Source organism: Coffea arabica, chromosome 2c (assembly GCF_036785885.1).
Source record: "Coffea arabica cultivar ET-39 chromosome 2c, Coffea Arabica ET-39 HiFi, whole genome shotgun sequence".
NCBI lineage: Eukaryota > Viridiplantae > Streptophyta > Magnoliopsida > Gentianales > Rubiaceae > Coffea > Coffea arabica.
In genome coordinates, this window is record NC_092312.1 from 23104063 (window position 1) to 23162329 (window position 58267).

The 58267-nt window shown below is 35.4% G+C and overlaps 5 protein-coding genes and 1 long non-coding RNA gene across 8 annotated transcripts; 2 read left to right on the forward strand and 4 right to left on the reverse strand.

Annotated features, from left to right (window-relative positions):
• Positions 1–1058: 1058 nt before the first annotated feature.
• Positions 1059–6039, reverse strand: LOC113726879 (uncharacterized). Its single transcript, XM_027250792.2, has 7 exons — positions 5415–6039; positions 5089–5127; positions 4847–4984; positions 4440–4579; positions 4207–4313; positions 3299–3411; positions 1059–1731 (listed from the first exon to the last, which is right to left on the reverse strand). The coding sequence occupies exons 1-7, from the start codon at positions 5556–5558 to the stop codon at positions 1345–1347; spliced, it is 1068 nt and encodes a 355-aa protein (XP_027106593.1). The 5' UTR covers positions 5559–6039; the 3' UTR covers positions 1059–1344.
• Positions 6040–7875: 1836 nt separating this feature from the next.
• On the reverse strand, positions 7876–32439 carry LOC113726880 (glycine--tRNA ligase, chloroplastic/mitochondrial 2). Of its 3 annotated transcripts, none has more exons than XM_027250793.2 (36): positions 31985–32439; positions 30327–30377; positions 29752–29819; positions 28973–29054; positions 28792–28855; positions 28372–28427; positions 28025–28102; positions 27785–27859; positions 27639–27709; positions 25430–25546; positions 25227–25328; positions 24784–24910; positions 24466–24549; positions 24077–24163; positions 22107–22208; positions 21557–21620; positions 21215–21270; positions 20434–20505; positions 19467–19549; positions 18674–18722; positions 18486–18548; positions 18287–18376; positions 18114–18200; positions 17420–17491; positions 17252–17310; positions 16946–17039; positions 16259–16477; positions 15316–15410; positions 14996–15086; positions 14818–14922; positions 14599–14637; positions 13005–13094; positions 11978–12079; positions 10244–10325; positions 9967–10052; positions 7876–8246 (listed from the first exon to the last, which is right to left on the reverse strand). In XM_027250793.2, exons 1-36 carry the CDS (start codon positions 32288–32290, stop codon positions 8148–8150), a joined length of 3267 nt encoding a protein of 1088 aa, XP_027106594.2. In that variant the 5' UTR covers positions 32291–32439; the 3' UTR covers positions 7876–8147. The 3 variants fall into 3 exon arrangements, with proteins under 3 accessions (XP_027106594.2, XP_071931470.1, XP_027106595.2); XM_072075369.1 differs by lacking the exon at positions 31985–32439 and adding an exon at positions 31074–31097; XM_027250794.2 differs by lacking the exon at positions 24077–24163.
• A 4422-nt stretch (positions 32440–36861) lies between these two features.
• Positions 36862–41617, forward strand: LOC113726881 (RGG repeats nuclear RNA binding protein A-like). The gene is made up of 7 exons (XM_027250795.2): positions 36862–37281; positions 38301–38616; positions 38731–38796; positions 38932–39064; positions 40316–40471; positions 40583–40639; positions 41044–41617. The coding sequence occupies exons 1-7, from the start codon at positions 37095–37097 to the stop codon at positions 41221–41223; spliced, it is 1095 nt and encodes a 364-aa protein (XP_027106596.1). The 5' UTR covers positions 36862–37094; the 3' UTR covers positions 41224–41617.
• Positions 41618–44819: 3202 nt separating this feature from the next.
• On the reverse strand, positions 44820–49854 carry LOC113726882 (ras-related protein RABD2a). The gene is made up of 8 exons (XM_027250796.2): positions 49658–49854; positions 48733–48805; positions 46600–46647; positions 46453–46500; positions 46027–46098; positions 45771–45926; positions 45565–45668; positions 44820–45106 (listed from the first exon to the last, which is right to left on the reverse strand). The coding sequence occupies exons 1-8, from the start codon at positions 49669–49671 to the stop codon at positions 45010–45012; spliced, it is 612 nt and encodes a 203-aa protein (XP_027106597.1). The 5' UTR covers positions 49672–49854; the 3' UTR covers positions 44820–45009.
• A 4314-nt stretch (positions 49855–54168) lies between these two features.
• LOC113722764 (flavanone 3-dioxygenase 3-like) lies at positions 54169–56112 on the reverse strand. The gene is made up of 3 exons (XM_027246005.2): positions 55861–56112; positions 55031–55278; positions 54169–54920 (listed from the first exon to the last, which is right to left on the reverse strand). Exons 1-3 carry the CDS (start codon positions 56110–56112, stop codon positions 54350–54352), a joined length of 1071 nt encoding a protein of 356 aa, XP_027101806.1. The 3' UTR covers positions 54169–54349.
• LOC140035239 (uncharacterized) lies at positions 54688–56268 on the forward strand. The gene is made up of 3 exons (XR_011839229.1): positions 54688–54822; positions 55037–55259; positions 55803–56268. It is a non-coding gene; the product is annotated as an uncharacterized lncRNA (long non-coding RNA).
• Positions 56269–58267: the final 1999 nt, after the last annotated feature.

Below are 58267 nucleotides of genomic sequence, written 5' to 3' on the forward strand. Positions count from 1 at the left end.
TTCTCTTTTCAAGAGCTATTGAGCTGCCATATTGATACACAAGGATCCCAAGCTCAATCCTTCTCTATGAAAAATTCACAAGGGGTTAAACCCCCCCCCCCCCCCCCAAAATTAACAAAAACATAAAGGAAAAGAAAATAAAGGTAAACCCCTTCAGTGTTCTCAATTCTACTCTACTGGAAGTCTCCCACCGACGAAAGAGAGTAAATAGGCCTCTAATTTTGTCAGCCAGATCTAAGAATCCGCGAGGAAATGGTGAGACAGCAGCCTAGGAAAATGATCTGGAGTCTCTCCTATACCGAAAGAGTTGCTATTCCTGCTCTTTCAACCACTAAAGACTAAAGGCCCATCGCCTTCCTTTTCAATCTGAAAGAGAATTTAGCCTTCACATTTTGTTCCCTCAACTAGCTACCTGGATCCATTGGTGCATGCATTAGTGACTTTGACGTTGGACTGCATTTTTCTTTTGCCCCTTACTTTCCCTTCCCTTCCCTTCCCTTCCCCCCTCCTGCTATTGCTGCAAAAACACGAAGGATGCGACAAGCCAGGCTTGAGGGATCTGTACCTCCCGTACATGGACATCAGCGGATGCTCCTCAATGCTCATATACATAAAAGCATAGAACTAGTCTTCCATGGAAAGCTATATATGCATATATACTGCATTAGAACTTCTCTCTCGATGGTGTCAAACTGGCAATGTGCTCATCATCCCACAATTATTTGTTTGTTCTGTATGAAATCCTTCCAACGTTGACACCCATAAGCAGAAGAAGGGAGACATCAGGACATTGCATAGCTAATCATGCAACTTGTTATGATAATTGTGCACAAAGGATGGCCATTTGATAGCCAAACCATCTTCTCTTTTAAATGGTTTTAGTTATAAAGTCAACAATGTAATGGTAGAACCATATTTGGAAATGCCCTGAACTGAAACTTATGTTGCAGATAAGCAAAAGAATAATAATTAACATCAATGAAATCAATTCTCATCATCAGAAATCAGCAGCATTAACTTTCTAACAGTTGTATAATTCAATTACGGGATGATCAAGATTTCAAAAATGTCTGGTCGAATTAAACCTCAATTGATATACTATATCTTCAATACAGGCATCTCTTCATGCTCAAAGAAGAGAACCTTGTATATCTCCAATTCCAACAGTACAGAAATTTACCGACTGCAATTGATACAAAGCGACCAATCTTTCTTTGACCTATCAAACTACATTTTTTTCCGGATAAAAATAATATCTCAAAAGTTTTATGCAAACTATGCACCTAAGAACCTAAGGATTTCCTTTAGTAGTTATTCTTCTTTCTTTTTTAAGTAACACATGCATCAATTAGCAGCTCCATTCTCTTTCTGAATCCACCGCCTTGCATGTTTTCCTGAACTTCGTCCTCTGTGTGAATGCTTCCTGCCACTGAAGTTTCTATGCTTGCTGGTGCTAGGCCTATTTGATGGAACACTTGGTGTTGCTCCTGATCCCACAACTCCATCTTCACTTTGTTGCCCATCGGTTTCTTTCTCCGAGGAAATTGAAGATGGTGGAGCCGACCGAGGTAGAAACATACCAGGCAACAGTACTTCGTGCTTTTTGGGTTCAATTAAGCCATCATTCTCTTTCTGAAGTTTCAATATGGCCTCATATTTCTGCCTTCTACTTTTCTCCGAATAAGACTGAAGAAGATTATCCTCGTCTACGGATTCAGTTCCACTCGAACTCTATTTTTCATCAAGGAGGATTAATATCGTGAGAAAAAATTGACATAAGATGGAGTCAGGATAAGAAATTCCCCACGCCATATGTAAAAGCAATATAAATTGCCTAGGCAACCAATTTAGAATATTCCTAACCCAATTCTATGTTAAAAGAGTATTCCTAACCTAATTTCAGGCATTACTAAAATCACTGCTGTTAGAAAGAAAAGAAATGGCACATCTGAGCATCCACTTAGATAAAGGAAAATCAGAGTCTCCCATCCCCACCTCTCTTCTCCTGCCCTCTTTTATTTTTCTTCTCCTCATCCCCTCTCTTGTTGCTCTTCTTTCTTCGCTCTTCTTCTGGGCCTTTTTAATGATCGCACTTGGTTAGTCTTCTCTCTTAGCCATTTATAAAATTTTCCTATTTCATACTTATACTTGCTTTTCAGTTGCTTTAGGCTCAGAACAGTGGGAGTTCATACTTTTAACAGATTAAAATTTTTATGCTCTATGTTCCTTTCACTTTAACATAGCCGGCTCTATCAGCTATATCTAAAGCAGGATCTTTAGGCTATGACGCGCTATGGATGACAAACAACTATGATTTTGAGCCAATGTCTTAAATGATACTCCCTCTGTCCCAATAAAAGGGATGCTTTCCAAAATTATAAATTTTCAAAAACAGTTCAAGCAGATTTGAATTTGAGCTGTTTGTGCCATCTTTGCCCCCATTCATAAGTGCAAAAACTCATAGCGTCAGAATTGTTATGACAAAAGATGCCGTTGGTCCTACGGCATTTCAAATCCATTTTATAGACTGTAAGAACCACACACCAAAGTTGACCACATATATTTGTGGTGCCTCTCACACGCCACTCCTTTCTTCCAAATGCATCCATTTGTGGGTCCCAATAACTCTTTTATCAATACCCTATTCTTGAAGGTAACACTGAAATGTTTGATAGAAGAATTGTAGAATGACTCAAATTTTGGGGCAGTGAAAACGGTGAAACATCACAATAACAATGGGATGGAGGGAGTATTACATTTGCAGAAATTTGGAAAAGGTTGACAACATTTATTGTTAGATAAATACTCTTTGAAATTGAAACTAACATTCCTCCTCAAAATTGTCAATTATTTCTACTTGTTACTAGGACATGTTTTGTTGCAGTGTAAACAAGCTGCCACTTGGTTTGAAACTCAATCAGCTAACCCCACTTAGTGACAACCTATATATAGACAAATTAGATTTTGGTCTTAAACAATACTTTTAACTAAGTAAACCTGTTCCAAGCCTTTACAAAATGCTCCCTGAAACAGTTGTCTGACATTGTGAAGCTAATTTCATTTATTGTAAGTTGGAGGGGGAGTTCTAATATTTTTCATCCTTGAGAAGATCAGGCAATGATTGTGTCACCAAAACTTATAGACGGTATCTGTAGTAAACCTTAATATGCCATGACTATTCATATGCAATATGCTTTTAAATTAGAGCTAGCCAATAAGTAGATAATTCAGTTTATTCAGCATGTAAACCACATGAAATCATAATGGTTTAGCAGGTTGAAGGAGTTTGTTGACTTACCAAATGATAGTCAGTTCCGACCAAGTCAAGTACATGTTCAATATCCTTTGCAAGAAAAACTTTACGACAAACAGGACACTCTCCCATCCTTTCTTCAGTAATTTCGCACATACCTGCGCACAACAATAAGTCCGTAATAACCCAGGTTCAGCAGATATCACAACCTTGAGAATAATGCTGAACTAGAGCATCCACTACTAAAACTACCAGCACTTGATGGTTTCTATATTTGCAAGTAATTTTTAAAGCAGGTTCAACTGCTTGGTTCATAAATACATTTCCTACCCTCTTTTACACTATGAGATAGCTGGGCAATGAGCAATATTCTCCAGCGACTTTGAGTTTACAAGTCAAATACCATAACCTGAGTTAACTGTCTATACTAGATGGCGATAGTTTGAGGACTATTTTTATAAAACTATATCAATGTTTGTGGCAGTCAGGAACGTTTTTTGGCTTGATATCGCTTTTCCACTACTGTTATATATGCTATAATTGCGCTAGCTTTCATATGCTAACTTCTCAAAAAACAATGACAATAATCAGTTGGGTTTTCCCAAGTGGTTGAGAATAAGAGCTTCAAGAGTAAGTTAAATCAGTGAAAATGTAACCAAAAGAAAAAAAAAAGAAAAAATGAATCACACGAGAATAGGTTATATAAACATATAAATTTGAGGAGCAAAAACCAGACAAAGAGAGGGTAGGAAACCCCCAACCTCAGTCCCACAGTTGCCTACACTGTGACCTGCAGCTAAATTGCTGCAGATAAGGCAGCATAAATTTGTCTTTTTGCTTTACCTCAAACAGAAGATTGTTATTTTGTTTTTTATTTACTATTCCTTTTTTGGTTGAATAGCTAGATAAATGTAATAAGAAGAGTATTGCAAATGGTTCCTATTATGAAGCACCTTCTTGGTCTTCCATGTCCTTGATAGATGTGACAGAACAAGAAGCATTTGCATGATCCAATTCTTTTTGAGCTTGAAGCCAGTTCCACCATCTGATGATGCATTCACTGCAATCATTATAAAGCACATCAGGAAACCCCAGTACAAAAGTTTAGCCAAATGTTACCTGAAAAAGATAACAATTCCCATTACAACAAAATGCACGAGGCTATTTCACCGAGAACTCTACTTACCAGTGAAAGCAATGAAAACAGGACATCAACTTCATAAATGGCAATGAGTCATTGCCATCTTTCTCATCGAGTAATGGATTCAAGCATAATGGGCAATCGCCATCTGGATGATTCATACTAGAGAGCTTCTCCACTGCTTCCTAACAATACATCCAAGTTCATCAATAGCTTGAACATGTGTTAATTATTAATTGCTATGAAAATTTCATATGCACCATCAATGTGCTATATAACTACTCTAAAGCAACAAAAACACTATTTGACCGATTGATCAGTGGCCCAAGAATAATAAGCATACATCCATCACTAAAATTTCTGTCTTTCAACGAAAACATAATTAATTAAATGATAACTACAATTTGGGCAAAACAAGGCAATCTTTTACGAGCAGTAAAACAAAAGATTACCTCACATAGTGCAACAAGCATCAAACACGAGGAGAGTTCAATGGCCTTGTCCCTTATACTAGCTATTAACTGATTTTGCCTCACATCATCTAAACCCTTTGAATCAACAATGCTAATAATTGGCGGTTCATCCGGATACTGGCAACCACAAAAAATCAATAATTACTAATCCTCCAATACGCATAAAAGAAAAAAGATAACTAAGTGGGCAATCTAAATTTTTGTTTTTACTGATAAAGTACCTTAGACGTTGCTTGAATCCCAATAATTGCTTCCACAAACTGCAACATTTTTTCTTTGTCAAGATCAAAAATTGAACAGAAAATAGCATGAATTCCCCAAAAAGAAAAAGAAAAGGAATCAAACCCACAATCATTATCAGATAAAGATTGTAGCTTTGGCATGAAAAACAAAGAACCAGCTGAAAATCAATCAGAGAAATTCAAAATTTGGGCAATTATGTATTTGCAATCATTCCCAGTACCATACAAAGCACAACTAACATCTTAAAAGACGGGATTTTTTCCTTTATTTGTGGGACGGGATAGGTTGAAGGGGATTGTATTACCTGTTGAGAAGAGACATCGGCAGTGCGGGGTTTAACCTGGATGTGGAGGTGGGGAGGGTAGTTTCGAAGAATATAGGAGTCTTGGCTATAAACTGCTTCCACAGCTTCCAATTCTGCGGCCACTTCTTCTTCTGAAGCAGCCATTTATTTGTTGTATTTGCAGAAGGCAGGCAATCTCCGTTAGCTTTTCTTGGTTTGGAGAAACAGGTTTGATTGAGGTTGGCCCGAAGCCAAGAATCTGTCAAGTGCCTGTAATTTCTTTATTCTTATTTTTTCTCCTTTGGTTATGGAAAAGCAAAAGATTCGTCTAAATTATAGAGAAGTTTTGAAACTTTTGATCCTCGTACTTTCACCGGACTGCAGAATAGTCTTTGTTCAATGCCACCGCCCAAACTACAGTGGACATTTTAGTACCCTAAATTAATAATGTGCGAAATTCATTTTATTTTTTCAGACATCTAAGTGGAATTAAATTATTTTAATTTCCAAACTTTTTTTAATCTAAGTTTTTTTTTTTTCAACGATGCTTGAAAATCACTCATCTAAAAGAGATTCACAAAACTCCACTGTCCAGGCAATTGTTAGCTGGAAGGGAGCTCAGTGGACTTTTAAAGGGAGATCCTCTCACACTCCTGAACCAACGTGGGAAAGGGGAAAGAAGAATACTCAGACTAACGCTAGCTATTGCCCTCTCCGTTTCTTGTTTTCTTTTCAACAATGCTTGAAAATCACTCATCAAAAGGGGGATTCACTAAACTCCATTGTCCAGGCAATTGCTGACGGGAAGGGATCTCAGTGGACTTTTTTTAATCTAATGCTTATATTTTCGAAATTTCATCCATTCATTGTCAAGCCATCTCAGTAGGGTTCATCTATTTGACATGTTAAGAAAATTCGCCATTTGAATGTCATCCCAAGTACACAAGTTAAAATCCTAATCAGATATCGATCAGGCCAAAACAATGAGACTCTAAGAATTTAATCAAGCTTTTTCATTTGTATCTCTTTCTTCGGAAAGTGGGTTAATTGGCAAACTGGTTGCTTCATAAATGACTAATTTTTTTAATAAGTCAGAAGTGGCAAAATTGAGTCGACATAAAATTCTATCCCTTTGTTTTTTTTTTTTTGGGACTAGACTCATTTCATCGGAGACTGTTACATGAAAATTGCAAAAGCCAATTTGAGGTTTAGTTTTTTAAAATAGAATTCCTCCAATATTTAAAGTTGTGGACCTTTGGACCCAGCAAAAAATAATACACCTTGGATTGAGTATACGGAAACTTTTTAAATATTTTTTTTTAGGATAAATATACAATTTGCAAACTATTGTTTGGATTGTGTTTTATTTCCCAAATTTTATCTGCTTACATCATCATTACAATTTCCAATACACCTTTTTATCTTCCCAATTACCTTTTTATCTCACACACATCACATCACAAAAAGTGCTATAGTAAAAATATTCCAAATAAAACACAATCCATTACGTAGTATTCCCAACGACTTGCGTGGGCAAAAAACTCGTAGTTATTAAATTTGGCTTGGGGAGGAATCCGATGAAGGAGATTGGTCAACGAGTTGCTGGTTGAACTAGTAGATGAGTAGTTGAACCAATGAATTACTAAATATACTTAAATATTATGTCTCATAATTTTTGATATGGTTTAAACCATAATAAACTATGTCATAGTAAATGTTCTGTTACTCTAATTCATTATAAAATCATTAATTCTTATAAAAATCAACAAAAACTAAATTTAATTAGTAATCCACCAAGTTTCAAGTATAAAATTTTATCTATATATAATGTCATTATCTAGTTTATTTACGAATTTTAAATGCAAAAGGTTAATAGGAATGATATCTGCCTTTAAAATGAATTGTGTAATATGTTTTTTTGAAATCTATTTCATAACTAATAGAGTTTGGGTAAAATTTTATTGGAAGATTCCAAATATTTTTTTAAGAAATAAAATAAGAATAAAAATCTAATATATATAATATGGGAAGGACTAACAACCAATAGATAAGCTATTGGTTCAATAGTGATTGCACTTTGCTTGCACACATGAGGTCTTGTGTTGAATGCATCACTCCAACATCTTATCAAAATTTTTCCCATAAAAACATGCTAAACCTAGGTTCCTCACAACACTAGCTAGTTCATCTAATTGATCGGTTGAACTGTCGATTTGTTGACTTGTCAACGAATTTATTGCTTAAACCATCCAATTAAAGACCCAACTCGGTTCAATTGTCGGTTCATCGGATTGACCAGTTGAACCACACAGCCCGGCCCGTAACTTTGGTAAGAGAGTACCATTTTCCTCAAGTTAGCGCTAGTCATGCAATTAAAAAAATGATTGACAATGTGAGGGAAAAAGAAACACACACACACACACACACACAATTATTTCAAGATCATGCGCTTGAACAACCACAGTAGATGTTTACAGCAGTCTAGAAACAATGAAGACAGTTCATCCATCCTATCTTTTCAATTGGGATTCAGCTTGTATCAGTAAAATGGTATCAGGTGGGATATTTACAAAATGCGTACCAAATCACATATACTTTCTGTTTCCAATATCTCAATCTAACAATAACGCCTTCTGAGGGGAAAAAATTGTATTACTGCAGCATTTCTATCCAATATTCTCATCATCTGCCTTTTGCCTCTTAAAAGTATGACTACGGTTCCTAATTTTGTATACATCAAAGCAAAACAAAGTCTCAAAATCCTGGCAAAACTGAGAGGTCAGCTATCCCTTTCGGAAGCTCAGCAATCTTTTGTAGTAGTGCAAGCCTGTTCTTTCTGATCCTCTCATCTTCCTGCAGCATAAATGGAGTGAACATGGTGTACATAATTAAGAGAATAATGCTAAAGAAATGGATATATTACAGTTGTGAAATCCAATACCATAGCAACCAGCAGGCAGAAAAAAGGGCATGGTTGAAAAATGATAAAGATACTCGACATACTAAAATGTTATTTCTCTGATCTGCAGCAACGCACCATCGATTTTGTTTGGACAACTTGTATGAAGATGGAAGTAAAAAGTCCTCAAGTCATCTTTTTTAATTGTGAGTGCAAAGCATAGAACATTACTCCAAGCATCTCAAGTCACAAAGGCAACCTTTATGTGCGAAAGCAATTTGGTTCCAATAGTAAAATCCTGGTGGATGAGTTTGTCACTCACGGACATTGAACTTTTTAAACAAATTGATAGACCATTAGGTTTCACTATAGACAAGCACTCTTGCCCACTTTTTCATTCCTAGTAATTCGGTTGCAACAGTAAGCAGAGCAACTTGCAAAACAAGAATAAAAGTTGGTGACAATGGATCCGAAGGACAAGGAATGGTAGACACAGGGAAAGATAGATGACTGGAAAGAGCCAGATACATTAAAAAAATAAAATATAATTATAAATAAATAAATAATCAGTACATTTTCCAAGATAATAAGTGCAGACCCAAAAGGACAGATTTGTTTAGTTGAATTTTCTGACAAATGATGTTTTCTCAAAAGCAAGCAAAGTTGCAGATTCAAGGAAATGAAACAGGTCTTCCGCCATCCCTAAAGTATGCTAAGAAGATGGCAAGAATTGGCAAACCACTTCTTTGCTGGAAATGCACTGTTTCCAGTTCATAATTATGTTACCAAGGAAAATAAAGCAAGTGCCAGGGGAGCAAAAAGGCTACAGATTTTAGTAGCACTTCCACTAGAAAACAAGTCTTGTAAATAATAATAATAATAATAATAATAATGAAGAAGAAGTGTGATTTTCCAGTGCAAAAACCAACTCCTCAGCCCCGTTAAATAGATATCCATGTTTGAGTTTCTTGATTGAGCTTTCTTTCTTCCCTCAAATATTTTCTTCATGAATTTTAAAGCTATTGGTATAACTCTTCAACTTGTTCATCTACATGGCAGAATAGGAAACTTTCTAAAGTATATCTGCTGTGCCCAGACTTTGAATCTCTGAATCCTTAAGCCCGGTGCAATTAATCCAATGTAACCCAATCGGTGAACCAAATGTGACTGAACATATAGAGATACACATGTATTATAAGCCATCTACAAAATCATTAGACCAGCAAATAGAGTTATTAAAAAGGCCTTACCACTCTTAAATTCTGAAATATCAATAGAGAGGTAGCCATGTTTATGATATTCAAAGAACATAATGGTGAAACTATCCATAACAAACTTGAAAGACGCTCAAGAACTTGAGTCAAAAGATGTTTTATCAAGATGAAATTCTAAGATAAAAATATAGTGTCACAACATATGTACTACTTTGCTCTTAAGTAACAGACTAAACAACAAAGGCAAGCAGGCTGTCAAATTCCAAGAGACCATCTTACAAAGTAATTCGTCATGCTGTAACCTATAAATCAAGAACTACATCCACTTGAGCACAAGTAAGGTTCGGCCATGCATAAACATAAGCAATATCATGATGCTTAATAAGAAAAATTCAGCAATAGACATAGCAGATATAAATGTACTTCTATTAAGCAGTAAGGAAAACCAAATACAACGTACCACCATCACAAACACATTATTGAAGAAATCTTCCAGTGGCTGTAATAGTTTGTGAGATGTTTCAACAAAATCATCCACTTCCATACCTATACAATAGACAAAAACATGGATAGAAAAGTTAGGTTGCAACTGTTGCCAAGAATAAGTCAGTACTAAACAAACAAAACTAAGGTGATTATTTACTCGAACCAATTTTCCTCAAAGTCAACGGAATAAGTTGCTTGAATAGATGAGATGCAACTCGAAGCGGATCAGTTAGTGGAAATGAAAAGCATACCGGGATGGATGTTGTTTCTCAATGACAAGTAAGTGCTCCACAAAGCTCTTTCTTCATTTGTTTCAAATGCTGTTTCATCCACCTAGAAGGAGAAAAAGGTATGAGAATAGATGTAATAGCATTAAATGTGCACTGATAGATATCAACAGATTATATGCTGTTCGGTACAAGTTTAGCAAACAATCAAAGCAATTGATTAGTTAGATGCTTCCTCTGTCCCAATTTCACTATCGTGATTTCTGATTTGGCATGGATGAAAGAGAATCCTATGTCATGATCACAAATATCAACTCTGAGATGAGCAGGTTAAATTTGCGTCCATGTTGTATCTACAGGTGGCAAACCAACCCACTTAACTAAATTTACCCATATCCGCCCATGAATAGATGGGTATGGGTATCTTAAATTTTTGTAGATGGATATAAATGGGTTACCCAATAATGCTCATTTAATAAATGGCTATTATTGGGTAACCCATCAAACCCAATTAATCCATCTAGAATTCTCTTCTCCCAATTCTCTTCTCTTACCCACCCATTTTTTTTTTCAAATTTTTTATTTTGTCATAATGTTAACTATTTTTGTTTCATTATTATTATTATTTGTTGATTTTATCTTATTATTTTATTTTATCTTAGTTTGTTAACTTGCTCATTTTTAGCATTACCAATTTATGATAAGTTTTAGCCTCTTGTTATCTTTCTAAAATAAAATTTTAAATTTATATATGGAAAAAATGTTAAGGGTTCAAAATTTTTGGATTAAATTTTTATATTAACTTTTATAGTACTTAGTTCAAATTTTTTTATTCTTATTATTCAATTATTAAATAATATGTAATTTTGCAACATAGAGTATAAATGAAAAAAAAATTGGTAATTAGACTTATTGAACATTATAAGTAAATATTTAAAATTAATAATGGGTACAAAAAGCAGTATAAATTGATAACTTAGTTTGCAAAAATGAATTTAAATGAGTTTACAAAAAATTAAAATAAATGGGTTATAAATGGGTAATTGAGTTACCCAATTCATTTTTTGACTTACCCATTTATACCCATCTAATTAAATGGGTATAAATGGGTTGACTCACTTATATCCATTACCCATTTTACCCAACCCAAGCCCGTCCAAGTCACCCATTTTGACACCTCTAGTTGTATCTAATATGGTACATCTTTTTATTTATTTTATTGCATCTGTCCATGACAGGTTAGGTTCACTTTATTTGGAGATGGGATTAAATGGGAAGGAATTATCCTATTTTAAGGAATTATAAGTCAAGTTCTTCCAACAACTACAAAAATACCAACCGAAGATTCACAAAAGCCACAAGATCTAGTTACAGTAGTAAAATAGCTGACCTAATGATAACATGACGTAAAACAAATTAAAAACATCAATCTAACATATCGTCCTCACCACATTCAACATTCCAAAGTTTAGAGCCCTGCTCCATAAACAGACAAGATCCAATGATACAACAGCAAAAACTCAGTTCACCTTTTACAAAAACTCATGCTCCTCAAGTTGCTTATTGGCTATATTTCTTTGTAATCTAATGTTTGCTGATCAATTCAAGAACATCAACATATAGTGACATTCAAAGCATCAAATAGTTCAAAAGAAAATATGCCAAAAAGGAAAAAGAGGGCTTGACATAAACCTAGCATAGAGAATACTCTGAAGAAAGCAAATATAGAATAATTTACATAATAAGAATGAAAGGTACCTCCAGATAAGCATTTATATCCTTTCCACGAACAATTCTTGTTGGACGAGAATATGCCTCAACAACCTTCGACAGAGACTCACCCCTTGACAAGGTTTCCATCTAAAAGTAATAAATCAATGATACCATATTGTTTGAAAGTGGGCAAAGGAAAAGGACAACCAGAGGAACCATTTGTGTTATCAAATGGCAAAAGGCACCCTCACTCTCCTCAAACTTCACCACGAGTAAAAAACCTTTGTTTGTTTTGTTTATTAGTTTTGTTCTATGTGGCCGTGTTTTGTGTTTCTCTCTCTTGATACAACCTTAATCAGTAATCAATCGCATTAGAAATGAAGAATTAGGACTAGCAACCCCATTGGCATTACTGTAGGAGTGGGACATGAGAAAGAGCAGAAAGTTCCCACAACAAAACACACAGCATGTAATTGTGATGTGAAGAGTAGAATATTTCAAGACTTGCATGATGATCAATTTTGGAGCAGAAAGAATTCAAGCTTTATTACAAGACAACCGTGGGTGGACAAAAACGAAAATAAGATCAGGAGGGAGTACACAGGATATACTGATATATATTGGACATAGTGACAAAAATGAAAAATCAGATCAGAAGGGAGTACATAGAATATTGGACATAGTGACAAATTAACAATCACCAAGCAGACAAAGCAGCTAAACATGCAACAACATGAGAATGAAAAGGCGATATAAGGACTTGATTAAAGTTTTAAGCAGTTTTTGATTACAAGACTTGATAAAGGACTTGATTAAAGTTTTAACAACATGAGAATGCAAGCATGACTCTTATCCGTTACCGGGATGAAACCAAGAAAGAAATGCAATTGAAGCATCTGTTTTTTATAAGGTAATTAATAAAGAAGAAGAAAGGCACAACCTAAAAGATAAAACATCTAATTAGCGCTGCTATTTGGTGATAGGTGATTAGCAAGTTAATAATTTAATAGAATTATCTATTTCCACAAAACATATTCAGAGTCATTCATGTAGATGACCATCAAATACTTACTTTATGTGAAGACTTGGCAGCAAGGCAAGGCAAATTTCCCTGCTCTGCCAAAATTGACCGAACCACCTCTGGACTAACTCCGTGGTCCACCTGTTATAAGACCACAATAATTATGGATCAAATCTCCAGCCAATATTTAATTTATGAAAAGCCTCAGACTGCAGAGCAAATTCAGAATACTAGCTCACAAATCACTGCATTCACAGCAAGAAAGAGAAACAACCAGCTCGCAACCTGGACTGGTTGTCAACTGAACTTTACAAGCAAGAACTTCAAGACAGTTGCAAAACTAAGAAAAGCCAAGCAATGACGAAAGAAAATGAGCAATTGAGTTGTATTTTAGCATGTTACTTGATCATAATGCTGTTAGGAGGAAAGCATCAGCAGCAGATTTAAAAGTACAAGTGTTAAAGAAATGATTCATTGGTAACAGACTAAAAACTTTTCTCCTACATGTAACTAACTTCGTAGATTGCAATATTTAGACAAAAATTTGACGGAGCACATCCTGGCTTAAATACATGATAACCTAGTAACCTGAGTGTTTGAAAAGGATTACCCAACTGTCGAAGAAGAGAGGCCTGAAACAAGCTTTTTTGCTCTTTAAATTTGACATCAATTACTGCACAAGCAAGAAAACAGTAGAAAGAAAGGGCCTATCTAAGTTGGAAGACACAATTTGCAGAAAGTGAAGTGGATAGAATCGAGGAACTGCAAATGATACCTCCCTCGAAAGTCTTAATTTTACAGTTTGAAAGCAGGAAAATCTAGTGACTCCAGGAAAAGGATATTGATGTAGGTTGGGAAGCTGCTACCTCGACAGCTGCCTAATGTGTAGAAGGATAGAATAAAGACCATCCATCTTCTACTGAACCATTCTTCATCCAAGAGATCTTCAAACTAGGTATTCAAACTCTCAGGCGCCAAAACCAGTGAATCATTTCTCTTTAATCCCAAGATGCGTTTACAAAAACGACAAAGGAGAACTTGAATTTTGGACACATATAGCTAGTAAGATGGGAAAGAACTTTAGATGGGCACCACTTGAAATGGCTATAGAAATCAATAGAAAAGCCCGAGTACGCCACTCAAGCTTCCTATTCACCAGCTCAAAGCTTGACATTCCTCTCTGCTTCATGAATCAGGGTAGATATCCTAACTTGCTTAAAATAAGTCCATTATGTATTTCTGATCTATAATTTGTTTTGAAGCGCTTTCATTTCCTTTTTACTTTGATTTTCAACTTATCTTAAGCTGAAAAGCTGTTTCAGAGAACCACCTTTGGAAATTTATCAACATATTTCTAAGACTAGTGAGACAGTCTCATGCATTTCAAGAATCACTTTTTCTAGATACTTTCGTGGCCACAATGTCAAATCACATCGAAGATATAATTCAGTGACATATGAAGGTTGCAAACTTTTGCAGCATTATTAGCAGTCCTTATAGACTTCACATGACTTAAGAAAGCCTAAAAAACTTACAGGTGAAAAGCATGCAACGTTATTCGGTCAATTCAGTATGAGAAAAACAAGGAGATAAATAGAAAAATTTGCAAACACAACCATTGCTTAAAAGTAAGAAATTTACATACCAGGAATTGTTCCAGCCTTCGGTTTACAAAGTGATGCACCTAAAATTAAAAGAAAATGATTAACAGGAGGAACTTATGCTTCAAATCACAAATATAAGTATGACGGTATAGCTGGAGAAAACAATTCTAGTCAGCATAAAAGTAAGGATTTTTAAATGGCTCCTGTAACCTTGACAGAAGCCTCATTCATTTGCTTTGAATATGATGACATTGACTTACCTCATCAATTGTGCTGCTATCTACTTTTATGGGTTGAACTGCAGCTGCAAGTTCTAAAGAATGACTTAAATCCAGATTTTTGTTGTTTTCAACCAATAGTTGCACCTATACCAAACAAACATGACATAAACTATATGCTACAGGAAAATCCAAAGTTCATTGAGATTCTTAGACATACAAGACCATAAGAGATTCTCCGCAAACCAAATGGATCATTACTGGAACTTGGCTGACAACCAGCAGCAAACAAGCCAACAAGGCTATCCAGCCTGCAGGATATGGCAAGATACAATGGAGCTTACAATTATAACAGAAAAAATATTTGCTTTTGGGTTTTTATATTCCTAAAGTTGAACATCCTGTTGTTTTAAAAGTGGCACATGTAAATAGCACATTAACCACAGAAGATAATATTGAAGTCTAAGCATGATTTCTCGAAAAATAAAAATAAAAAATTGGAATAGCTATAAATATCAAAGGAGCTACTTGTGGGTTAACCTGTCAGCAATAGCCAGTACAGTCCCAGCATCAGTTTTAGGCAGTTTATCTCCTGAAAATCGCGGTAGTGTAATCTCAAACACTGCCTCTGCTATCTGTTATAATACAAAGACGAAGACAATTCTCAATGCCACAAAGAGGAAAATACTACAGCAAACAAAAAGTGATTTAACCAAGAGTGACCATAATCAACAAGAGCCACAAGACATTAAAGTGAAAAAAAAAAAAGAATCTTCTGAAATCCATTATGTCCTCTTGTTAAACCAAATTCATCCTATTTATGCCTAATCAGCAAAATGAAAGTGCTAAAAGAGGCAGTAGCATATCATGTTTGGAATAGTGAAATATAATCTCATTTTGCTAAAAGAGGCAGTAGCGTATCATGTTTGGAATAGTGAAACATGATCTCAGCATTATTTCATACCAGAAGTGCTTCCTAAGAGCCATCCTTCATTTGAGTGAATGATCACTTCAAAAATTAAAAGCGAATGTAGATACAACTCTAGTGCTAAATGTAGTACACATTCAGGACAAATTAATTGTTGCTGCAGTGAGAAAGTCTCTTTGTGCAAGCTTTCAGAATATAAACAACTGCATTGAGTTGCAAAACGGATGGCTTGTCTAAGTCTTAATAAATCCATACATATAATGGCAAACAATTCATTATAATTTATGTGTCTCAAAAGTAACTGAAGACTTGAAAAAAAAAATGATGCTACACCAAGCCACCTATCAATAAGGAAAGAGTTTCAAAGAAGATTAACCACACTCACAAATTCCATCAACCGTGCATTTAAAAATGGAACACAAAAGAATTAAAATAGATTAACTATCAGCAAAATTAAGACAAATGTCATTCTGTCCAAAGCTAAAATCATTCAATGGCAAGAAACACAAGCAAAAAGAAAACCATCTGAAACCAAATATAGATAATTTCACGAACCTCCTTTGAATAGCCATCTCTAAGAGCATAATGATGAGCCATAGTGCCTGAAAGACCAGTAAACTCCATAACAACTGCTGTGGCAAGATCTGACATAGCCAATGATGCAGCCTCTTGAATAACTTGGAGCACTTCTTTACTTACTCCAAGAAACAAGCCTACTTTGGCAGCTGTATGTTGGATACGATTCACCTTGTCTAGCATTGTCCCCAGCTTTTCCTGATTATTTACATCAATAATAAGGAAAAAAGTGCACAGCTTAAAAAAGATTATACACGAAGCGATGATACTAAGCCCATCAGTCCTTTCTGTAAACTAAGTATCTTTGAGGATTAGCACCAAAGAACTTGATTAATAGTGGCCATCACCATTTTACACAACACAATACGCTAGGAAGATCACAATCAAGTTCATTCCTTCCGAAAACTATAAAAACAAAAAATAACAATTCCATAAATTTTAGTTACTACATTCAGCTCTACATAGTGAAGATTTTGAACTAAAAGTTTGGCTACAATACTATTTGATGACAGAGTAGATAAGCACACTTTCATTGTACAACTAAGAAAGCAAATGACTACACCATTCTCCTCCATGGTAGTCTACCCCCCCCCCCCCAAAAAATCAGAAAGAAATAAAATAAAAAGAACAAAAACAAGAACATCATAGACACAGAGTGAAACTTACATGAAAAAGAATGCCTTTAAGTTGACTTCGGAATTCAGAAAATCTTTTACTTGTATCCATCTCATAGAAAAACTTTGCATCTTCGTAACGAGCTCTGCAAATTGCATACTTAACTTAGTTCAGTTTTGAAATATAAAAAGGAAAATAAAAACGTAAGATACACTATTATAGCCAATCAAATAGTCCATTTAGATTGTAATAACAAATGTCAACATAAGATACACTATTATAGCCAAACAAATAGTCCATTTAGATTGTAATAACAAATGTCAACATGACAGCAGCAGAACTAAGGTGAATACCAACCTTAAAACAGCTTCATTTCCTTTCCTTACCACAACATCATCAATTGCTCCGTTAGCAACCTGCAATAGAATCCAGTAGCATATGATTAACTGAAAACTAAATCCTTTCAGTTTCGAGAATATTTAATACCTAAAAACCATAGCAGGTAGGAAGGTTTGAATATCTCACATTTATGAAGTATGGTAACATTTCCCCATTCTCATCAGTTATTGCAAAGTATTTTTGGTGCTTCTGCATGACCTGAATGATTTAAGAAAATCAGCCAGTGATAACAAAATACCCCTACCGCAAGGCCAAGAAAGAAACAACAGATGAATTGAACATCCCCCTGGTAAGAAGGTCATTACTTCTAGAACATTATACACTATAGACATATTTTTATACTTTTGTTTCTAAATACATTTGCTTTTCCTTTTTTTTTTTTGGTGTAGGGGCACCAGCATATAGGGGGAATAGCTTCTTCATGGAAATCAAAAACAACAAATTTTGTATCAGCCGCATAAGGAGCATCCCAAATTCATACAATTACAACAAATTTGTAAATTTACCATATTCTTTTGATTAACCAACAATCTTCATCCTGCAGCCAAGAGAAAGTTCCAACTCACATTGTTTTATTCTACTGTGTTGAGGAAGATGGGATCCAGGCAAAAGAAGGTGCAAGTTATACTCATCTAGATAGTTCTTAAAAAGGAACAGTGCAAAATCTTTAACAATTTCAAACCAAAATTTTTGATTCTAAGGAATGGCAGTGGCTACCACTCCCCACCATCTGTCTATGCATGCACAAAATACTACATCTATTCCTTAGTCAATTAGAACAGTCAAAGTGAAAGTTGTTCTTGTGCAAAGAAATGCATACCATTATCAATAGTTCCTTCGGAAGCTTTAAAAAGCTATCTTTAAATTCCCCAAGTACTGGAACAGGTGCTTCAACAAGATTCACAACCTAACGACCGGGGATGGAAATACACCTAGATGTTACTCATGCTTATGAAAATGGATAAAGAAGTAAGACATCTCATCCTTTTTTACCTCATCTAGTAAATCATTCTGCATAACGACACAGCCATTGACACTTGCTGCCAGAGCATTAGACTTTTCTATAATAATCTTCTTCCTTTGCTGCCAAAAAAATGGAAAAAATAATAACTCAGTAATGTTCTTTTCCCTTGTCGTAGTTCGTAATTAATAGCACGCACTTAAACAGTGGAATATTCAGAGACAGAATCACCTCAATATCAACAGTAATTCCACTGTGCTGCATCAATTTAGCATAATTCTCTGCATTCTCTACCTAAATGCATACAAGGATATATACCATTTAGGCAACAAAAGAAACAACTCATCAGCTTTCCCTGTATTGAAAAAATGAATCTTCATTTTGGCAATTTAACAGGGAAAAAAGCATCATGCAAATACCTCTACGGTAGCTGATGCAGTGTTTCTAAGACCATGAGAAAAATTTCCACTATGAAAAAAGTAGATAAACAAGAGCATTAGCATCAAATGGACTCAAATACAAGTCAAAAAAATAAGATTTTGAATCAAAGAAAAATACAAGTTAAAAGGCATGTATACACTAAAAAAATAATACTAAAATAATGAAATAAAATAAATCAGATGCAGCAGAACTATCAAGAAGTATCTGCAGCATGCCTTCCTCCAAGGCCAACAGGGGCTAGAGGGTTTATGAACAAAACTATTTTCAAGTTCTCCTCCGTTTCATTGTTCATATCAGAAAGCAATTGCCCAGCTATGACTAACAGTTCATCCAAGGTCCAAAGTTATGAGGCTGACAATCATAACTACAGGCCTTGGTAAAGGCATCACGATCTAAATTGAAACTTGTTTTCTGTGTACTATGCTCAAGATAAGCAATGACCTTCAAGGTTTATGCAGAGCCAGGCACTATGTTTCTAGCATAAACCACAGCACAGCAAGTCCACAACTGAAGTAAAAGGCAAAGCCAATGCAGACTTCTAATATTGTGTGATCAGTGACGGGTAGGTATTTATGGCCTCCCCTGACTAGGAGGAAGACACATTAAACAATTTTAAACCCCTACCATCCCCATCCCATGAGAACATCACTATTGCACCATGTTTTCGTAATCTCAACATTTACAACATCAGGAAATATATCATATACTCCATAAAACAAAAGTCAAGAAAACCCTCTGCGAAAATACACGAGGAAAGATATGAAACCTCACCTTAGAACACCAGCATAACTAAAAGGAACGATACTGTCTCCATGAAGAGCCAAAATCCAGCGGATAGGTCTGCTGAACATAATCTTTGCACAACAGAACAGCAAAAATTGTAATCAGATTTTGAGTACAAGGACAAGTAGACTGTAACAAAGTCAAACAGGTAAATCAAATCAGGTAGGACATGATTAACCCTTTTTCCCTCCAAAGTGATTCTAAAATGTCAAAAGTTTTTTGAATCCAATCAGGTAAGACATGATCTAGCTTTCTTTCTTTACACAATTTGGCATATATTCCTAAAAGCACCCATCCCCCCAAAAAAATTAAAAGTAAAAATAAAAATGAATAAAAATCAGCTCACCAGACAAAACTACCTTTTAGGAGCAGAGATGCATGGACAAAGAACTGACTAATTAATTGAAAACAGCATAGGAAGCACAAAAATCAACACCAGGATTGCATAAAAGGAACTTGCTGAAAACCTATATGGACATGAGTTAATTAATCCTGAATAAACAAGTCCATAATCAACCACAATTATGTTACGCTGTTTACACCATAAACTTAAGATCCGCCCAATAAGGCTCTGAGGCATGAACATTTTTTTTTCTTAATTGAAGGACGAATTGTGAGCTTGACCCAGAGGAATAAGGAAATGAGATATTGATCTTAGGACATCAGAAAGCAGGATGACAAGTTGACTAGTATATCAAGCCTAACGGTCATAAAACCAATTTACTAGCTTCAGCTCATTTACTTTGAACCTGCATTGGTCATTTGCTCCAGTTTCATCTGTCTATGACCCAACACAAATACAGCTCCACAACAAATTCTATCGTAGTCACTGAACATGATTGAAACTCGCTCAAGAATTTAATCCAAAGTTAAAAAGGCTTTTCAAAATGAAAAAACCAAAAGAAGATTAATTAGGTATATGATATTAAAGAGATCTGGTAACACTAGCACACACCTCAGAGTTCCATCTCATTGACTTTGAAAATGATATTTTTGCAATCATCCCTGGTAACTCTTCTGATAGAACCTGTAAAGATAATCATCAACATAGGGCCTAGAAGATGAGCAATTGACAAAGTAGAAACTTCAAATGATGTAAAATCATAATTATCATTGAAGAACATACATGAATAACACCTGAAGAACAATATCCAGAAGCAACCAAGAGAAAAATAAAACAAACCCTGATCAGCCTGTGTTACTGAAGCATAAATAACAGTGCTACAGCAATAAGCATCAGAATATTGGCACATGCTATCCATTGGTAGACTGATACCAGACATGCAAAGACTTTATACTCTGTTTCGCATATTACCTTCTCTTTATAGGATAAAATGCTGGAGAATGATAAATATCATGAGCACAAAAATTACACGATAAGATGTAATGGGAAAAGTCATTTGCATTATGTTGGAAACTTAGGATAACTTGATGTTGGTTCTTGCCTTTTTTTTCCCACATGATCCATGCCATTTTTTTAAAAAAGTAAAAAGCAATCAAATTAAGAATAGCACCTCAGTTGAGTCTCATGCTTGCAGAAAAAAATTTAAAAAAAAAAAAAAACTTTTCTACTTGAAATATAAATGTGCATTTCTCATGTCAAAATGGTAACACTAGAAATGAATGAGAAAGAAAAACAGCAAAAGTTTCTTTAATTATCTTTTTTATTTTTGGGTGAATAGACCCCACAGTGGTTAATGCTAGAATTTATGAAGCAGAAAAACTTAATGATGTACCTCCAAAGCAGGTTTTGCAGTCTCAATTACACGAACAAAAACATATTCTGTTTTTCCTGCAGTGATAACCAGAAATAATGCATTAATATCCTAAGCCTTTTTTCTTTAGGAAGAAATCATGCTCACAAATGAGTCTATACAAGTTTGGATTTTATGCAGTAAATTTTGACACCAAATTCAAGCATCTTAAGAATATGCCAAAACAGAAACAGCTGAACAAGGTCTTTTCATCTCTGCGTACAACAAAATTTCAACCTCCAATTTATGGTTACCTTGCTAAGCTAACATGAACACTGAAAACAGCAAAAAGCATCATCAAAACAAGCATCTGCACTAGCATACCTTCAACTCGTCTATACATACTATCCAAAGGTACAGAGTTTCGGCGACAAAATCCTTCGGCGGCCTGAAAAGGAAAAAGAGGTCAATAACCATTTTTTATCAAAGTAACAACTGATTAGAAGATACAGAATTCATCACAAGGAATTTAACACCAAACTAGAGACTGGGAACATTTTTAAAAATTTACTCAATAAACATTACATCTATCCAATACAAAACTCCAATGAAGAAACCCAAAAGAGAAGGATAAACAAAATCCCAGGCACCCTCACGCCAACAATATGCTCAACCACATGGTCTACTTTATGCCAAAAGCTAATAAAATACATGATCAGAGACAGCAACAAGATTGGCATGGGCAAGATTCACTTTCAGAAGCTATCAAGGGCATGAACCAACCTAATACTGCTCTTTAACTGAACCCAGTCGGTTTCAGATACTAGACAAATCATTATCTCAGATAGAAGCATTTAAAAGCTTTTACTGTCACCTTCTTCAGAAAGTTATTGATCTTCTAAGAAAGACAGTGTAAACCTAAAGGAGGTAAGACCTTTGTAGGATTTCCTTGCTGGTCAAATGCTTTGGAAACTGGAGGTCCTCGAACCTCCACCTCGTTCTCAACTTGCTTAGCCCATAGGTTCTCAACATGCACCTGCAAATTGCAATATCTATACAGCTCAAAGATATGATAAGCAAATATACATTGTCAAGGAACAAGTTAAACCAGAACATGTAAGATGGATATATAAGAAACTATGTACGCAGGAAAGTAATCAGAAGGTTTAACCTCGAGTCAGCAAAGAATAGGCTAGAGAAGTTTAGAAGAGAGGGATACGAAAAAACACTCTCAAAATACAATAGTAGTTAGAAATAATATAAATCTTCATTTTCTGGTCATCAAAAGCATCCCTATCCTTGCTTGTCCTCATCTGAAACCAAGATTCAAATAGGAAAGAGGTACTTGGTGGCCGAAAAATCGGTGCCACCAATTTATCTCTAAGACTGGAGAAAGCTCATCTAATGTGGGAAGCTTAGCACTGCAAAATGATTACAAGGAGTGCTACGGCATTAAAGATTCTTCTAACTGGCACATAGGACCTATTGGCTCAGAAATAAAACAGCTCTAGCACAAAGATAGTGCAGCACTTATTTTTCTTGCAACTATTATGTGATGATATACCACTAATCTCTTCCAAAACTGTGTTTCAGACCAGCCTAGTACAAGAAAAAGACAAAATACAGCCAACTTTGTTAGCAGTAGTGATGTCTGATCTGTTCTAAACAGTGCTTGATTGTATTATAGTAACATATCTAACACCACCACAATTATCTTTCATAACAACCCATTTGCTACAAAAAGTTAATAGAGTCATAAATAAAGGTGTTATACGTTTCATAACAAACTAACACATTGCTTTTCAACAAGTGAATCAACTCTAGTCAACATTAAGCTATGATGACCAAACATGAAGCAATATGAATCAACACTCACACATATTTAACCTTACTCATACCCTAAAAATAACAATTTCCTAAAGATTGCACAAATTAAAAATCCTGGAAACGCTCAAACAAATTTATTAGCTTTATAGCTTATGAAAATGGTCATAGAACAATTTTCTACCATCATCAAGCAAAAGATTCTTAAGGCAAAGCCTACCAGCATCTACAGCCTTCCCAAATTGAAAGCATGGCACGTCATTTCAATACAACATGAACCATGCGAACACAAGAAGTATTGTCCCTTCTAAAAGATCCTCAGGCTTATTATTCATCAAGCGCATCTCATCCAGAAAAGACCAGTCAAAAAGATAAGAGTTTATGGAAAGCCAAAAAGAAAAAGACAAACACAAATGGTAAGGGAAAGCATGGGGAAACTTTCACGCAACTGAAAAGGTTAGAAATACATTTTTAACATAGTAACACAAAATCATGCAACGATCACAGCTCCACATAGAATCATGCAACGATTACAGCTCCACATAGATCTCTTAGGTTTCCATATTCACACCTATGAGCAGTTTCAGGAAATACTTTTCTCTCATGCCTTTCTTTGTTCAGCTTCCCGTAAGGAAACATTAATGAAAAGGCAACAGAAAAACTCACAAGTCTTGATCAACTCGATATGGATGGAAGCATTTTGGGAAAAATACAACATAAAGCGCAAATCATAAGAAAAAAACGGCAATAGCACTTGTTCAATCGGACATGAGAGAGACTTCATGCCTATTAAACTTCCAATTTATTACCCGAAACCGACTGATATCACATAAACCTAGCATACTTTTTTGACATGACACCTTAGCTGTCATTCCCAGCTGCTGCTTCTTATTTTTCGCCAGTCACCTTTTGAACCTTTTCCCCTTTCTATTTCTCCCCCCCCCCCAAGGGTTTGCAGAATTGGTAGAAGGGAGTAGTGGAACAAAATGAAGGACAATTTTAATCCAGTGTGGCATGACAACATCAAGACCTGAAAAGCTCCGAGTTAAATGGAAATCATAAATCATGTTGAGAACATACCACTAGTCGACGGGGTGTCCCATACATTTTCACTTCCCCATGTCTTAGCCTCTGTTTTTCCAGTAATTGCACTACGAGATCTTGGAGCTGCAATGAAAAGACTCCATAAACATAGCATTTGAAGAATTCACTAAGAAGACATTTGACATTCTCCAGGTGTAAATTTTTTTCCCATTAGGCAAGTTAAACATGAACTTTTATATGGAAAAATGGAAAAAGAAAAAGAGGTCAATAGAAAGCCACTTCATTCAGAATAATCTTAAAACAAGATAGACACTAGGGGAAAAAATGAGAAGGTTAAAGACAGCAAACAACATTGCAACAGAGAGATATGTACTAATCAGAAACTAAAACTCTAAATCTACTATAATAAAGCAAAGCATATTTACTTGCTTGCACACATCGACAACATCATGTGGTGGTAATTCTTCTGTTCCAATTTCAAGAACAAAAGTCCGTGGCTTTGCAGGAACCTGGCTGACACAAAAAACATAAGAGAAGCAACCAATGAGAGTGAACTGCATTAGAGGCTAAACCATAAGTTCCCTGCAAAACTCAAAGAGTTTCAGCACCAATCATAAACTAAGATGTGAACATTAATCCACAGTTAAAATTACAGAAGAGTAACAGAAACAAGGACAAACACAGATCTGATGTAAAATGTGACAAAAAGAGCAGAAATTACACATAGCATCTGAAACACAAACCTTCATGATTGCTTCCTCCATGACTTCCCTCAGAATGGTGGAATTACCAGATTGAGAAATGACACCCAAAGGGTGGCCAAGAGACTCCCTAGTTTTTAACCAGAGTTGTGCACATTGACGAGCTAAACTGGAAGACAAGCCAAGACAAACGTTGAGCACGAAATTCCCCAAATTAGCAGAGTCCAATTTAGAGGTAACATTTTCAGTCTAGTCAACAATAAAGAAAAATTATAACCAGCAGAAAGCAGAAACACCAATACAAAACGGATCTTTCAGAAGCGAGGGCAGGAGATTTACATGTCTAACACTTGCACTCAAAGATCAAGCATATAATTACAAGAGACAACATTTATTTGATGAATACCATACAACAAACTAGATAGTGCAATAGTCAAAGCTTGCACATGTCCTTTATCAGCAGAGCCCAAGAATTCAACTCTCACCTGCGCATCCGACCGAAATAACGAGCACGTTCTGTAACCCCTACAAAACCTCTAGAGTCCAAAATGTTAAAAGCGTGAGATGTCTTCAACAGCTGATCATACCTAGCATGTCATGAGCAGATGTTAATCACAGCGAGAATTCAATATAAATAACACATTTCCATTTACTTAAGAAAAGAAAATTGCAAAAAATGAAAACCTACGCAGGTATTGCAAGGCCCAAGTCAAGCAGAGAATGTGCTTCTGCTTCAAAAAAGTCAAAGTGCTTTTGAATATGATCAACACTGGCATGCTCTAAATAATAGGCGCTCATTTCCTTCCTAAAGCAGAATTCAGTGGTCGTCAGCTTTGTTATTTCTTATGAAAGTCAAGACTGAATAGGATGCAAATTAGGGTTAAGGAAGGTAATCTCCTCAACATAAAGAAAATAGACAACATATTCTGACACATAAAAGCACTAAATAGCACATACTTGGATCACAACCATAATGCGCAAAGGAAAAATTTTGGATACAAGTTTTTTAGAAATTTGGAGCTTCAAAAGGTTGTAATTCATGAAGCATAGTTAAGATACCTAAAGATAATATCAGTCAATTTCCTGATATATGGTCCAATGGATTAAAAGAACCCAAAGCTAAACAAATTAAAGGTGATTACCATCTAACTTTTTATGGCTTCTACTCTCCTTTCTTTGTTAAATATTATACTTGGAAGAGAGCATAAATTAATTGCAAAGTTAGAAACTGCTAACAATTTCATGCAACCATTCAAAGAGCTTCCTTGACCAATACCATATAGAAACTTCACGCACAGCCAATAGTTTATTCTTTTTTAGATCTCACATCAATATTCTCTGCTTTGATCTTCCATATCCCTCTATATGGTACTCAAGGCTAATTTATACAGAAAGCAGTCAGCCCAATTATCCCAAAAACCAACAGAAACTCCCACCTACAAGCCTTGTGAAATTTCTGATCAAGTTAATATGTTTCTAGATGCTTCTTCGACCATAAATTCCATTATAAAGAAAAGTTAAACATTTTAAGCATACATATTACAGTCAATTGCTTCAAATGCCAGAAAATTCATGACAGCTAGAAGTAATAAACTATCAATTTGGTTCAAGAATTTTGGATCAAACTTGTTCCATGATGTACCAAGATCATTTTAAACCCTGTTGCTAAAGTTACATAAAGCAAAGCACTCTGCAATAATTTAACCAGCTGGCAGAACTAAAAGGCTTACTACCCAATTGAGGCCTAAAATGAATAGAATGCTAAGAGGTCCTAGAGGTTAAGTTGGTTTCCAGCATATTCTGTGTATGTCAAAATAGCACAGCTGAAGCTAATCAGTCGAAAGGAATAGCGAAGGACTAAAGCAGTCCGAAAGGCGTAACAGCATTTTGTGCCTTAAAAATAACACAACACTTTCAATTAATTAGGAACAAAATACTAGAATATAAAGCCATATATTCCACAGCCACAAAATACGATTAATATCATGATGACCAACATAGGCAAATTTGAGGGTTTAAATAAGCTCTAATAAAGAGCAAACCTACAGGGAGTATGTAGTATCCACAGAAGACTAATACACCCCAACTAAAAACTTCTAAAAGAATAACCCATACTTCCTTACAAAGTTAATAATCCTAACACAAAGTAATAGTGACCTTTTATGTTAGATATAATAATTTTCCAGCATTCCATCTATCCATTCTGCATTGAATACTTGCCACTATGGAAGTCACGTAATATTTATCTCATCCCCAGCAAAAACCTTCTTCATTGCTTTATGCGCCAAACTAGTTAGACACTCTAGATACTGGATTTATATTGACATTGACATAAGTAGCATGATGACAGCAACACCCTGTTATTTTGTTATGATAACATGTATTTGCATTATCATGTACGAGCCCCATTCCAAGTTAACATCTTCTATATAAAAACAAGAGAAAGTGAGAATTCTAAAGTAAAGGCCCTAAAATGTAATTATATACCAAAATATTTATCATAAACATATCATCGTACACTACACATTGAATTCAAGCTATGAGTCTAGAAAACAAAAGCCCAAGAGGTGAACATGCCAAAGTCCAAGAATCAATTCAAAATGATGTGAAAAATCTCAATAAAGAAAATGGATTAAGCATGTATTTGATAGCACATTCTATCACAGACATCACATAGATTTCTTTCTCCACTAAAAATTCAAAATGTTTCACAAGAATACTTGACCTAAATTAAAATCAAAGCTAACTTTTAACTTCTTTTCTTCCTACCTTCTACATCCTCTGCAGTTAGTGTGCCCTTTCAATTTAAAACTCAAAAAATACAAATTAAAGTTGATATTACACAGATTTTCTAGCACTACTTGTTAGAAGACTTAATTATGTCAAGTAGCATTTACTCATTTTCTGAAAAAAGCTCTCCATATGTGATCCCATCTGCATACTGAATCTTCTTGAAATGATCAACTCCCTGCAAACAGATAGCAAACATACAATAAAATTTTGAAAGGGAATAATAAAACATAAGGTATGGCATAAGTGTGACCTGAAGTAACATAAGGATGCGTTCAAGACCATATGTTATCTCAACAGATGTGGGCATCAACTGAAGACTTCCAGCCTAGAAGCACAGCAAAAACAACAAAGGACAGAGTGGATTCTTATCAGTCAAGCCGGATATAAGACATGGAATAACTGTTTGAAGCTTATTAGTGATTAAGCATAGAAAATTGTTATCAAAATACCGACTGATTCTCTCTTGCCCGACATAAGTAAGAAAAAGAACCTGCTGGAAGTAAGTGAATTGTGTGATCTCCATCCCATCCATCCAAATTTCCCATCCCAATCCCCATGCGCCAAGCACCTAATTGTAGTGCAACATAAGGCAGATATGTTAGCTAAAGTCCATGGTTAAGGCAAAATCAAGTATGATGTTATATCCATCATGAGCCACTTCCGGTGAGGACCAACAAAATGCAGTCCCACCAAAGTCAGGGAATCCAAAACGAGATACAAAGTTTAAAAAATCAAAAAAAATTCACTCAAACAGCAATAAGCACAACTGCACTTATATGAAGTTAATATACATGTGCATCAAATCACGGCCAATAAACTGGAAAGAATTAGACCTACCGGGCTCTCCCAGTTGTCCTCAACAAAACGAATATCATGTTGATTAACATCAATACCTGCCGAGTGTAAAATAGCAAAGCAGTAATCAAATTAGGGAATTTGAGGAAGCATCAAGAATGTATATGGTACATGAAAGTTCAAGGTATGATGCAGATTTATTGAATGCAGAGGAAAAGTAAAACATAACTTTTTCATTCTCCACTTTCGATATTACCCACTAGGTATACAAGTGACATGCAGAATCCAATTTCATACAAGTATCTTACATGACCCAAACAAGGAATTAAAAATTTTGACTGCAAATGATAGGACATCTTCATGACAAGCATAAGAAACAAAAGAGACCCAGAAATGTCCGGAATGGTAAGTACACAAAGAATCAGCATGAAATATGATGATGACTGCAACTAACATCACAACCTAAGGCAGACAAGCTCCGTATAAACAGGTCCTGTGAATTCCCAGGATCAGGCTTCAGTATAACCTGATATCAAGTAAAACCAAAAACTACAGAGTCAACCGAAAGAAATCCACAACATGCAATTTGTATAAGCAACCAACTCATATCCAATATTAATCTAGTAAGGTAAATGCAACTAGCCTGAAATTGAGTATGGCGTTGAAGTCTATTTGGGTTTTCACCATAACGACTATCATCAGGCCGGATGCTAGGTTCCATATACCTTCCATCAGAAACTACAACATCAGTACTCAGAAGAACAAACCGAAAAGGTAGCAACAGATTTGTATCATAGACAACATTAAAGGCTTAAAGGTAGAAAAACATGCAAAGATTTCCAGACAATCCAATTTCAGGTTTAAGAGAGAAGTTAAAAACAAGTACATCCGAAGGAGCACAATCACACGAGCCAATCTGATTCAATTTAAATCAAGGTAGTAGCATATTTTTGAGTCCAGGAGTGAACGTGTCAATCATGCAACATTTTGTGGCTCGAAGTCTCTCTAGCCTGAATCTCAAAAACCCCAACTGCTTAGTCTTGAATTTTATATCAGATAAAGATAGTTCAAAGTCCTAGCTTTTGCCTTTCTTCTGATTAGATGAGTTTCTGGCACTTTGCCCAAGAAATTATCTCTAAATGCATAATATGCAAAAAATGACTTATAATCAGAGCCCAGAGCAAAGACTGGAAGAAGCATGCAATTTGCTTAACTTGATAAAAGAGCCTCTAAATGGCAAGGCAGAACATCTGCATCTTATGTGTTAGATTATACCTTTGATGGGTTAAAATTCCAGATTCATTAGCAATTGTGTAAGCAGGTCAATCACATTCCTCAGAAATAACCAACATTTGTACATAGAACATGATATCATGAACTCATGCTTCTCTTTTCACTTCTAAAATAGACAAGATCACTTACGCAACATTCCATGGTTCAGGACCCAAAACCCTTAGAAATGTCAGAGGATTCATAGTCCCAGCTCCAACCTGCTCAATACATCCAAAAATAAATAAGATAAGTGCCAATCAAGGAGCTATACAAGAACATCACTTGCCCCATTCCCCATTGCCACACCACCCTTCTCAAGTGCCAAACCAAAAATTATATCCCCATTTTCAGAAATCTACAACAGAAGCAAAATGTATGTTTAACATATATAACATTCAAGAATGCACTTTTGCTGGCTGCTTACGGTAAAATGGTAGTCAGGAATGCCAAGAAGAATCAGCCAAAAGGGGGTATTGTGTCATTTAACAATAGTGGAGTTGAGGTGGATAAAAATACGGGCAACTATTGCGCTAATGTAATTCTAAATAATGCCCAACCCAACATTAACTGCCAGGTAACTCTGACCATCGCATTTGAAACCCATTAAAGCGACCCAAACAAAAGACAGATTTAACAACCACTCCAAAAAGAATCAAAAGATAGAAACTTTCACAGTTGAGAAAAGTTGAAGAAGCTAAATAACCCGGAAAATTTGAAATAGTCACCTCAGTGTTACTGCATTGCATTACAGCACATCCAACTGAAGCCCAGTATTCCTGCAAGAGTATACAGAAAAGAGGACCCAGAAAAATGAATGATCTAAAAAGAGGAGGAATCAAACAACTACATCACTGCAAATGCTAAACCAAAATCAGATATTCAATATTAAAAAAAAAAACTTTCACCTAGTAAACATAAACAGACACCAGATCCATTTTCAAGAATGATTATTGTTCTATTGATGGGTGTAATTACCAATTCCAATATATTACTTGAAATATAAACAGGTCCCTTATGTCCTCATCCCTTATATTAAACTCATAAATTAAAAAGGACTCTATTCCTATTTAAAGCATTAAGTGTGTCAACAACCAAAATTTATCTGTTTCCATTCATCAGAAACCCTACCAGAATCATCTACCTGTGATCTCCATTTCAGGCTTTATATTTAGAAAGCATAAGTGATAATCAAGTACCATCTTAGGGAAAATGCCACTAATATCCATTTGATAGTTTAAGCTTTTTTGGTTGCAAGCTCACAATAAGCTGAATCTGGTAGGGGACAAAATTTGACTAGTCAGTCATAGCAGCAGCTTATGTTGATCATCCTAATGTGTCTCTCATTGTTCTGATCTTTATGTCTACATTTAGCAACCATAGGAACTGACCATTAACATAATCAAATCAGATAACGCATAGCATTTTACATTCAACTATCAAGTGTGCATTCACATTCAACTCTTGTGGCTTACGTGTAAAGCTCATCAACTTGGAGCTTTAAGTAGAGAAACATAATAAAAAATAATAAAGCAACCACTTGAAACCCGCCAAGAAAGCTTCTGCTACTCAACCCTGGGTCAGCAATATTAAAGTCTCTCTTCTAGCTGATCCATACTGCTCTTCATACAGAATCAGGAAAAAAAAAACCAAAAATAACCCAAAAAAATTAATTAACAGACTTCAGAATACCATAGACCCAAAGATAAACAATTATAAATCCATAATCAAAGATTTCTCAATGACTGAAAATTTTCCAGCTTTCTTCCTTGGAATCCCGTCAAAGAAAAGACAGATTTCAAAATAATTAACGAGAGATCGCAATGAATATAATCCAATGCACTTTTTCTTCCATCAAATTCTCTGCCTTTTCTTAAAAGAATCAAAATAAGAAAATTTGAAACACTGAAAAATAAAAAACGAGCAAAAAAGATGACTTTATCCTTCGATCCTAGTTTCTTGAAAATTCTGAACTATTCTAGAGCTTTAAAAGAATGATACTAAAAAGAAGTAGCTAACGAACAGTACACAGGAGGAAGCTAAGGTAAGGTTGTGGGGTTTTAGAATGCCGGTTGTTCTTAGGAGAAGAAATGCGAAAGTACCACGATTTCTCCTTTTATCCCATTTTTCTTGAACCTCCACTACTACTGCAAAAATCAAGCAAGCATGAAACAGTAGAAATTTCCCCTCCTATCCCCTTTGTCCTGAAAATCCAAAACCCAATGCAGCAAAATACCGGCAAATAAGAAGATCAAAGAAAGGAAAAAAGATTTAACTTTCTCCTCCTATCCCAGTTGCCTAAAATTCAAAAGAATGAAAATAAAACTGCAATTAAGAAAATGCTGAATCATAATGGGCATTGTTAGTTAGAATAAGTAAAGCTGACCTGAAGGCGCTGAATGGCTTGTTGAAAATTGGGAACAGATGATGATTTCTTGGGATGGTTTTGTGAATCGTTCGGAGGTTCTGTTGATGGGGAATCTTGAGACACGGAAGAAGAATTGGTGCTGCTTAACGCCGCAGAAGAAGAAGCTATGGTTCTCTTGAAGAAAAGGAACTGCTGCTGCTGCTGCTGCTGCCTGATGCTAGTGAAAAAACGACTTGGGCTTGCTCTGGTAAGAAGAAAAGAGAGGTGAGGTTTGCGATGGGCTTTGAGAATGCAGGTTACCAGGGGCAGTGCCAGAACAGCCATGCTTGCCTTTCTATGGGAAACTGTAACCGAACTTGAAAGGATGAGGTGGGAGAGGGAAGTGGGGGAGATGAAGGGGTCTGGCAGCAGGGTCCGCAGGGTAAGGGGCTGGAAGGATTTTCGGGTTCATCTTGAGATATGTCGACAGAAGAGGGGCGTTGCAGTCAAAAGGAGCCTCTAGATGTTCTTTTCAATTTAACCCTTCGGATTCTGGTGAATATCTACTTTGGTCTAATTCATGCTCTTTTTTTAGTGGTAATTGCATATATATCATGTTAATTGAATTTAAAATTAAGAGCTGCATAAATACTTATATGGATCTAAGTTTAAATAAAAAAAATTGAAAAGTCACTTTTATGTATGAAATTCCCCATTGCAAAGTTGCTTAGGTTTTTTAACATGTCTAGATGATCGGAGGTAAAAAGGTGAAAATAAATATTATAACAAAGGTTCTCACTCATATTATGTGTTGTTTATTTATTTCTATTTAGTTGTTAAGGCTCTCACTCACATTATGTGTTACAATTTTTTTTTTTACTATGATGTGTCATATCATATTTTTTTTGTTTTTATCCAAATTTGATACAACATAACATTATTATAAGAAGTTTTTTTTTATTTTGTAAACAAATTTCTTGACAGCTTGTTCGAGAAAACCATACATTAACTACAAAGAGCACACCTTAAAATATAGAGATAATTTCATAAATTTTCCCTAAGATTTCTGATTATTTCACTAGCTTCCCTCTAGATCTCAAAATTACACTAACCTCCATTGAAATTAATTATCTTGTAATATTTAGACTCAATCAATAATTAAATAGTGATATTAGAAGAGAAAAGATGATATAATTCCATGATTTCCATCATTCACCTCATCTGCTACATTATTTAATTAATTTAATACTAACCCATACATTAAGAAAAACACTAAAATTTGCTGTTTGCCATTAGAAATCAAATCACACATATCATCAAAAAATAGTATATTTTTTCATATTTTTCACTTAATATAAGATTTAAATTACCTTTTTTAGTTATATGCCAATTACCAAATACGATCAACAATAAATAATCAAAAAATTTGCAACCAAAATAGGACAAAGAACAAATTTTAATATCGTAAATATTCTCATCAACGTATTAAGATTAGTTACTAAAATTTTTACAATATTAAAGCTCGCTTTTTATAATATTTTGGTTACATGTTGTATTGGTTGTTTGTTATTGTTCTTGTTTGACAAATCTGCAATAGATTTCGTAATTGAAAAGTGCAATTTTGATCTTACATTAAGTGAAATATATAAAATGATATACTATTTTTTGATGCCACAAATGATTAAATCCCTAATGATAAAAAGCAAATTTTAGTTTTTTTTAATGTATGGGTTTTGTATTAAATTAACTAAATAATATAGTAGATCAAAGGTAATGATGGAATCATCATCTTTTCTCTCCCAATATCACTTTTTAATTATTGATTGGATCTAAATGTTACAAGAAAATCAACCTCAACGGAGATTAGTGTAATTTTTGAAACCCTGAGGGAGGCTAGTGAAATAGTTAGAAACCTCATGGGAGGTTTCTGAAATTATCCCTAAAATATAAAATTGGACACATGTTTGGTTTCAATAAAAATTCTCCAGATGGGTACAATTAGTCTGACTGAATAGCAAAACAGGCAGAGCAGCTCTTTCTTTTCGTGCATGGATGCCCATTCTATTGTCTATCAGAAAAAATCGAAGCAGCAATGAAGGCTAGCCAGTTTTCTGCAGTGTGGCTTAGGTTGCTCGAGGCTGAAAACAGTTGAAGGTTTACATGTCTATATTTTCTCCAATCCACCCTACATTTCCATTTTTAGTTCTCTGGATACTTGCAGATTTGGACTTGATCATTTGGCTCATTTAAAAGATCGATAATATGCAATGCTCACAACATGAGAACAAAAATAGTGGATCTGCTTGTCCGTGTGCATTGTGATCCAATCCTGATGCTGTTACTACTAAAAGAGCATTGTCTACCCGTATGGTCCTTTCACCAAATTTGTCCTCCCGTGATTTGGTTCTGACTTTCACGCATTTAAAGATATTCAGTCTCCACAAGTTTGACTACTATTAATATGCTGTGCCTTTTGAACAATTTGATTCTACAATGAAATGCTCCTGCCCGTCTATATCAAATAGAAGTTTCCTTTCTATTAAAATCCCTTTTTGCGTTGTAAATTAGGTTTGGATAGAGTATTATTTGGAATAATTACTGTAACATTTTTTTGTGATGTGATGTATGTGAGATAAAAAGGTAATTAGGAATATAAAAAGATGGGTTGGAGAATATGTTTATGATGCAAGCGAAATATTATTTGAGATATTTGTGTTATCCAAACACTCCCCGGCCGGGATTCAAATTCCATTTGAAATAAAAAAAAAATCCAAAAAATATGACAGAACATCCGTTTGATTTAGTTGGATTTGTAAAACTGCTAGCCCCTATACAGTCATTTTAACCTTCTCCTTCCCCTCCCTGTAAAATAGAATTTATTAGATTATATAAATGGGCCTGTTTGGAACCTGAGTTTTTTGGGAGTTTGTCTAAAACTTTACTGTAGTGCACTGTAGAAGTTTTTGAAAAAATTTTGTTGAAATTTTGTAAGGTGAAAAATTTTTTTTTCTTTTTTTTCCTTTCCTTTTTTTTTCTTTTTTTTTTTCTCTTTCCCTTTCTTTTTCTTTTTCTTTTCTTTCCTCTCTTTTTCTTCTTCTTCTTCTTCCCCATCACCTGCGCACCCCCAGTAGCAACTCCACCTCCCAGCTGCTCCGCCTTCCCCCTCCCCCCACCACCCCTCTCTCCCCTGCCGCCCCCATCTGCGTCGCCCCCCTCTGCCCCTTCCCCCTCCGCCCGCCTTTCCCCTCCCCCCTCCGCCCCCCTCTGCCCCTTTCCCCTGCGCCTCTTCCGCCGCCTCCCTCGCCGCCCCCGTCTGCTCGTTCCCCGTCCCCCCTCGCCACCCCCTCTGCCCCGCCTTCGCCCTTTCTCCCGCTGCTCCTTCCCCCTCTGCCCTCCTCGCCGCCCCCCTTTGCGTCGGACGTAGAAAGAAAAAAAAAAAAAGGACAAGAGAGGATGATGGCAGAGGAGGAAGAGGGGAAGAGGGAAAAAAAGGGGGGGGAAAATTCTTGTCCGGCACCGGCACCGGAAATTGGTGACGGAGCTGGCAATGGAGGTGGTGGTGGGGGAGGAAGAAGAAGAAAAGGGGAAGGAAATTTTTTTTTTTTGTGTTTTGGATATTTTAAATGTGTAGGTTAAAAACTTTTGATAAATTTTTTGGGGTTTTTGTAGCAAACGTTATTAAAAAACTAGTTTTATACAAACTTGGTAAAAAATCAAGCTTCCAAACAGGGCCAATATTATCGTTGCATTTTAAAAAAAAGTATCAAAAGGAAGAAAAAAAGGAAAAATTATTCGACAAAGTGGGTAAAATTTATCCTTGTACTCCGCCAATAATTACTCTGACAGTCCGATTCAAGACCAAAAAAAAAAAAAAAAAAAGGAGAGAAAGAGAGAGAGAGAGAGAGAGGCCAAGCGGCACTCGGGACCGTTCTTTAGCGGCTATCTCATGGAAGCACGCATGGTCCTACAGATGCATCTAAGAAACTAGCCATGTACAATGAATCTACAACACTCTAAAACATTTTAAAAAAAAAAAGTGCTAGTCTTAACTCTATGCCGAAAGATGAGGAAAATCACTAGAGTTTCCACCTGTAGTAATGTACACAACATTCCTTAATCCTTATAGAGTAATATATATAAAATTTAAGTTTAATGGTCATAAATAATTTACGTGATATTTGGATTATGAATTGTCAAGAGTTTTTGAAAAAAAAAATTATTATGACAATTGATAAGGTGTGATGTATATTAGGTCAAAAAATAATTGAGAAATATGTAAAAAAAAATTTATGAAAAATATAGAATTGATTTTTTTCTAGAAAATTAAAATTTAAATAAGTCCATTATTTCGCCGCAATAGTTTAAATTGAGATTATACATATATTTTGCTGTCTAACAATTATATAATATCGTCGAGGTGATTTGCATGCTAATTTGTAGAGATATCAAATAAGATATACATGGCGCTTTTGTGTCAAAAACACAAAATTTAATATATTTTTTTGTTATTTTAATTATTTTTTTATTTCACGTATATCATATCATAAAAATATTATAATAATTATTTTAAATAAATTCTTATCCAAATATCAAATTCAAATTTCAAATCCTGCGTCTGTCTCACACACACAGTTACGAATGAAAAGGATAAAGATGAAATACATTAGAAAAAAACAAAAAGAAAAGATTTACATGCATAATTAATCATATGATGGCCAGTTAAAAATCGGAGTACAGTTTGACATCAGACACTACGCAATTTTACTGTTTTTGTTACAGTGGAGTGGAGGCCAATGTCACAGAAAGGACAGCGTCAATAATACCTAATGGTAATAAAGTAAAAAAAGAAAAGAGTCAGGGGAACAGGAGCACACGAGCTCCACTCCATATAACAGCGACAATAAATTCGGGACATTGGGATTAGGTTCGCTCGCCTTCTTCACTCTCTCTCTCCAAACAGTCACTCTATTGCGGCTAGGGTTTCACCAAACCCTGCTCTCCCTCTGTTTCTCTGGTTTCTCTTCTTCGATAGTATAGATCGATAATATATTGATACACAATGGATATACTGTTCATTAATCTTTCTTGAAAAAGGTCCGGTCGAAAAGGAAGTCGAGGGGGTTTTGTGGGTTGGTTTTGATAGTTGAAAATGGCGACTTTAAACCCATTTGATTTACTGGGAGATGATGACACTGAAGACCCATCACAGCTGATTGCTGCTCAGAAGGCTCCTGTGGCCGCAGCTAAGAAAACCCCGGCTCCTGCAGCTTCTCAGCAGCAGCAATCCAAGCCGGCGGCTAAGCTTCCTTCCAAGCCGCTCCCTCCAACTCAAGCTGGTTAGCTTTCCTTTTTCGTTTCTTCGTCTTTTTTTTTTTTTTTTACCCTTTTGAGTATCTTATTTGTTTTGCACACTTTTGTATTGAAGCTTTAATGGGCTTAGGGGTTTTTATACTTCAATGGTATTTAGTGAGAAAGCAACAAGGAAGAATGATAACAGTTCTCTTTAGAATTTGAAATGGAAGAGCTTTTTTTTTTTTAGAAGATAATTATTGGCCGTTGAGTTGATATGAAATGCAAAGGAACAGATAAAATTTTGAATTTTGCTCTAATTTGTACACGTTATTTTTGGCTACCGTTGATTTTTTTCTCTTCTTTTTTATTTACTTTTTTCAAAATAGAGCATTTGTGCTCCAGGAGATGCCCGCTAGTATTTATTTTAGCACAGGTTTTTGTCTTGTTTAACATCATTTCTAGTAGGAATGGGATACAATTTCTCTACACTTGAGTTAACCTTAACTTTTCCTAGTTGGTTAGTTCCAATTGGTTCGTGCAAGTAAGCAATTTTTTTAGTTAGTGCTGTGTTAGAATTGTTGGCATTACAATAGATTATTCTTTGTGCCATTTGGATGGGAAATTTTCATTTTTTGTTAGAACCATACTTCCTACTTCTCAAGAATAAGGAAATAATGATGATTGCGCTGAACAGAAGAACATGCATGCTTTGTCAATAGTTTGACCTTAATTTTATTAATGTCTGATTTGCATATAGGAACTCATTAAAGCCTGTAGTTGCAAAAATCTTTTTTAGTTTAGGTGCACAAAAACATTTGAAATATTAATTACTGTAGTACTTTTTGTGATGTGATGTGATGTGATGTATGTGGGATAAAAGGTGGTTGAAAATATAAAAAGGTAGGTTGGAAAATGTGTTTATGATGCAAGCAAAATATAATTTTGAATAATTTCACTATCCAAACATTAATTGGTATCTTGAGTTGGTATTTATTCATTGCATTCTTTTCTAGTGTTTGAAAATGTACTTAAAATATATCTGTTGGTATGCTTCTTTTTATAGTGAGAGAGGCAAAAGTAGAAGCTGCACACGGAGGAGGCCGTGGTGGTGGACGCGGTTATGGGCGTGGTCGTGGGGGACGTGGATTTGACAGGGACTCAGCCAACAATGAGAATGTGTTTCGGAATAGGGAGCTTTCTGGTGGTCAAGGTGCACCTGAAGATGCAGATGCTGGAAAATTTACTGAAAGGCAAGGTGGCTATGGTGGACCTCGTGGTCCTTTCCGCGGTGGTCGCCGAGGTGGTTTTAGCAATGGGGAAGTGGGTGATGGAGAACGACCACGTCGGGCTTTTGAGCGTCGCAGTGGGACAGGGCGAGGGTAATCATTTTGTTTTATCTGTTGACGAGATGAGATACTATGTTATTTTCTGTATTTTCTTGTTACAATGCTTTGATGGATCCTTTTTGTATCTGAGCTGCAATTGATGTGCAGGAATGAGATCAAACGTGAAGGAGCTGGACGAGGGAACTGGGGAACTGAGTCTGATGAAGTTGCTCAGTGAGTATTTCTCCATTACCTTTGGCCATGTGGCATTTTTTTTAGGATAAAAGTGCTAATCTTATAGTCTGTTTGAAAATGTTACTTGTTTAATTTTGTAGTCTAAAATTTCGACACTGTTGTTATACTATCCAGGGCTGCTGAAGAAGTTAATGAAGGTGAGAAAAATCCAAATGCTGAGAAACAACCCCCAGGAGAGGAGGATACTGCAGATGGCAGTAAAGAAACTCCGGCTAATGAATCTGAAGAGAAAGAGCCAGAGAATAAGGTGTGTACCTTCAGTAGAATGTCTGGTGCGTTTTACTTGGTTGGGTTTTTGATGATAATCTTTTTTTAATATTTTCTTTGCTGTTTCCAGTTGTATTCTTTATTGCTGGTGGAATCATGGCCTTTTGTTTTGATAAATCTGTTTAGTTGCCCTATGTAACTTGCCTTAGGGCAAGAGCTTTTCAATTCTTGATTGTTTAGAGTTTATTCATTGAGCTTTGCTTTGCCACAATAGGCTAGACTAAGAAAGATGCAGCTTGGTTTGTTTGGACACCTCCTTAAAAGATAAGCTGATGTGGTACTTTAGTAAAATGACATGGAAAGCATTTTTTTATAGAAGGAAAAGGAAAAAAATTATAACAATGTAGTCATGGGACGGAAAGAATGTGTGAGGATGAAGTATCAAAACAAGGATGGCAGGTTACTTTTAATGGAGGGCAGAATGGAGAACATTCATGTAGCCTTCTAATTTTATAAGAGACACCTTTTGTTTATTTACTTGTGATTTTGAAGTCCTTGGTGCTTTTATCCATGAGATTTTCTCAGTGTTTGTTTCTTAAAGTGACGCTAAGAACTTGACCATTGTAAATAATAATGTTCTTTGACTTTATAATGGTTTAGTACTCAATATGGGTTTATCAAGTTTAAACATTCCTGTATTGTAATAGTTTTGTCTAAGACATGCTTCAGGTCCCCCATTCTTACCACACCTTAATATCTGGAACTCTCGGATCACTATAGCTGAGGTGCGCCATGTGAAAAGAGTTTTATTATCACCCTTATCTCAAATACATAATTTGTTTCTTTACTTTTATATTGCACATTTGGTGTAGCTTCTGCATTTGATCATTATCTTTCTACTAAAGCATGACTACAAATATTGCCTCTGTAGTTAATCGGGATCTTATTAATTGTAAATTGCTGTTTGTTTGAAAGCTAAACATATATTCTATATTTTTTCGACATTTATCAAGTTTGCTTTTCCAAAAATTTCTGCCCTTATTGTTTTTTAAATCTGATTTGAAAGTCAATGGCCAATAGAGTTAAAAACGCTTTACCCAAATAAAGGCAAACAAGTGCTCTGTATAAACAGTGAACAGTATGGAATTGTTTTTGGGATGGAGTAGGAGAGCATTTTGGTAACTAATAGGCATGGTACTGAGTCTTATTTCCAAATCCTTAAGCACAAGGATTAGGAAGTTGCATGCTGAATCTTCTTTTTGCTGGTGTTGATCATATTTATGAAAATTAGGAGATGACACTTGAAGAATATGAGAAGGTGCTGGAAGAAAAGAGAAAGACCCTGCAGACTCTTAAAACTGAGGAGAGGAAGGTTGATGCTAAAGCATTTGCATCCATGCAACAGCTTGCAAACAAGAAAGCAAATGAAGATGTCTTCATCAAATTGGTGAGATGCCTATGGATTTGCTATGTAACTAGTTGCTCTTACTGTTGTAAATCTATTTGAGATATGCTAAAATGTGGTAGACTGACCATAGTTTTAAATTGGTGTCAACAGGGCTCCGATAAGGACAAAAAGAAAGAGGCTAACGAGAAAGAAGAGAAGGCCAAAAAGGTATTTGAACTACTACCTGAAATATGTCAATTTGGGTGTGTGCACAAATTGTTCATTTAGTCTCATGTCGAAATGTACCTGTATTAGTTGTTTGGCTGAGAATCTTGAGGAGCTTAACCGTCTTCTGTTGTTTTTACTATGAATCATGTGGTCTTTCTGGAGAACGTTTAGTCTTGTTGACCTTAGTGACAAAAGGATAAGTTTCTTGATGTCATTTATGTATGGTATATGAAGTTGTTAAGAGCTCAGCAATCTGGAACGTGTGTAATAATATATGGAGCAAGAAACTGGGGGTCGCCTGTGCCAGTAGCTTGTGTCTGCTAATATGTGAATATTTCACTAAGTGCAAGGTTTTTGGACTAAATGTTTAACTATGTTGTTCTCTTTATTTTTGGTGGTTGTAGTCTCTCAGTATTAATGAATTCCTTAAGCCTGCGGAAGGCGAGAAGTTTTACAACCCTGGTGGACGTGGTCGGGGTCGTGGGCGTGGCTCTAGAGGATATGGTGGAGGCAACTCATATGGCAATGTGGAAACCCCATCCATTGAAGATCTAGTGCTATTCCCAAGCTTGGGCAGCAAGTGAGGCGCTGTCCTTCCTGCCATCAATCTCAGGGATTGCTTGTTAAAGAGATCTTCCTTTAATATGCAAGAGGCAGGAAGTTGACTAAATAAGATTTCTGTATCAAGAGTCTCTTTCTTGGATGTAAATTTCTTCCCTCACCCCTCTTCATCAGCCCCCCCCCCCCCTCTCTCTCTTCCCCCAAAAAATAAAAAAAAAATTTTAAAAACTGCCCCTTTACTTATTTTCCTGATTGTCTTCTGTTTGCTACTGTTGAATTCTTTTAACTTATGAAAACAGCTGATCTATGACCCGAATCATTCTCAGTTTTGCCTTGAAATTGATGGAATAGACGGGAGATGTAATTCATCTTTTTCACACTTGAATGGGTAGATGAACAAGCTAGCTTATAATTGTCTATTGACGTGTTGTATTCCATTATTCGTCACCTAGGACTCGAGAAGCAGACTTAGGATATAACTTTTGGAGTTGATCACACGCATTTCTAGAACAGTTTTAGTCGAGGTCAGTATTGTTGTGTCACTATATTGTGGAGAAAGGCCGCGCCTGTTTTTACTTGAGTTGGGCACAGATGCTTCAGCTTGTGATGAAAAATGAACCTTGCATTTTGCTTCTTGGAGATTGCGTCTCTCTTTTCATAAGGTTGCAGTTGACAATTGCTGGGAGGCTGCCTGGTTATAATGGGAAATTGACAGGGATCGTCATTATGGGCTCAGGGTTGTCTATTTGCCACGGAAACAACATACTTTGGATTCAAATTTGATTCAGGCTTTCTAGAACTGGAGTATTTTGAAAATGTGACTAGAATGGAGAAGGCCTCTGGACGTGACAAACTGCAACCAATCTATACCCCCTATTTACTTTTCGGGTGAAAAAAGGGGCCGTCACATCAGGCTGCTGGGATTGTCCGGCTGCGTGGGGAGCCTTGCTCCAACTAGCAGTAGCTTCACGTGCTGAATTAGGCAGAGCAGCAACGAATTATAGAGTAGAAACAGTTATCCTAATAAAAAGAGCCTGATTGCGAGCCCTCCTGAGTTAAGACCGATAGCTTTATCGGAGAACAGATCTGGCTTCCAATGTCGACATAGCCAGCTAATTTTTTCAGCTAATGAGGACTGTCCTCTGTACGTTTGACACAATCTCTGTCAATTATAGAGAGTTCTCCTTAAGTTTCAAAAATTATACCTACCTCTCTCGCTATTTTTCACAAATATCCTGAAATACCCTTCTTTTAAAGAACAAGACAAAACAAAATAAGATTTTAACCGTTAACTTCTATGTGGCATATTCACTAAAACAAGAGAGTCCAGTGATTTTAACTCATTTCACAATTAATTACTTGCTAATTCTTACCTAATGCAATTCACTACCAGCACTACCAATACTAAACCAAAAAATGCCCCTATGTCCCTAAGAACGTAATTCATTATTACTCCAGCACTTTGAAAAATAGAGACAAAATTTTACCTTCATAGTAAAATCACAATCAATAGGTAAATAAAAGAGAGAACCAATGAATTTGTTAACTGCTAGACTTTTTTGCTTAACAAATATAATAGTCACTTATTTATCTTACAACTCTCAATTTCATTTATTTTCCCCATATCACTGCAACCTTTTTTATCTTCCCCTAGTTTGATAATAAAATTCACAGTCTACTCCTTGTTAATTAGGTAACTTCAATTGGCTAACATTTGTAAAGAGTAAAACTATTGAAAAAAAGGGTCTAAAATTTTTATAATAAAAAAGAGACAGGAAGATAAAAAAAATACAGATAAATTTGGAAAATGGTAAAAAATTGATAGTGGTGTGGTTGATAACAATGGTGTGCAGTATTTGCTGAGAGGAAGAAGTGGTTGTCGGAGAAAAAGAGAGAAGAGTATGAAAGAGGGATGAGAGGATGGAGGAAGAGATGAAAATTAGAGAATTGATGGAAATTATTTTTTGAAATTAGAAAATTGCAAGTAGAATAATAAGAAGCATTTTACGGCTTTAAATGTCCCTTTATGAATTAACTATTAAGTGGAGAACATTTTAGTCATTTGATTGGACCAAAAGAGGTATGTGAAATTATTGAAACCTCGGGAGAGTCGAGTGAGAGAGGTTTCTGAAATTATCCCTTTGTTCAATATATTCAACAGCAATGAGACACAACATACGATGATCAAATTCAACAGGAACCTCCCAATTCTTCAGCCAGCCCTTAGTTGCTAACTTCCTTTTACATGACAACCAAACTGTGGTTGGATAATAGATTATTTGGAAAGTTATTTAAAATAATCACTGTAGCATTTTTGGCAATATAATGTTACGTAATATTAAAAAGATTATTGAGAAGATATAAAGATGTGTTGAAAAATATGTTTATGATACTAAATAAATAATTTTTTTTGACAAATAATCCCTATCCAAAAACACTTTGTACGAAAGCAAATCAGGGAATGTGACACTTACTCCCATAGCAGTTGCCTCTGACTGGACAGTGAAAATCCCCCGAGTACGGAAATGGGGCAGGATCTGACAACCGTTCCTGAAGGTTCACGGCCACGGTATGGCCTCAAAAATTTGTGTGGCTCAAATTACAGCATGCAATTCGATTTTCACGCCATGTGTGGGGCCCACAAAAAAGTGTTGTAAAATTACATCGTGTGTAAAGTAAGTTACATTATGTGCAATAAAAGTTACGCGTAGTTGAAAATGAATACAATCGACACAAACGGTTGCACCCGTTTGTGCCCGGTGTCCCCCGAGTACTAGCAGTTCAATGTACCTCATCATGAGGATTACGAATTAGAGTAACGAACATTTGTGGAGCTTCCTGCTGTAGGCTTTGACTTCGGCAGTCACCTTCCTGCCTTTGGGCCACTTCCAACTGTTTATCTTCTATAAAAGAAGACAAAGAAGTCTTGTGCTTGAATCCAAAACTATATTGAAGACTTTCATAAAATTTTGGCAGAGAGCGCCAGGAGGCGAGAGGGAGCCACGTATCAAACCAAGAGTCTGTACTAGAGCAATCACCAATCACAGATTTAAGATAAGGTAGCGCTAGCTCTCTCAACTTTACAGGCCGGGATCTTTACCTATTAATTAGAGTATTCGAGGAGCATTTCATTCAATTGATGTGAAGTAATAAGAATTTTCTTTTTTCGCTACACTAAAGGCTTTTAACTGTGATTATACTTACCCGTAGTGTAATTGGTGACGTTTGAAGCAACCTGGCACACAATACACCTTAGCGACAAATGTATCCGCTGGTTTTTTCGCTACAATAAAGGCTTCTTCTTCTTTAATTTTTGGCAACGACGTAACAAGCCAACGATGTTTTCTCAGGAGCGGAATATGCTATCTGCTCCTTTTTACTCCAAATTCAGCTCCACTTTTGCGGGCAAAACTCCTGAACCATAACATCTCTAGACACTAGAAGTCAACCTCTTCAACCAACAAACAAGTTATGTGCAATTGTGCATATCTACGGCTGGATCATTGTTATATTTATTAGGACCTGCAACGTTTTTTGCTTCTTGACAGTCTGTTGCAAGCAAATTAACATATATTTGGCTAGCATATGGGCTGGCAAGCATCTACAGGACAACAGCAAATACAACCAATTGTTCTATCATCCACTACAATAAATTTGTACAATCAGTACATGAAACAAACGTTCAGAAAAGAATAAAGTCGGAAAAGATAATAAACTATCAAGTGTCTTTTGATTAAGTTGGTCTTCATAAAGGTGCTTTCGAATGCAGCAGTAGAGTCAATGATCCAGAAGCTGTTTGTCCATTGTGTTCATGACGAGCAGCAGCCACTATTCTGTGCAACAGGCTGCCCACGCATATTAACTGTGGGAGGCTTAGCATTGTTCATGGCTGGTTGGCTTGCCATCCTACATTAACAATTATAACCAGTGAAGCTGTAGTAAAATATTACAAAATGCAGATACAGCAATAGGTGCTTGCACAGAATAGCAGAAACTGACTCTTCACAATCTACACCATTTTGCGTGGAAGAAAAAACAAAATTAATTTGAGAGGACCAGTTGGACAAGGCAAAATATGATAAAGCAGGTCCCGACCAATTCATTCTCCAAAATGACAATGATTGTTCGTACAAAAGTCATGAATTTGAACACAACAAAAACACAAAGCAGCAATTATGAACCCAATTCAATTTATATTGTGCTCAACTTGCAAGATTAATCTCAAGATGATTCATTTCCACATTAGCCAACAAATTCAGGAGGGCATCTAAAGCAACTACCATATGAATATGATATTTTGTCACCTTGAGGAGTCTAAGGCCCTTACTTCTAGTTGTACTTAGTGAGCAAGTGAAGATATATACCTATTCTTTATGGCAGCAGACATCGCCATGAAAGCTTGCTCCACATTAGTAGCATCTTTAGCACTAGTTTCCAAAAATGGAATACCAATTTCATCAGCAAATGCCTATGGATTGTTAAAACACGGAGAAGTGTCAATATCTGATCAATAAGATAATTTTGCAAAAATTACTTGGACAAACAAAACAATCTGTACAACTAGTTTCACCTTAGCCGTCTCATAGGAAACAACTTTCTTATCAGTGAGATCGGACTTATTTCCAACTAGAATTTTATTAACATTTTCACTTGCATAGCGATCAATTTCATTAAGCCACTGCTTAACATTGTTGAAACTTTCTTGATCTGTCACATCATAAACCACCTAAACCAAATTCCAAGCAAAAGAAAAACCAGAAGGGAGATGATTAGGGACTTGACAACTGAAAAGTCAAAAAGTAGAGATACATGAATGCATCACTCACAATGATACCATGTGCTCCACGATAGTAACTGCTAGTGATGGTCCTAAAACGTTCTTGTCCAGCAGTGTCCCACTTGATATGCCAGAAAGAAAAATTAGTGATGACAGAAATACATTCACCACCAACCCCCAAAAAAAATGACAAAAGGCCCATAAAATCAAAACTTGAAACAATAAGCATCCAAAAGAACAGGATTTTGTTATTGATAACCCCCTGCAAAGTATCTGCAACAACACGACCTAGTTTCTTACAGTGACCAAATATCATCACTAACTTACAAATTTTAAACCTTTCAGGATTTTAGAACAATTATAGAACCCATATCAACAGAACATACAGTAATTGTATCCCCATAAATGAATAAAGAGGAAAGGGGAAACAGTTAAAGATGCGCAAGAGGAAGCAGGAGATCTAAGAAGATCATACAATTTGAAGTTTAATAGTCTTTCCATCTTGTTCCACAGTACGTATTTTCTGAAAAAGGAAAGGAAAAAGCACAGTGAATTTCTGATTTGAATTATTGATAACACAAAAAATTACTATATATGATAAATTATTAAGCAATTCACTCACAAAATCAACTCCAATGGTGCTTATATAACTTTCCGAATATGAATCATCCTGCATTTGGGAGGAGTAAGCTTTACAGATTCTATTTTAATTAAAGCAGTCTAAAGATCACTTTAATGTACTAAATGATATCATCGTTAAGACATAGAGATCAAAAGATGCATGCATATGCTCAAACACACAATACTGGAAGACCAACAAGTATCCTTGAATAGACAAAAGCCAAATATATCCTCTATAATCCGAATCATCAATACAATGTTCTCAGATTCACTAAATAATATGCAGTAAAAAATTAAAACAATCTAAACACAAAATATTCTGTTAATGTACAAGAAGTATCATTCTAGAATGATTTAACAATGCATGGCAATATAACACACTATTTGAGGATACTTTAGTGCAGCGTGTTCCTCAAGATACACAAGGCACTGAAATGATTGAATATTTATGATTAGGAAAGAATGCATATTCATGATGAAAGAATCGGCGAAGCATAAAGTAGAAACATAACCTCACAAGCATAAGAACTATGATCATGACAAAAGCTCTTGGGAAAACTAATGTCTTAAGATATGCACTCAGACCAAAGATGAATCCCAAAACCAAATAAGAATTAATACATACGCTATTTATAGCAGCTTCATATCCTCAGTGACTTAAAAGTTAAAATATTGAATTAGACTATATTCTACTTATTTGCATATAGGGATAGTTAGTAGTGCTCTTTGGGAATGGTACACAATCCCAGCAACAAAGCTTAACTGAGAAATCCAAAGAAATTTTTTTCTCTTAATTTACCCCGTAAGTGCTAGTCATCAGGAAATAGTTGATACCAGAGCTGAAAAAGTGGTACTAGAATAAAATATAGGTCTCTCCATCAATAGACACTAGTGATAAATGCACACTCAATGTGTGTACAATAAAGAAATGCATAATATTTATAGTGAATGAATTTTACATACATATGTTTATTGTTAAAGAAGATACTAATCTTCCAAATTATTTTGAAAAAATGATTGCTATGTTAGTAGTTACTGCTTAGGGGTGGTGACATTGAAAAAAAGTATGTTTAAGTAGTAAATTAAGAAATGCTTATGGCAGTTATCTTGACAACATGTGCTCGGGTAATTAAAGTAAAATTAGTGTTTACAAGGGCAAAAATGAAAGTACATAAAGTGACATAAAATGTTTACACCAAAACCCTCTCCTCTCCCTTTATATATAGTATAGATGTAGCTTAAAGTATTTAACTTTATACACCTAGTCTCTCCTGGACCCTTTAGTCATTAGAAAAGTTGCTCTGCTCTAGAGAGGGTACCTATTTGCACAAGGTTTGCACCTCATGCATACTAAAAAGTAACATCTATTGAACTCAAACATCACAGAAATGACAGATATATATTCAAAAAAGTGTCAAACAGAAACAGAAGGTCTGCTGCAATTCCAAGACTAAATATCATTATATACTATCTACAGTAATCTCACAAGATTCAACCATATTGCTTACAATAAATCAGCGATTCATGAAATGTAGCCAACTTTCCATACTCGTTAATGGATGTTGCTCTATCAAAAAAGGGGTAACAATCACTATCTCCTATATGATGAAACGAAGTAAGGGATACCAGTCAAACCCATAGATACATATTACCTTAAAAAAAAATCACGTGTACAGATTGTAACTACAAAAGGCAGAAAAGAGCTATTGAATGGAAAAAGCTCAGGAGATTAAAGGAATTGGCCGTCCGATCTGCCCCATACACTCACCCCTCATATTGGATGACAACCATTTAGCACAAAACATCTTAACATTAAGGTCATCTCCATTTCAACAATACCGGTTTACTGTGTTACACTAGTTGAGACTTCCTAAATGAGACCCATCAATTAAGTAAAGATTGTTAACATTTTTCTGAGAATAAAACAAATGAGATGGAAGACCCAAAAAACCCCAAAAAAAAGGAACAGAAAAAAGAAACTGCTCCACGTGATAAAGCATGCTCAAGTGTACACTAAGATTTTAACATTTCAACAAGCTTGAAAAAAGGATAGGTAAAATGATAAAGTGCCCAAACAAGTATCAAAAAGGGAAAAGAAACCACTATTCATATCTTCAACAACACAACAACTTACCGCAAATCTCAGAAGAAGACATGATTTTCCAACACCAGAATCTCCAATAAGCAACAGTTTGAACAAATAATCACTGAAAATAAGATTGACAAACACAATAACTTTTGCAGGCCATACAAACCGCCAAACATAAAGCATATGTGTTAAGAAATCAAAAAGTAGTAGAGTAACCAGCTCACTGCTCAGGGCATTATACTTGACAATCAAATAAAATCACTGAGAAGCTAGATTCTATACAGTCAAAAACAATTTTTGAAGTGCGTTCCACATTTTAGTTCATGAAAGTCCAGAGAACAATCACAATCGATCACATTGAGGAAAACACGCGAGCTACAAACCAAGCTCACTCAACCTACTCCCAACCATGAAATACGAAAAGGACATCATTGAATCTACAAACTACAGCCCTACAGAGTCTTAAGAACACCTTTGGCCCACCTCCCCCACCCCCCCAATCCCATCCGTTGTCCTCAACCGCTGATTCAAAGACAGGCTAAAACACAATTAGATTTGAAAGTAGTTAGTTCAGTATGAATTTTTAACGGGCTCTGTTGCTAAAAGTTCTACCTTGACAAGCGAAACCTGATAAAATCTGTATGCTTGAACGCAATCAACATTTTACAAGGCAAACAACAAAAGATTGTTACCGACCTCAGTAGAAAAGACAAATTTGAACATATAAAGGGAAATTCGGTTAAGATTGGCCGATTAGGGTTTCTTCACGGATAAAATAAATAATCAGAACCTAAAATTGAAGCACAAATGAACGATAATTTAACTAAGTTATGGTTAAATAAGACCACATTCGAACTTTATTATCCAGATACTGAACTACAAAGTTATCGATCAGAATTCAACGAAGTAATTATACGAAATTACGAGAAAAAACTATTGAAATCTGACAAGCATGACTTATCAAACGTACTATTCCGGATTCATTGAGGTTGACTAGGAGGGAAGATTGCCGGAATCTGATCGATTTCCCGGCTAGAAACGACCGGTATCTGACGACTATCTGTCGGCTAATTCGGATGTAATTTAAAGAAATGCAGAGAGAGAGAGAGAGAGAGAGAGAGAGAGAAGGGTGGTCGTTGAAGAGGAACTTTCAAAGTAAACGCAGATAACAAAAGAATCGTGTGATGAAGTAAAAACGTTTATTAGGCAGGAGAGATTGAAAAACTAAAAACCAGGAAAAAAAATTAAAATTTTGAAAATGATTACCCGGGTTGACGAATTCTATTGAATTCGAGGCAAACAGGTTAAATTCGTACCCAAAAAAAAAGGTCAAATTAGTAGTAAATACAAAATTCTGCATAAATCATGCTAATTCTTTACTTTCTTTCTCCCAAAAGAAAAATTATAAATTCTACATAGAGGTTCCACTTAAGCTTGATTTGCTTTATTTTAACAAGGCTAACATTGTGTTTAAACTTGTCTAAATTATTAAGTTTAAAGGATATCTTATTTAGCTGAACTTGAATAATTTGATTATTTGTATGTAATTTAAAGTTAATTTATTTATCTATCAATATTGAACCTAAAATCTTTATAAATATTCATTAATTATATCTCAGTCTTTTTTAATTAGTCATCGAATCCATCCTTGAATGAGCTTTCATTGACCTAAATGTCGTTTCAAGTATCAAGTAACTCAAATTATGTTCTAGTCATAGAAATAGATGAAAAGGATCTCTTTGGCATCTAATTTCTTTCCGATGTTTCAAGTTCCTTCTAAACTTATGTTACCGATGCTGATACTAGTATATATTTTGGTCACCAATCGGCTCTACTTTTTTTTTAGTGTAAACAGGAAGACTTGAACTTGAGATCTCTTGCTTACACTCTCTCCTCTCGTACCACCCAACCTATCCCTCCTTCCGAAATTCAAAAGACTCTACGTTCGTAAAAAAAGATCCACTTTGATTTCATGGGGAAAAAAATGATTTAGACACTTTAAATACTTGTAAATATCCAATATTAAACTATCTTTGATGGTAGAGGTCGTGCAAATTCTAAACATTAACAAGATAATTTAGTCCTAAATAATCTAAAGGTAGTTATTGATCATAATTCTTAAGCAAAGGTGATACAATAGCGCAAGAATGCAGATGATGAATATAAAATTCAAACACGTTTTGATGGAAAAGGAACTTTAATTGTTTGCGAAGTATTGTCCTTAATTACAAATTTCTGTAGCCCTGCGCCTTTATCCAAGTCTCGACATCAGCCAAGTTTTTTCAAACATCACGCATCAAAAATGCTAATACTAGAGAGAATGCCTATTGTACAAATGATAGTACATTGTCTTTTAATAAGATATGTGGTATAGTATTGGTCATTTTTTGGATTTGTCGTATCTGTGTGTATGCCTGCCTGATTTAATTTCTGCCATTACTTTGGATTTTATTAATAAAATTATGATGCATTTTATTAAAAAAAAAAAAAGAAAAAAAAGAAAGTAATGCGTCCTCCTTCAATTCACAAGGTTTGCGGATCCTTCAACCGATCCATTGTTCCAATGTACCTTCCGATTCCCTTTTCCTTCAAGAATGAAAAAGATAAAAGGAAAATCCTTGTATATATTGGTGTATTCTTCAAAAGCCAGTGCCCAATACTGCGGATTGGGAGTTTGGGGTGAGGGGCGAGAAGTGTAAATAAGTATATTAACACTTGTAACTTGATTGCATAAAAAAAAAAACACTTGGAACTTAATAAACTTCTACAAAAAAAATTGAGGGAACAAAAATCTTATCTTTTATTGCCATTATAAAGTATCTTTGACAATGATGTTTGATTACCCCATTAAATATTTAAAATTAATGAATTAAGTATTTTTTTTCTATTAAATTTGTCCGATATCAAAAATTTCTAACATCTGAATTTTTCAAGAGTGGCTTAATTTTTATTCTAAACTATAAGCGCTTATTGTTATTACTCGATTTGTTGAATGTTTAAACTAGTATAATGATATTAAGGCCTATTTTATAAAATTGAAATCTAAAATTTAAAAATTAAGTGCATAAACTATTATGTTAATTGTGGTTCAAATTCCTTTTCTCTCTCCCCCTTTCTTAAATCCCACCATCCACTATTTGGGGAAAAAGTATTAAGTTGTTAAATCGATAAAGTCATACCTGTTTGATAACTAATTAAATAAAGATTAATCTTTCCTACACTAAGTGAAAATGTCACGCAAATATTATGTTTTGATCTTTAAAAATATTTGCCATTATTTGCGTTTGGAGAGAAATAAAAGAGTGTGTGTGTGAGAGAGAGAGAGAGAGAGAAATAAAAACAATTTAGAGGCAGGGTTTATGTTAGCTTTTTTTTTTTTGGTATACGTGGGAAGTTTTGAATCTAAAATCTCCTCCTCACAATCCCTTCCACTTTATCACCCAAACCAATTCTCCCTCCTTAGAAGTCGTGTTTAGGAGTATTAATTTATGTATGAGTGTGTGTATGTGTCAAAATATGAACAATTGCATTTTGTGGGAGACATATAGGAAAGTATATTATGTATGTCAAAGGTATAGTATGTATGGTTAATTCAGAGGGGATAGAAATAGGTTGGGTGGTACGGCGGGAGGGAGTGCTTTCTCTTTTACACACACACATCCATACTTAGACCCATACACGTAGATGCACATACACGCGTCTTTTATATGTACCATACATTATCAAACATAATTTGTTTATTACAACATAAAGTCATGCATCTTTCTTTTAAAAAAAAAATCACATTTTCACGCATAAAATCATACCCTCTCTCCTCCTCACTCTCACACACACACACAAATTCACTTTTCCTATATATTAGTAATTAATTAATCAAATATTAAAAAGGTATTATTTAAAAAACTAATTTGACACAACGGTAAAACAAGATTTTGGTATTAAAATATATAATGGCCATCAAACATAATACGTCAATTAATGTTCAAAGTCAACGAATTATCCAATAGGTTTGACTTTATAAATTTGGAGATTCAGATTTTAATTATACACTTTAGATTTTAGACTTCACATTTCCATAGTTATTACTCCTGATCGAACCTGGGTGTTCAATTAGTTAATCTAGTGAACCGACCATTAAAAGTTTCATTTCACCAAATATTACATGCCACAGGAATTTTTAGTCAAGAAATCTCTATATACCAAAATGTTCCTTTTCAAATTGGTTGAAGAAGGAAAAAAAACATTGCATGTAGTTTCCAAAAGGCAATCTTTTCTACGACGATCAAATGTGGTCCTTATTGTCAATTTTATTCAAATAATGATATGAGCTTTTTTTTAATAATGAATGTTTTTTAAAATTATGAATATTTTTAATGATTCCTTAGAAGTTAAATGGACTCTTTGATAGAGGTCTTACTAAAACTTCTTTAGAAAAATCTTTATTGATCTATATCAATCTATAAAAAGAGTATAGAGTACGACGTCTATGCACTAATTGAACCAATATAGAGTAAGTCTAAGAAGTACTTATTACTATTGTAAGCCTAATATTTGCTTCAAACCAACTCAAAAAACATATCGAAATAACCAATGCAATATGGTGTCACTAACGGAAGAACAATAATCAGTAAACAGCTGATTTCTCATGTGTTTATTTATTTGCATGGAAATCTTACTGTTACGGTTTAAAATGTCTTCAAAATCAAGTGGAAAAATGACTAAAAGTGATTTTTTTTCCATCTATGATCAATATCCCTTTTTTTTTCTTTTTCAAATGATCCCTTAGATCCTTGATTTTGTCACAGCTAATATTGCACTCATTTTAGTTTGTGGTACCAGGACTAAATTCAGTGAAACAGATAGATTCTGGAGTCATAAAAAGGAAAAATCATTCAAAGATTTTGTGATTTTCTTTGTGTTTTGAAAAGGAGAAGTAATTGGCAATTTGGCATATTCTTGAGGTAGGAATAGTGACAAATTCTGCAAATGGGCCAGTTTTAGAAAGCCCCTTAAAAATTTGGGGTTGGGCCCTGTCCCTAGATTTGGTAAAGGATTGTTTTTCCGGGATTGGGGATTGACATACATTTTATCATTTCTCCTCTTAGTATGGTCAAAGTATTTCTTTAATTGATTTCTCTCTTTTTTTTTCTTGACTCACGCGTATCTTTCTACTGTGTCATTTCTACCTAATTTGGACTGATTGAGCATAAAGAAGCTAAAATGAGACGATTTTCCTCTTTTTTGTTTCCTCAACTATGGTTTTTTTAAAATTGTTTTATTATCATTATTCAAAGGGCAACCTCAGCTGTGATAGTTGTATATTTAATTTGGAGCTGATTCAGGTTTGTTCTTGTACCACCTTAATTTGTTTTAATGCTTATTTTCCCCTTTGAGGCGTTTACTTGTACTTCAACTCTTCGTGTACATGTATGCACACATGCATGCAACAAAGACATGACTATGAAAAGAACTAAGGGGGGCTGGAATAAAATCGATAGCTCATTCTCAATTCTTATTACTATAGTAAAATACGAGTGAAATCAATATTATACGGCTCACACCCTACAATAAAGAATAATGTCGATACTCTATTACTGGTAATTCAAGAAAACACCTAGTTCTAGCTAGTTGGAAGTTGGCATGGTGCATGCAGAATTAGCCTTCATGGATTCTTCTTCAGAGCGTCTATGTACCTTACTTGCATGATGTCATTATTAGAAATGAAGTCAAGAAAACCACTGAAGCTGCCTTCTGTGTAGGACAAAGGATGTTGATCATCCACAAGCTCCGAGGCAGGTCCTACCTTCCTCTCTAAGGCTAAACTATGAAGGCTCGCAATGGAAATACGATCAGTGTCCGAGTTAACCGTAGCGCGGTGGACAAGGCTCTTACATAGACCATTGCTGATTATTTCCATTTGATCTCCTATCTGAATCACCAGGGCTCCTTTCCTGACTGGAACTTCATACCATTTCCTGTCATGGCTCATGATTTCTAGTCCCTGATGATTTTGAAGTATTATAGTCATGTAACCGTAGTCCGAGTGTGGTGGCATGCCTAGTACGAGATCTGGTTCAGGACATGTAGGATAGCAGTTCACAGCCATGACTTGGGATCCTTCATCAATGCCCTCATGTAAGTATTTAGGGCTTAGCCCTAAGTTCTCAAATACAACTCCCATCAACTTTCTATGCAATGCATGCACGGCTTGCGTATAGTTTCCCATTTTTTCCCTACAAAATGGAAAAACAAGAAGTTATGTTATAGGTTAAAGAATTAGGTTTTTAATTAGCTTTATTGATGCTTTGCCAAGCTTCTTTCAAGTGGCCCTAAGTCTACTTACTTGTAGGTTTTTGGATTTGATGGCCATTGGTCGATCCAAGTTGAAATCGGATGAGAGTAATGTTTGATGAAGTCCCTCCAAAAGAGAACCCTATCCTTAACATGATTCAGACTGGTTCCATATCTAACAGGTTCGCGGATATTGGCTGATGCAAGTGACATCTTCTCTTCGTGTGGCAACTCAAAGAAGTCAGTTGCAGCGTCTAGGGCATCATTCATGACTGAAAGAGGTATCCCATGATTAATGACCTGCAAAACATACGAGTCATGAATTGTTGCATAACCGTGGCATATGCATGCATGCCAATCCTATGCCAATGGAAATTGCTATCCTGCCTAGCTTCTTTTTGTTGCTCAACTACAGCTTCGAGCTTTTTGCTCCAGGTTTTTGCATTATTGCAAAAAGCAGATAAATATTTCGATGAAACCTAGAAATCATGCGGGGTATTAGAATGTTTCCTAGGATAATGCAAAAGATAACTCCTTTTTTAAGTGTTGTGACATGAAATTTTAAAAGCCATAAAAAATTTCAAATGCACATATGTTTCTAGTCAACTAGTCAACATCTTGATTAGTTAAGGGCAGTGATTATTGGTGCTTCTAATGCATGTCACAAGGAACATGAATTCCTGCATATTCGTTGCATGACCACTCCAATACGTTATACCATTGAGGTTGGTAAATCATTAGCAAAATCAACAAGAATCTGAAAATATGAAATATATGTCCATACATTCATGGTGTTCTCAGAAACTTCTTGTCTCCCTCTTCAGGAAAATCATGCGAATCTTGTGCATGCAAGAGACAGGATTAACGGCCTGTAATGTATACCTGGAAAAATCCTGAGTCCTTGCATGCCAGGCGTACTTCCTCCTTGATTCGAAGCCCATGAATTGGATGGTGTAACGAGGACAGGTCTATAATGGGCGAGACGAGGGCAGGATTTGGACAAAGGCCAAGATTAGGGCGCTGCGATGGAGGAAGAACATAGCGTTTGGGAACAGAAGCAGCCCCTATTTGGGAGAGTTTCAAGACGCTCGTGAATGAAGTGGGAGAAGCAGAACTCTCTCTTTTGTCTTCCATGACACTGTCCCTTTCCTAATTTTGTGAATAGCCACAACTAGGCGGCCTACTTGCTATTTATACAGCTAAAAGTACATCCAGAAATTAACTTTATATTTCCTTGCACAGCCCCTGCACAGTTTCAATGGATTTTGATATAAAAATGATTTGTGCTGACGCCTACATAAAACAACTCGAATGGTCTCCACTTTGGAGTCAGCCATCAGTCCACTAATGGCAGATGATATTTGTTTCTCTATGTCATGGTACGCTAGTTAAAGATGCACCTTTTTGGCAGGACATTAATTACAAATACTAATACTTTTTGAGTTGCAGAATGCCCATTACCTAGTCTTGGTTTGAAGAGGATTGTTATTCCAATCCTGGTAAATCCACCTTGTTATGGTTCAAGAGGAATGCTCTTTTTCTTAAAATTTAAAAAAAAAAATAAAGAGAAAAAATAAATAGCGATTGGCTACTTATTCTCTGATAATTCGAACCCGTTATCTCTCAATTACAAATAGAGTAGTAGATCCATAATCTCTTAGTTATAGGTGAAGTATGTTATTAATGAAACCATATATTTCCCTCTTGTCCGAGAGGGATGCACTTGCTAGCTAGAGAGAGGGTGCAAGTTGATTAAACCAATTCACGTACGTACACAGAAGTGGGAATAAGTTATTCTGTTGTGGTTTTTTAATTTGGACCATAAATACATAAGAAAAGCATTTCTCAAATGAAAAACTTAACCAGTGGCAATATTGTGAACTTGGTCTATCATTAATTGGGACAGCTCTAGCGTCTGCTCATGCTGAATTGTTGTAGAGAATGGAACCCGTTACTACATTCACGGCAGCTTTGACGTTGTTAGGGGCAAATCTGTGCATGTCTCCCCTGAATTTCATACTGCCAAATAACGTTAACAATTATTTATTTTTTATTCAAATATCGTTCCTACGGTCCCAATCTCGATCACCTTCCCTTCACTAATTTACACTAGCTTCCTGTTTCTGCGGTTGATTTGCACCATATATGTTCATGTAAATTAATAGTGTGTTTGGATTGTATTTTCCGTCATTTTTCATAGAAAATTACTGTAGCGATTTGATATATGTGAGAAAAAAAGGTGATAGGGAAATGTGATCACGAAAAACGATAATATTTTCTGACGGAAACAAGCAATCCAAACACACCCTAAGTATACCCAGTTGAACATGTCTTGTTGTTAGGTTTTTACCATTCATATATGGTTGGTTACTTGAAGCCAAGTTCTTTCATTTTCAAATTAATCTAGATGATCGATTCTAAGCAACAATTAAACAAGTGATTCCATTTCAAAGTGTTCTCACAGCCTCAAAGGGAAAAAGACATCTTCAAACTTGAGAGTGTATCTAGCCTAGCTAATTAAGAGGGTTGGTTGGTTGGTTGTCGTTGGAAAAATACTTCAAAAGAGGACATGCATGTAATATACGTTAGACTTGGGAGCTTATACAATAATAATATTTTGAACGAAAGACTGGCTCTGTGTTTCTTTGACAGATACTAAATTCAACGGAACACGTACGTATGGATAAATTGCAATGAATCTCCTTATCTTTATAGGAATTACTTAGATCTCCCTTCAAATTCTTTGAATTTGCAAAAATTATACGTGTCCATGCAGAATGGCCCTATTTCTCACCTATAAAGTGAGCGTTTGTTTTTGTTTTTTGAACTTCATTATAACATAGAATTAAATTGACTAATTTACCCTTATTTACTATGTATAAAGCTATCAACAAAATTAACAAAGATATTTATGTCTTCCACACATACTTTTCTTCTTTAATACATATTGAGATATGTTTTATGTTTGATGGTTTGCTTAGCTTTTTGACGTGTTTTCATTAATTAATAAAAAAAAACTTTCGTGTCATCCTTAGGGATATTGCAATCTCCTTTTCATCAGTCTAATGTACCATAAAATTCCAAGAGAAACAAAAAAAAAAAAACATGTAATCCAAGAATAATCGGCGCACGCAATCTTTTTCACGACTATGTGCAGACACGCGAAAGGATGCGAATAAAAACAAATTTCCATTTTAAAGCCTCAAAAATAATTATAAATATATATTGTTTAAACCTAAAAGTAATTGTATGTCTTGTACAACAAGTTTCTTCAACAAAAGCTTAAGTG

Excerpts from the sequence above, each read along its gene's own strand:
- LOC113726879 (XM_027250792.2), bottom strand. The coding sequence starts at position 5,558 with ATGGCTGCTTCAGAAGAAGAAGTGGCCGCAGAATTGGAAGCTGTGGAA. Across the intron at positions 5,128-5,414 it reads CCGATGTCTCTTCTCAACAG|TTTGTGGAAGCAATTATTGG; the intron begins GTAATACAATCC and ends AAAATGTTGCAG. Across the intron at positions 4,314-4,439 it reads TGTTTTCATTGCTTTCACTG|TGAATGCATCATCAGATGGT; the intron begins GTAAGTAGAGTT and ends TAATGATTGCAG.
- LOC113726880 (XM_027250793.2), bottom strand. The coding sequence starts at position 32,290 with ATGGCTGTTCTGGCACTGCCCCTGGTAACCTGCATTCTCAAAGCCCAT. Across the intron at positions 18,377-18,485 it reads GAATTACTGTTGATATTGAG|CAAAGGAAGAAGATTATTAT; the intron begins GTGATTCTGTCT and ends TTTTTTTGGCAG. Across the intron at positions 17,040-17,251 it reads GGAAATGAAGCTGTTTTAAG|AGCTCGTTACGAAGATGCAA; the intron begins GTTGGTATTCAC and ends TGCAATTTGCAG.
- LOC113726881 (XM_027250795.2), top strand. The coding sequence starts at position 37,095 with ATGGCGACTTTAAACCCATTTGATTTACTGGGAGATGATGACACTGAA. Across the intron at positions 39,065-40,315 it reads AGAAAGAGCCAGAGAATAAG|GAGATGACACTTGAAGAATA; the intron begins GTGTGTACCTTC and ends TATGAAAATTAG. Across the intron at positions 40,640-41,043 it reads AAGAAGAGAAGGCCAAAAAG|TCTCTCAGTATTAATGAATT; the intron begins GTATTTGAACTA and ends TGGTGGTTGTAG.
- LOC113726882 (XM_027250796.2), bottom strand. Across the intron at positions 46,099-46,452 it reads AGACTATTAAACTTCAAATT|TGGGACACTGCTGGACAAGA; the intron begins GTATGATCTTCT and ends TGGCATATCAAG. Across the intron at positions 45,107-45,564 it reads TCTGCTGCCATAAAGAATAG|GATGGCAAGCCAACCAGCCA; the intron begins GTATATATCTTC and ends TTGTTAATGTAG.
- LOC113722764 (XM_027246005.2), bottom strand. The coding sequence starts at position 56,112 with ATGGAAGACAAAAGAGAGAGTTCTGCTTCTCCCACTTCATTCACGAGC. Across the intron at positions 55,279-55,860 it reads AGGACTCAGGATTTTTCCAG|GTCATTAATCATGGGATACC; the intron begins GTATACATTACA and ends TATGTTTTGCAG. Across the intron at positions 54,921-55,030 it reads TCAAATCCAAAAACCTACAA|GGAAAAAATGGGAAACTATA; the intron begins GTAAGTAGACTT and ends TCCATTTTGTAG.